Genomic DNA, 72,089 nt, shown 5'->3' with positions numbered 1-72,089 from the left:
AGTCTGGGAACTGTATGGTGCTGGTGCTGCCTGACGTAAAGAAACTGCACCAATGTGGTGTGGCAAAAGTTCCGCTTTTATTGTCCAGTACATCTCCTTATATCTTCTCGATACCTTCCATGGCTACGCCTCTTAGGATCTGTCCCTACCTTATCTACCAACCCCGTGTCGCCACATTTTCTTCTTTTGCTTCCTTCTTTAGCTACTATTGTTTATACTTATTCAAGCTTAGCTGTTAGTTACTGTGTAAGCGTAGTCTTTAGTTACTGTGGTTACTGTGGTTACGCCCTATTGCTTTTTCAGCTACTACATGTGTGAAAGACAGAAACTGTTTTCTTTTGTCTCAAAGTTTGCTTCGTAAGGCCTTTTCTGGTGACAAGACTCTGACTGATAACTGCCAGTTATCTGGATGGGTGTTATGGTGCCATTGTCTCTGCTTATAGTTGTAAAGATAAGCAGGAATAGGTGCAAATAGTCTTTTCCGTGGGAGTACAGCTTGGAGAAGCTTACCACCACAAAGACAATGCTCCTGCATGGCAATGAAGGCAACATCCGCTGCTGGCTTATCTGTTGGGCCAGACATGTCACACACAAATAAACTCCTGAGAAATGGGGATAAAAGGCCTTCACTGAACTAAGGATTTTGGAGAAGAACTCCCAAAGAAGAAATCTTTGAGAACTCCCGAAGAGACTTAGGACGGACCCTGAAGCCTGCTTGCCGCCTTCTCCCATCCCCCGCGGTGACCAGACAGGTTTCCTGAGATCAACGGACCTACTACGAACCTCGCTGGATCCACGGTGGTGATTATATCTCTCTTGCTTTCTGCCAAATCTCCATGCTTTTCATCTCTTTTCTATCGCACACCTTCCCTTCCCCATATCCCTAAGCAACTAGTATTTGTAATAAACTGGTTGGGCTAACATTTGACCCGTTGTGTCTTAATCTCGCCCTCGGGTATACATATACATATAAAGAACCTCGTCTCCCTCCTTTATATTGGAGCGTGACAACATGATACAACACAGGAAAGGCTTGCAACGTATTAGCATCACCCCGTAATATTGCTTCTTTTCTGCAGTGCTCTAAGGCACCTATATAGTATGCTGTAGAAAAGAATTTCTTTCCCGCTCCCTTCAAGTTATCATCAGGAGGGGAAATATTCGATTTGTCGTCCGGATCTACTGAACCAGGATCTGAAAGATCCTCTGGTTCTGGTTCGTCCTCATGTTTTACCAAGTTACACGCAGGCTGCAGAGTAGCAGCAGTAAGCGACGTAGCCTGAGCGGAGGGCAGCAGAGGAGCGGCGACCATCGGGGGCGGAGTGGAGGGCGGGAGCGGCGCGACGAGCGACTGGGGCGGAACATAGGACGGGAGCGCGGGGGGGGGCTGCGATTTCTCTTCTCCCCGGTCGCGGTGGGGGGGGGGGGTCGGAGCCGCGGATCGGGTCCGGGCAGGGGCTGCTTCCCGAATCGGAAGGCAGAGGTGGGAGTGGGAAGGAGGGCGATAGAGAATAGCCGGAAGGACTTCTTCCTTGTCGAATTTGTTTAAGCCCTTCTATTATTTGATGCCAAGCAGGTAGAAGTTCGGCAGCCGTTCTGTCTTTAGTAATAGAAGCCTCCCAGAGTTTTGTGCCAATTTTGTCCCAGAGTTCTCCATCAAGAGAGAACCCAGTTTTCGGAATTTCAGGGACATTTCTGCTTATCCATTTAAGAAAAGTAGCTAGTTCTGAATTAGATACAGGCTGATCCTGGAACTTTAAAACTAACCGTAGTATTAGCGATCTCCCCACGCTAGGGCCACTGCCATCGCAGACACCAATATGGTGACGTAGAAAATGGCAAAATGGCATTTAATAAGGCACTACAGTTCTTTATATACATATCCCCTCTTTGTCTACGCCCCTTAAGCATGCGTCACACATCAGTCTCAGAGCAGGGGAGGTCCTATTTCGTAACAACCCGATGTCCTGGCCTCGCCTACTGCAACAGGTGGGATACTGTGGAGAAAGGCATCCAATTTTTCAGAGAAACAGCTGTAGTGGAGATGCTGTATGATCCCACTTTTGTCCCTAATGATCCACACCAGGGCTATGATCCTGAAAAATAAGGTGTACACTCGATGTATGTCAGAAGCTCTCAAAAACAGCACCAGAAAGGTACACCAGTACACCAGTAACAACATTCCACAGATACGAGGACCAAGACAGAAGACCCCTAGTTTTTGAATTCATTCTTACACTTCAAAACTTTGAACAACAGCTTCCGCCATCACGTTTCCATTTCAGCTGTATCAACGGTAGCAGAACAAGTAGGTGAAATGAGGAAGACACAGAAAGTTATACTGGAGGAATTGTCCCTAGTGATTAATAGGGATGAACCTGTGTCAGTATTGGAAACACCTGATGAAGAGAAGTATGATTCAAAGTATCTGACGAAGCAATTGATTAACCTGATTAAAGTCTCAGCCATCAAACCCAACCGCCTCCCTGCTCAAGCAAATGACAGCAGTAACTACATGTCGTGTGCGGCCATGTAGAGCTTCTTATGTGCAAATGGAGAGGACATGAGAAAGTGGCATAAAAAGCCCACTCCTGCACTGTGAGCACAGGTGAGAGAATTACAGCAAAGATCAACCACCAACGAAATCGTTCCTGTCACTGCAGCTAACCAATAGAGGGGCCCTGCCCTCAGCCGGGGGGGGGAAAGGGATAATAGAGTGTATTGGACTGTGTGGATTAGATGGCCTGGCACATCAGAGCCATAAAAAGATAACGCAATTGTGGACATCGGTGCACAGTGCACTCTAATGCCTTCGAGTTATAAAGGGACAGAACTGATTCATATTTCTGGAGTGACTGGGGGTTCTCAGGAATTGTCTGTGTTGGAGGCAGAAATAAGCCTCACCGATAAAAACTGGCAGAAGCATCCCATAGTGACTGGACAGGGGGCTCCATGCATACTTGATATAGATTATCTCAGAAGGGGACATTTCAGGTATTCCAAGGGATACCGATGGGCTTTTGGAATAGCTGCTGTAGATGCAGACAACATTAAGCAGCTATCTGTTTTACCTGGACTGTTGGAAGATCCGTAAGTTGTGGGAGAACTGAAAGTAAAAGAGAAGCAGGTACCAATTGCTACAAAAATGGTGCAGAGATGGCAGTACCGCACCAACAGGGATTCCTTGCTCCCCATTCATAACTTGATCCGTCAGCTAGAGAGCCAGGGAGTGATCAGCAAAATCCACTCACCGTTTAACAGCCCCATATGGCCGGTGCATAAAGCCAGTGGAGAATGGAGGCTGATGGTAGATTACAGTGGCCTGAATGAAGTCACACCCCCACTGAGTGCTGCTGTGCCAGATATGTTGGAGCTGCAATATGAACTGGAGTCAAAGGCAGCCAATTGGTATGCCACCATTGACATTGCCAATGCATTATTTTCTATTCCTTTGGCCAGAGAGTGCAGACCACAGTTTGCTTTTATCTGGAGGGGAGTTCAGTACACCTGGAACCATTTGCCCCAGGGGTGGAAATGTTATAGGTGTGAATAGAATGATACACACCAATCGTTGCCAATAGATTGGAATTTATTGAGCAAGCAATAAATTAACGAAACAGTGCTGGGCAGCCGGGAGTCTCTACTCCACCAAAGGTGCGCAACATGGGCCTCCTGTACCCTCTTTTTATTGTCTCCTACTTCCGCATTCATGACTTATTTTCTTTTCTTTCTGCAGCTGTGCCGGCTGTTACTAGGGGGTCATTCTCTGCCTCCTGGTGGTTGAGGTGATGAAGGCCGTAGTCTTCCTCACCTTTGATCATGCGCATTTAAAAGGAAATTTTCACTTATTTTTTTACAGTTTCTTAGAAGGTCACTGTTATCTGTTGTCCATTGTTCAGGATGTTAGAACTAAGCGCTTTGGCCCCAACTTGCACAAACTACAAAATTTCAAGACAAAACATCTATATATCTATTTTGAGACTTCTACAAACTACATAGTTCTCAGGAAAAAACACTGACACATCTATCTTGAGTTGGTTTGATTAACAAGTACAGAACTTATTTTTACCACAGAACACAGCCCAGTCATTTGACATTGGTTGATTCAAATCACATTGGAATAGGGCGGGGCACCTCAGCACCACCAGTATATTGATGTGTCACCGGTTTGTGGGACAGTTTGACCCGGTACCATGACAATTGAGGCAGGGGACCCATGGGCCCACACCCCGGGGAAGGGGAAAGGGGAAATGGGAAAAAGGAGAAGGGAGATGGGCCTAGGAACAAAACAGTGGCAATGATCTGAGGAGGAAAGCTAATTTACTAAATAAGATATTGTCACACTCCAATATAAAGGAGGGCAATGAAGGTTCTTTGATTATGTATATGTGGGAATACAAAAAGTATATTTAGAGCTGCAGCTGTGGAACAGGATAAACAGCATGAGAAAGGAAGGCTGAGAACCAAGGACACTTCCAGAAGAAGAGGAAAACAAGTTCAAGTAAGCTGCGTGATGGCAGGCCCTAATTGGAGGAAGAGTGCATGGTTTGGGAAGATTCACAGCCCTGATTGGATCATCGCCTGTATGCACGGTTAAGGACTGTTTTGGGAAGTTACATTGTTGATATGTAAAGGCGGGTGGGAAAGTTACAAGAGAGAACTTGTGAAAGTATATAAGGGATGTTAAAATCTGTAATAAATGATTTGGATCGTTCGCATCTGAGTCCGTGCCCGAGACACTGCAAATGGCGCCCACTGCGTGGTGCAAATCAAGCCGCGGCTGAGCGAGCCCGGTCCGGCAGCGTCGCCCGACTGAACTTCAGAGAGATTGTTTCGCGCGCGCCCGCACCGTTCTGCAGGACAGAAGGTGAGCAGTCGGGAACCATGGGGAGTTCACTAACGAAGAAGCAACAAGTAAATCTCGAAGTACTACGGTTAGTTTTAAACTTCCAGGATCAGCCTGTATCTAATTCGGAACTAGCTACTTTTCTTAAATGGATAAGCAAAAATGTCCCCGAGTTTCCGAAAACTGGGTTCTCTCTTGATGCAGAACTCTGGGACAAAATTGGCACAAAACTGTGGGAGGCTTCTGTTACTAAAGACAGAACGGCTGCCAAACTTCTACCTGCTTGGCACCAAATAATGGAAGGGCTTAAACAGATTCGACAAGGAAGAAGTTCTTCTGGCTATTCTCTGTCGCCCTCCTTCCCACCCCCGCCTCTGCCTTCCGATTCGGGAAGCAGCCCCTGCCCGGACCCGATCCGCGGCTCCGAGCCCCCCCGCGACGGGGGAGAAGAGAAATCGCAATCTCCCCCCGCGCTCCCGCCCTCCCCCACGCGTCCGTCGTTCATCTCCGCTCCGCCCTCCGCTCCGCCCTCCGCTCCGCCCTCCGCTCCGCCCTCCGCTCCGCCCTCCGCTCCGCCCTCCGCTCCGCCTCCGACGCTCCCCGCGCTCCCGCCCTATGTTCCGCCCTCGTCGCTCGTCGCGCCGCTCCCGCCCTCCGCTCCGCCCCCGATGGTTGCCGCTCCCCTGCCGCCTTCCGCCCCTGTTGCGTCGCTTACTGCTGCTGCTCCGCAGCCTGCCTGTAACTTGGTAAAAAATGAGAACGAACCAGAACCAGAGGATCTTTCAGATCCTGGTTCAGTAGATACGGACGACAAATCGAACATTTCCCCCCCTGATGATAATTTGAAGGGAGTGGGAAAGAAAAATTTTCCTACAGCATACTATGGTGCTTTAGAGCAGTGCAGAAAAGAAGCAATATTACAGGGTGATGCTGATACGTTGCAAGCCTTTCCTGTGTTGTATCATGCAAATCAGCCCCCCCAGTGGGACTCCCTGCCTTACCAGGCAGTGAAGGAACTAAGGAAGTCAGTGAGAGATTATGGAATTCAGTCTCCTTTTACATATCATCTTTTGACTGCAATTGGTGACAGTTACGTTATGACCCCTCACGATTGGAAAATTTTGTTACGAACAATTCTGTCTCCCATGCAATACACCGTGTTTATGACAGAGTATCGGGAACTGGCTACCATCCAGACTATGAATAATCTGAATAACCTTAATCACATTGGCATAGAGGAACTCATGGGGGAGGGGGTCCGGGCAACACCTCAGGCTCAGGCACAAATGGACAGGCAATGCTTTGAACAAGTTAAGACTTTGGTGTTGCGTGCTATCCGTCGGATACCCGACACTAATTCATCTAACACATCATTTACATCAATTAGGCAGGAGGCTGCCGAGCCCTACATAAAATTTCTTGACCGTTTACAAAATACGCTAGAGAGACAAGTAGAAAATCAAGCTGCTCGGGAGGCTTTGCTTAAGCAATTAGCAATAGAAAATGCAAATGCAGACTGTAGAAAGGTCCTACAATCCTTAAAGAATGCAGATCCATCCATTACTGACATGATTAAGGCCTGTCAAGATGTAGGGACAGAAAGCTATAAAATGGCATCGCTAGCAGACACCCTGGCAGCCCGACTTGGTGCAGGGACAGCTCAAAATATAAAGTGCTACAACTGTGGGGAACCTGGTCATGTACAAAGGGACTGTAAAAAGCCTAAAAAAGCAGATAAAAATGCTTCTGCTCTTCCTACTCGACCCTGTCCCCGGTGCGGGAAGGGGCTACACTGGGCGAGAGACTGCCGATCTAAGCTCCCTGTTGCTGCACGGCCCTGCTATCTCCCGGGAAACGGGAAGAAGAGCGCGAGACCGCGCGCTATGACAGTAAATACGGTCCCGAATCAGCTGGCCGCTGCCTGGCCAGCGCACTCAGACCAGCCACTGCCGGCAGCGCAGGAGTGGATTTGGCCACCGCCCAGTCAGTGACGCTGACTGATACCGACGTAACTCTTATTCCAACAGGAGTAATGGGCCCCCTTGGGGACGGGCGCAGTGCCCTTCTGATAGGACGTTCTTCTGTTACACGGATGGGACTTTTTGTTTTACCAGGAGTTATAGATGCTGACCACACTGGGGAAATTAAGATAATGGCATGGACACCCTCCCCCCCCTGCTTTATCCCCAAAGGCCAAAAAATAGCACAATTAATCCCTTTTCATTCTATGACTAAACCTGGTATTGGGGATCGAATTGGGGGATTTGGAAGCACGGACAAGCCTGCCGTGCTATGGACTACACAAGTATCAGAAGACAAACCGTTATTATCATGTCTAGTAAATGGCAGGCAGTTATTAGGCCTAGTGGATACCGGAGCTGATGTTACCATCATTAAGTCAAGCGATTGGCCCTCTGAATGGCCGCTAAAATACCCTAGTTCTGCTATTGTAGGAGTTGGGGGCTTACAGCAGCCCAAACAAAGTGCCCGAATTTTATCTTTTGAAGGGCCTGATGGTCGCATTGCTCACACTGCTCCTTACATCTTGCCAGTTCCCTATACTCTGTGGGGTCGTGATCTTTTAAGTCAATGGGGCATGATTTTGCAAACAAATTTTCAATAAGGGCCATTGATTGGCAGCAACCTATACCCCTAGTTTGGAAAACAGAACAACCAATCTGGGTAGATCAATGGCCCTTAACAAAGGAAAAGTTGCTGCATTTACATGAGCTAGTTCAAGAACAACTGGCTGCTGGTCACATAGTGCCTACCACCAGCCCTTGGAATACTCCAGTGTTTGTTATCCTCAAGAAGAGTGGAAAATGGAGGCTTCTACAGGACCTGCGTGCTGTCAATGCGGTAATTGAGCCCATGGGGGCATTGCAGCCTGGTCTCCCTTCACCTTCAATGTTACCATCGAATTGGCTTATAGCAGTCATTGACTTAAAAGACTGTTTTTTTACCATTTCGCTTCATCCAAAAGACGCACCACGATTTGCTTTCTCAGTGCCCTCCATCAACCAACAAAGCCCTGCTCAGCGCTATCACTGGACTGTGTTACCACAAGGAATGCTTAATAGTCCAACGATATGTCAACTGACTGTAGCAAATGCATTACAACCAGTACGAAAAGCTAGACCCCACGTCCTTATTTATCATTACATGGACGATATATTAGTAGCAGCAGAACGAGAAGAGAGTCTAAAGGACACTTTAATGCTTGTAAGGCAGGCAGTTCAATCTGTTGGCTTACAAATAGCAGAAGAAAAGGTGCAACTTAGTTCTCCATGGAAATACTTAGGATGGAAAATTACATCTCACACCATTCAGCCACAAATCCTCAAAATAATACCTCACGTACAGACATTGAATGATCTGCAAAAGTTGTTAGGAACCATCAACTGGTTACGACCGCTTTTGGGTATTACTACTCAAGAGTTGCACCCTCTGTTCCAGCTACTCAGAGGAGACCCGGATTTAACCTCTAAAAGACAGCTAACACCACAAGCGTTACAGTGCTTAGACTCTGTAATAACATCACTGCAACATCGATATTGCCATCGTGTTTGTTTATCACTACCAGTATCTCTTGTAATAATATCAAATACGTATCAGCCATATAGCCTGTTATGTCAGTGGGATACCTCAAGAAAAGATCCTCTCATTATCCTGGAATGGATATTCTTACCACATACCTTTTCAAAAACCATTACATCACGGGTAGAGATGTTTGCAATGCTAATACAGCGAGGTCGTCATCGTTTACAAATTTTACGAGCTCTTGACCCTGATTGCATCTACATACCTGCTACTAAAAAAGATTTAGATTGGTTGCTTGCACAGTCACTCACTTTACAAACTGCTATGGCAGGATATAGAGGACAGATATCCACCCATCCTCCCAAACATCAGTTACTGCATAATTTGAGTGATCTATCCCTTTGTCCTAATATTTTACTTTCACATGTTCCAATACCTAATGCTGTTACTGTATTTACAGATGGCTCCGGCAAGACACATCGAGCAGTGGTTCTCTGGCGTGCGACTGCTACTCTGTGGCAGTCAGATGTACATGTTGTTAATGGATCACCTCAAGTTGTAGAACTCGCTGCCGTAGCCCGAGCTTTTCAACTTTTTTCGAATCAAAAGCTTAATATAATAACTGATTCTTTGTACGTTACAGGTATCATTCAGCGGATTGAAGGATCTTTTCTTAAGGAAGTTAACAACCCTGCTTTGTTTGCGCAGCTCAAGCGAGTTTTACATTATGTCTCTCACCGTACGCTCCCTTATTTTATTATGCATATTCGATCACACACTACATTGCCTGGTCCTATAGCTGAGGGCAACCGTAAAGCTGATCAAGCCACTGTCGCCTTTGCTACACCTCAATTGTTCCAGCAAGCGCGACTCTCTCATCAATTTTTTCATCAGAATAGGAGAGCTTTACAAAAACAATTTCAACTGACAGCAGATCAGGCCCGTAACATTATTCTAACATGCCCAGACTGCCAGGCAATTGCCCCTTTGCCTCAAATTGGGACAAATCCCCGTGGCACAGCGCCTCTTCAACTGTGGCAGACAGATGTTACTCATGTTCCCGAATTTGGCCGTCTAAAATTTGTCCATGTAACAATAGATACTCATTCTTCATACATATTCGCCACAGCACATACAGGTGAACGCAGTCGCGATGCCCGTAAACACTGGTTATCTGCCTATGCTGCTATGGGAATCCCACATACTATAAAAACAGACAATGGGCCTGCGTACACTTCTAAGGCCACTCGAACTTTCCTCCAAGAATGGGGCATTAAACATATTACAGGCATTCCTCATTCTCCCACTGGACAAGCTATCATTGAGCGTGCTCATCAAACACTGAAATCCATTCTTAATAAACAAAAGAGGGGGAATACGGGGGATACACCACAAGAAAGATTATGTAAAGCTTTGCTTGTGCTGAATTTTTTGAATCGTGATCACACAGATAGAACTCGTGTGGACCATCATTTTGGGGCCTCCCCAATGCTCAAGGAACGGCCAATGGTTAACGTTCGGAATATGGCCACAGGGCATTGGGAAGGTCCCTTACCACTGATAACTTGGGGTCGTGGATATGCTTGTGTTTCCACAGGGACTGGTCCTACATGGGTTCCAGCACGATATGTTCGGCCTCATCTCAAGGCAGAAAATAGCATCCAGCCTTTATGATTACTGGGATTGTGTGTTTCTTCTATTTTAGTGGTAGATCGAGTGTGAAGAATTATTGGGCATTATCTAGGTTGTTGTGTGCTTTTTCTGTTTCAGTAGTAGATCAAGTGTAAATAAGATAGGATTTGATGTTGCCAACGCTGGAGTTTATGGAAATAGCACTTTTAATGTGCAGTTATGATGTTATTAGCCCATCAATTAGCCTTTTTTCTAATTTGCAAAGACAAAAACCTGGAAAAGAATCCTAGGCAAAGGGTTGATTTTGTGTTTTAGAATGATCAACTCTCTTTCAATTCACTAATCAAAATAGTTTTTTATAACCATGCATCATTTGAGACAAAGGCATATGCTAAGAGAGCTAACCTTGATACTTTATTCTGTTTTGCAAGCAGGTGTTCCACTTGGGCTCTGCATCATGTACAGGCCACGCGGATTCGGTGTACAAATGGAAAAAACTCTGCAGACCCTGAGGAGAGTGGGAGCAGAGGGGAGTCTGTGGTGGATGGGAGAGGAAAAGTGCACCTTGAAGCAGGGGACGCCCTGCTGGCACTACCTATCACGTCCACCGCTGGCATGTTCCTTTTCTCTCTTCTTTCTGGTGGTTTGCCATTTCTCAAGGGTCAATAGCTAATAATGTGTTTGCTTAGGGAGTTTCTGTTTCTTGCTTATCTAAAATGGATGTCTGCATGTGTGTAAGTGTGTGTATGTTGACTAAAACCCTAACCATCTGTGTTGCTCTGAATACACAATTTGCTTGTTTCTGCTCTTGAGATGTCTTGTCTCTCAGATCCAGGATACCCTGAAACAGCACCACTCAAGCTTCAGCCACAATCACCAAGTTAGGATGTTAGCTGGCAAAGGAAAGCAATACCCCTAGTGATACTCTAGCAGACCTACCCACTGATGTTAATCCCATTTGACATGCAACTTTATATCTTCCAATCAATTACTGGTACACAAAGAATGGGACCCTCAGGGATTCTTTTCCAGGTTGCAGGAACCTAAAGCCATGGGTGAAAGGTGTGTTTGTTCACTTCTTATTAAGTTTAAAAATATTTCTTGTCTTTACGATATGATAACCTTGTCTCTTTCCTTACATTCAGCATTTTATTAATTGAAGCCTTGATTAAATTGTGATAGCCTAAATGCCTTCATAAATACTGTTACAGAGTGTTATTCATTTGTAGTATGTTAATAGTTTGCTAATAAATAAAAAAGGGGGAATTGTGGGAATACAAAAAGTATATTTAGAGCTGCAGCTGTGGAACAGGATAAACAGCATGAGAAAGGAAGGCTGAGAACCAAGGACACTTCCAGAAGAAGAGGAAAACAAGTTCAAGTAAGCTGCGTGATGGCAGGCCCTAATTGGAGGAAGAGTGCATGGTTTGGGAAGATTCACAGCCCTGATTGGATCATCGCCTGTATGCACGGTTAAGGACTGTTTTGGGAAGTTACATTGTTGATATGTAAAGGCGGGTGGGAAAGTTACAAGAGAGAACTTGTGAAAGTATATAAGGGATGTTAAAATCTGTAATAAATGATTTGGATCGTTCGCATCTGAGTCCGTGCCCGAGACACTGCATGTATATACCCAGCGTGAGATTAAGAAACAATGGTTCAAATGTTGGTCCGACCAGTTTATTACCAACATTTACCAGGGAGATGGGGAAGGCGGACACTGTTAGGGTGATGGGGAAGGGAAGGCGAGACATAGGAAAGATAGGAAAGAAGCAAGGATTTGTACTACGCGGGGAAAGTCACCAGCCAGGATCCCAGGGGCGGTCCGGTTGCAAGCGGCTCCAACGGTCCGAGGCAGAAGAGCAGGGGTGGCAGAAGCAGGGAGAACAGCAGCAGCGACGGGCAGCCTTGAGCAGCAAGCAGTTGTCCTGGAGAAGCGGCACCGGGTCAGTACAGGAGAAACAGCATGGGGAAAGTCCAGGAACAGCATCAGTCAGCATCAGAGAAGCAGTGAGGGGTCAGCACCGTAGAAGCAGCAAACAGTGATCAGCTCGTGAGGGTTCAGATGGTAGAACACCTCGAAGGAGCGGTGAGGTCCAGGAGAAAGCAGCATGTCTCAGGCAGCAGGCCCAGGAGGGAGTTCAGCAGCAGGGATCAGCTCATGAGGTTTCCGATGGAAGAACACCACCACAGAAACACCAACAAAACCACAACCATCTCATGGTGGTCGATCCCTCTTTTATCCTTCATTTCTCTTGCCTATGTGGCAAATCCCGTGCTAGCCTGCCAGGCAAGCGTCTCCTGAGATGGCTATCTCCCCACGGAGATGAGTACCACACAAAAGAGTGTTCAGCGGCCATTGAGCTGCAGCTTATCTCTCTTTCATTGCCCCAGGACATGCCCATCTGCTTCTCCCTTAGACAAAGGATTTCACAACTCTTGCCCAGGACTAGCTTGGACATGTTCGGACATGTTCATCAGCAAACTTTGAGGCAATGATATAAAATATTAGTCTCTTACAGATATCAGAAAGGAAAATAACACAATATAATATAATATAATTGGAATTGAGGCAAATGGATCAAATAAAATGAGCGAGTGTCCGATAAACCAAAGGCCTTACGCTAACGCTGAAGGCGGACGGCTGCAACAAACACCCACTGCCGAGCTCGGTCCCGAAGGGAAGAGAGAGTCCCATGACTGCAGACAGTTTTTATCTTTCCCTCTGGGTGGAAATATGTAAAAATGCAAAGCATCGCAAAGTCCTCTGGGGAATGCAGTTCTTCTTCTCTTCTGAGACAGGTACACCCAGAACTATCAACGATCCACAGAGCTGGAGCATTAACTCTTTAACTCCCAATACTCCACATGATGTTATGATGTGGAATATCAATAATACAACAAAAATCATAGAACCTTAACATGATGACATAGTTTTGTGGGTTGATACGGCAGAGGAACTTTTTGAAAAAGGAGAGCAAATAATCCAAATTTTTCTGGGTGCTGGTATTGCTATTAAACGGAACAAAGTGAAGGGACCTGCCCATGAAAATTAGTTCCTAGGAGTAAAATGACAAGATGGGCGTTGTCACATCCCAGGAGATGTGATCGACAAAATCACTAGTATGTCTCCACCCACGTAAGGCATCGTAAGGCAGGCAGTTCAATCTGTTGGTTTACAAATAGCAGAAGAAAAAGTGCAACTTAGTTCTCCGTGGAAATATTTAGGATGGAAAATTACATCTCACACCATTCAGCCACAAATCCTCAAAATAATACCTCACATACAGACATTGAATGATCTGCAAAAGTTGTCAGGAACCATCAACTGGTTACGACCGCTTTTGGGTATTACTACTCAAGAGTTGCACCCTCTGTTCCAGCTACTCAAAGGAGACCCGGATTAAACCTCTAAAAGACAGTTAACACCACAAGCGTTACAATGCTTAGACTCTGTAATAACATCACTGCAACATCGATATTGCCATCGTGTTTGTTTATCACTACCAGTATCTCTTGTAATAATATCAAATACCTATCAGCCATATAGCTTGTTATGTCAGTGGGATACCTCAAGAAAAGATCCTCTCATTATCCTGGAATGGATATTCTTACCACATACCTTTTCAAAAACCATTACATCACGACTGGAGATGTTTGCAATGCTAATACAGTGAGGTTGTCATCGTTTACAAATTTTACGAGCTCTTGACCCTGATTGCATCTACATACCTGCTACTAAAAAAGATTTAGATTGGTTGCTTGCACAGTCACTCACTTTACAAACTGCTATGGCAGGCTATACAGGACAGATCTCCACCCATCCCCCCAAACATCAGTTACTGCATAATTTGAGTGATCTGTCCCTTTCTCCTAATATTTTACTTTCACATGTTCCAATACCTAATGCTGTTACTGTATTTACAGATGGCTCCAGCAAGACACATCGAACAGTGGTTCTCTGGCACGCAACTGCTTCACAATGGCAGTCAGATGTACATGTTGTGGATGGATCACCTCAAGTTGTAGAACTCGTTGCCGTAGCCCGAGCTTTTCAAATGTTTTCAAATCAAAAGCTTAATATAATAACTGATTGTTTGTACGTTACAGGTATCATTCAGAGGATTGAAGGATCTTTTCTTAAGGAAGTTAACAACCCTGCTTTGTTTGCGCAGCTCAAGCGAGTTTTACATTATGTCTCTCACTGTACTCTCCCTTATTTTATTATGCATATTCGATCACACACTACATTGCCTGGTCCTTTAACTGAGGGCAACCGTAAGGCTGATTAAGCCACTGTCGCCTTTGCTACACCTCAATTGTTCCAGCAAGCGCGACTCTGTCATCAATTTTTTCATCAGAATAGGAGAGCTTTACAAAAACAATTTCAACTGACAGCGGATCAGGCCCATAACATTATTCTAACATGCCCAGACTGCCAGGCAATTGCCCCTTTGCCTCAAATTGGGACAAATCCCCGTGGCACAGCGCCTCTTCAACTGTGGCAGACAGATGTCACTCATGTTCCCGAATTTGGCCATCTAAAATTTGTCCATGTAACAATAGATACTCATTCTTCATACATATTTGACACAGCACGTACAGGTGAATGCAGTCGCGACGCCCATAAACAGTGGTTATCTGCTTATGCTGCTATGGGGATTCCACATACCATAAAAACAGATAATGGGCCTGGGTACACATCTAAGACCACTCGAACTTTCCTCCAAGAATGCGGCGTTAAACACATTACAGGCATTCCTCATTCTCCCACCGGACAAGCTATCATTGAGCGTGCTCATCAAACACTGAAATCCATTCTTAATAAACAAAAAAGGGGGAATGAGGGAGAAATACCACAAAAAAGATTATGTAAAGCTTTGCTTGTGCTGAATTTTTTGAATCGTGATCACACAGATAGAACTCGTGTGGACCATCATTTTGGGGCCTCACCAATGCTCAAGGAACGGCCAATGGTTAACGTTCGGAATACAGCCACAGGGAATTGGGAAGGTCCCTTACCACTGATAACTTGGGGTCATGGATATGTTTGTGTTTCCACAGGGACTGGTCGTACATGGGTTCCAGCACGATATGTTCGGCCTCATCTCAAGGCAGAAAATAGCATCCAGCCTTTATGATTACTGGGATTGTGTGCTTCTTCTATTTTAGTGGTAGATCGAGTGAGAAGAATTATTAGGCATTATCTAGGTTGTTGTGTGCTTCTTCTATTTTAGTGGAGATTGAGTGTGAATTAGACAGGATTTGATGTTGCCAACGCTGGAGTTTATGGAAATAGCACTTTTAATGTATCAGGAACGCGCAGTTATGATGTTATTAGCCCATCAATTAGCCTTTTTTCTAATTTGCAAAGAAAAGAAACTGGAAAAGAATCCTAGGCAAAGGGATGATTTTGTGTTTTAGAATGATCAACTCTCTTTCAATTCGCTAATCAAAATAGTTTTTTATAACCATGCATCATTTGAGACAAAGGCATATGCTAAGAGAGCTAACCTTGATAGTTTATTCTGTTTTCCAAGCAGGTGTTCCACTTGGGCTCCGCATCACGCACTGGCCACACGGATTCGGTGTACAAATGGAAAAAACTCTGCAGACCCTGAGAAGAGTAGGAGCAGGGGGGAGTCTGTGGTGGATGGGAGAGAAGTGCACCTTGAAGCAGGGGACGCCCTGCTGGCACTGCTGCCTATCGCGTCCACCGCTGGCATGTTCCTTTTCTCTCTTCTTTCTGGTGGTTTGCCATTTCTCAAGGGTCAATAGCTAATAATGTGTTTGCTTAGGGAGTTTCTGCTTCTCGCTTACACTTATCTAAAATGGATGTCTGCATGTGTGTGAGTGTGTGTATGTTGGCTAAAACCCTAACCCTCTGTGTTGCTCTGAATGCACAATTTGCTTGCTTCTGTCTTGTCTCTCAGATCCAGGATACCCTGAAACAGCACCACTCAAGCTTCAGCCACAATCACTAAGTTAGGATGTTAGTTGGCAAAGGAAAGCAATACCCCTAGTGATGCTCTAGCAGACTTACCCACTGATGTTGATTCCATTTGACATGCAACTTTATATCTTCTAATCAGTTACTGGTACACAAAGAATGGGACTCTCAAGGATTCTTTTCCAGGTTGCAGGAACCTAAATCCATGGGTGAAAGGTGTGTTTGTTCACTTCTTATTAAGTTTAAGAATATTCCTTGTCCTTATGATATGATTACCTTGTCTCTCCTTACATTCAGCGTCTTATTAATTGAAGCCTTGATTAAATTGTGATAGCCTAAATGCATTCAGAAATACTGTTACAGAGTGTTATTAATTTATAGTTTGTTAATAGTTTGCTAATAAATAAAAAAGGGGGAATTGTGGGAATACAAAAAGTATATTTAGAGCTGCAGCTGTGGAACAGGATAAACAGCATGAGAAAGGAAGGCTGAGAACCAAGGACACTTCCAGAAGAAGAGGAAAACAAGTTCAAGTAAGCTGCTTGATGGCAGGCCCTAATTGGAGGAAGAGTGCCTGGCTTGGGAAGATTCACAGCCCTGATTGGATCATCGCCTGTATGCACGGTTAAGGACTGTTTTGGGAAGTTAAATTGTTGATTCATAGGTTTCATAGGTTCTTTATGTTGGAAAGGACCTACGAGATCATCTAGTCCAACCATCCTCCTATCACTATCCCTACCCAACTACTAAATCAAATCCCTTAGCACCTCATCTAAACGCTTCTTGAAGAGCGCTAGGGATTGTGCCTCAACCACCTCCCTAGGCAGGCCATTCCAGTGCCTGACCACTCTTTCAGAGAAAAAATGTTTCCTCAGGTCTAATCTAAATCTTCCCCGGCGCAAATTGTGGCCATTCCCTCTCGTCCTGTCATTATTTATCAGGGAGAAGAGGCCCATCCCCTCCTCACCACAACCTCCCTTCAGGAAGTGGTAGAGTGCAATAAGGTCTCCTCTGATCCTACTCTTCTCCAGACTAAACAGTCCCAGCTCCCTCAGCCGCTGCTCATAAGACTGGTGCTCCAGACCCCTCACCAGTTTTGTTGCCCTTCTCTGAACATGCTCCAGGACCTCAACGTCCTTCTTGTAGTGAGGGGCCCAAAACTGAACACAGTACTCGAGGTGCGGCTTCACCAGTGCTGAGTACAGGGGGATGATCACCTCCCTGTTCCTGCTGGCTAAACTATTTCTAATACAGGCCAAGATGCTGTTGGCCATCTTGGCCACACTGCCGGCTCATGTTAAGCCAAGCATCAACCAACACCCCCAGGTCCTTTTCCTCTCTACATTCTTCAAGCCATTCTGCCCCAAGGCTATAGCATTGCATGGGGTTATTGTGGCCAAAGTGCAGGACCTGGCACTTGGTCTTATTGAACCTCATCTCATTGAGCTCAGCCCAGCTATTCAGCCTATCCAAATCCCTCTGAAGGGCCTCCCTACCCTCAGGCAGTTTGACACATCCTCCCAACTTGGTGTCATCTGCAAACTTACTGAGGGTACACTCAATCCCCTCGTCTAGGTCATCAATAAAGATATTAAACAAGATGGACCCCAAAACTGACCCTTGTGGGACACCACTCATAACGGGATGCTAGCTGGACTTAACTCCATTAACCACTACCCTCTGGGCACAGCCCTTCAGCCAGTTCTCCACCCAGAGAAGAGTGAACCTGTCCACACCATGGGCTGCCAGTTTCCTCAGGAGAATATTTTGGGAGACCGTGTCGAAGGCCTTGCTGAAGTCCAGGTAGACTACGTCAACAGCCTTTCCCTCATCTACCAGTCTGGTCACCCAGTTATAGAAGGAGATGAGGTTGGACAAGCACGACCTGCCCTTGGTGAACCCATGTTGGCTGGGTCTGATTCCCTGGTTGCCATGCACGTGCCGTGTGATCTCCCTCAAAATCATCTGCTCCATAACTTTCCCTGATACCGAGGTCAGGCTGACAGGCCTGTAGTTCCCCGGGTCTTCCTTACAGCCTTTCTTGTAGATGGGAGTCACATCGGCAAGCCTCCAATCTTGTGGGACCTCTCCAGAAAACCAGGAATGCTGATAGATGGCAGAAAGCAGCTTGGCAATCACCTCTGCCAGCTCCCTCGGGTGGGTCCCATCAGGTCCCATGGACTTGTGGCAGTTCAGATGGAGGAGTAGATCTCTGACCATCTCTGCTTGGATCACAGGGGGTACATTATGCGCTCCTTCCCAGACTTCCAGGTCAGGGCAAGTACCCTGTGGACAACTGCTCTGTCTATTAAAGACAGATGTGAAGAAGGCATTGAGAACCTCAGCCTTTTCCTTATCATCTGTGGTTACATTCCCTGCCTCGTCAAGTAAAGGAGAGAAATTTTCCTTAGTTTTTCTCTTGCTGTTAATATATTTGTAAAAGCGTTTCCTGTTCTCCTTTACAGCAGTAGCCAGTCTAATTTCAAGCTGGGCTTTAGCATTTCTAATTTTCTGCCTGCAAATCTTGGCCAGTTCCCTGTAGTCCCCCCAAGTAGCCTGTCCCATCTTCCAGAGGACATAGACTCTCTTTTTCTCTCAGAGTCTCAACAAAAGATCCCGGTTCATACACACACTGGTCTTTTTCTCCTCCGGCTTGACTTACGGGACTCCAGGACAGCCTGCTTCTGTGCCTTTAAGATTTCCATCTTGAGGAGCATCCAGGCTTCCTGGACCCCTTTACCCCTCAGGAGCGAGTCCCAAGGGACCCTTGCAACAAGCGTCCTGAACAGGTCACAGTCTGCCCTCCAGAAGTCCAAGGTAATAGTTTTGCTAGTCACTCTCTTGAAATCACCAAGAATAACAAACACCACCATTTCATGTTCACTCTGGCCAAGACAATCTCCAACTTTTATGTCTCCTACTAGTCCTTCCCTGTTAGTGAAGAGCAGGTCTAGCAAGGCATCTCCCCTGGTAGGCTCTTGCACCAGCAGCGTCAGGAAGCAACCATCCACACATTCTAGAAATCTCATGGACTGCTTCCTCTGTGCAGTTGTATGGAAACTGCTGAATCATGGCCTGAACCACTGATTGGTCACCTGGGGTGAGCACTGAGTACGCCATGGGCACACAGGTGAAGGTGATATACCTGTGTGAGTGGAAGGGGTGGAGCCTGGTTCCACCTCTCCCAAACCCCATTTAAGGTCTGACCACCACCAGGGAAGGATCTCTTCTTGGAGGTTCCTCCCACATGGAGTCCTCTGCGATCCTTGTCATCATAAAGGTGAGCCATCTTTTCTTTTGTATTATCTGTATACTGTTTATATAGAACTACTTAAAATATACCATTCCCTATACTATCTTTTTGCAGAGTACCCTCATTGGGAGTTATTTACCTTACACTTGGTGAGCCAGGAAGCTCTAGTAATAATAAGTCCATATTTATTCAACATGTCCTTCATTTGGAGTATGTTTAAATGGGCTAGGGGGGAGAATGTTACCCCCCTAGACCAGACAATCCCTGGTCTAATTCCAGGGTTCATGGGGTTACCCTACTATGGGTTGGCATCTATTGTTAAGAAATGAGGACCCATGCGGGTTCCAGGGACTGCCTCTCCCTCCCCATCTTATTTGGCCAACTACTTTCTAGGCTTAGATAAAGACATACTCGTTACCAAGGAGCGGCAGCTAGCCGCCTCTGCAGTAGCCTGGCCATTAGTAATGGCTGTACTCAAATTAGATACTGCAAATGTTAACATAGAGACTGAAAATCAATTATTAAGAGTGTATTGAGAAACTGGAGCAACAGCTTGGGTATGTTAACAACCAAAAAGCCTGGCCTAAATGTACCCACAAGACAAATATGGAGTATAAAGTTAGAGGACATCCAAAACTCAGAGGAGGTAGACTCAGATATGACAGGAAAAAAGATCTCTAAGGCAGATCTCGAAACTCCATCTATGATGGACCCATTCAAGATTCAGCCTATTATAACTCAAAAAACAAAAAAGGTACAGGATAGACCAGCAGGGGTGCCTTCTGACCAATGGCCCCCTGCAGAAACCTGCCTCCATGTAACCGGTTGTCCGTATACAGCTAATGAGTTGATGGACCTAGTACAACGGTTCCATCAGAAACCAAGGGGAAGCATATAATCATGGCTCCTAAGGTTATGGGATGCAGGAGCTGAAAGTGTTTTAGTAAATGGAACAGAAATGTCAAAGTTAGCATCTATAACAATAAACCCAGCTTTAAGACAAAGATTATGTGCAGCTGTCCACTACAATGATGAAAACCATTCTATTATAGATTGGTTGATGGCTGCATGCTGCTTAACATGGCCCAATAAAATCGATATCCCTCTTAATACTTGTTTGTGGTCCTCTATGGAGGACCTCCAGACATACATCAGAGAACTAGGTATGAGGGAGGCTCTGTACGCAGATGCTTTTGAAAGCCCCAATACGGAGAAATTTACAGCAGGCATGAGAGATCTGATACTACAGCAGGCCCCCTCCCATCTATATGGGATGTTGGTTTCCATATTAAATCCGTTGGTGGCATCATAGGCCATCATACAGCAGGCAGCCCAGTTAGTGGCAGACTTAGGGGAGACGGAGTGCGTAAGAACCAGGCACAATGTTCGTGTAGTGGAAGATGCTGAGGCCTTCCCTATTAAAACTAAAAAACCTGCTCCACGGTTGCCCTGATCAGGCCCCAAATGGGTATCCTGGAAGACTATGTTTAATGATCTCATACGGGCTGGGGTTGCGTTATCAAAATTGATGGGCAACCCAACCATGTTTTGTTACAGCTGTGGAAACAGCTTAGAAATGATCAGAAATTTCAGAGTGCTCCCAGAAAATCGGGAGTATGAATTATACAAAAAACACCAACAACAACCTGGAATTTGGCTGACTTTATAATACCAAACAGAAGGAAAAAAACATCCACAGGTGTCGTGGGCTACAGTGCCTGAGCCACCTGCGGCAAAAGATTTGGATCTGGCAAAATTCACGGATTAACGGAAAACTCTGGTCCCCATAGGGCCTCCAGATGTGACCAGAGGCCCTATGTAGAACTAACAATATTCTGGTCCAGGACAAATGTGCAGAAGGTGATGGCACTGGTGGATACCGGCGCAGAAACATGAATTATATATGGAGACCTGTCAGCGGTTTGCGGGACAGTTTGACCCGGTACCGTGACAATTGAGGCAGGGGACCCACGGGCCCACACCCCGGGGAAGGGGGAAAAGGGAAAAAGGAGAAGGGAGATGGGCCCAGGAACAGAACAGCGGCAACGATCTGAGGAGGAAAGCTAATTTACGAAATAAGATATCAGAAAGGAAAATAACACAATATAATATAATATAATTGGAATTGAGGCAAATGAATCAAATAAAATGAGCAAGAGAGAGAGTGTCTGATAAACCGAAGGCCTTACGCTAATGCTGAAGGTGGACGGCTGCAACAAACACCCACTGCCGAGCTCGGTCCCGAAGGGAAGAGAGAGTCCCGTGACTCAAGACAGTTTTTATCTTTCCCTCTGAGCGTAAACACGTAAGAACGCAAAGCATCGCAAAGTCCTCTGGGGAATGGAGTTCTTCTCTCCTGAGACAGGCATACCTGGAACTGTCGATGGTCCACGGAGCTGGAACATTAACTCCTGAACTCCAAATGCACTACATGATGTTATGATGTGGAATACCAGTACCAAAAATGATAAAACCATGACATTCCACCCCTTATTCAACATCATTACGTCATGCTTAATATATATATATACATAAAGAAACAATGATTAACAAGCATTAAATACGAACACATACAACATATATATATACATAGTAATAGAATTACTGAGGCCGCGCTCCCCACATCAAATTCCCTTGTGGTACACATTGAACATCCCCATTCTTCTGCATCACCCACCAGGTAGACCCAGGTCCCTGAGCAAAAACAGTTCCACGGAGAGGTTTGCCCTCTCCAGAAGCTGGAAGAACCCAAACCACTTTTCCCAACATGTTCTTCAGATGTACCACAGGAACCTTATCTCCTTCTACAGTAGGTAGAGAGCTGGATTGGGCAGGACCATCGCGATTGATGGATCCTCTGGTGTTGACCAACCAGGTGGCTTCAGACAAATTCTTCTCCCAGTGCTTAAATTTTCCACCACCCATTGCTTTCAACATTGTTTTTAACAACCCATTGTACCTTTCAATTTTACCAGAAGCTGGTGCATGATAGGGGATATGATAAATCCACTCGATGCCATGATCTTTGGCCCAAGTATTTACAAGAGAATTTTTGAAATGAGTTCCATTATCAGACTCAATTCTCTCTGGAGTGCCGTGTCACCATAGGACTTGTTTCTCCAGCCCTAAGATGGTGTTCCGGGCGGTAGCATGGGGTACTGCGTATGTTTAAAGCCACCCAGTAGTTACCTCTACCATGGTGAGCACATAACGCTTACCACTGCGAGATCGTGGTAAGGTGATATAATCAACCTGCCATGCCTCCCCATATTTATACTTTTGCCATCGCCCTTCCTCCCAAAGAGGTTTCATCCTCTTGGCTTGTGTAATTGTGGCGCATGTGTCACAGTCATGGATAACCTGTGCAATAACATCCATAGTTAAGTCCACCCCTCGGCCTCTAGCCCACTTATATGTTGCATCTCTTCCTTGATGGCCCGAGGTCTCATGGGCCCACCGAGCTAGAAATAATTCACTTTTGTGTTGCCAGTCCAAGTCTACTTGAGCCACCTTAACTTTGGCAGCTCGATCTACCTGATGGTTATTTTTCTGATCTTCAGTTGCCCGGCTCATAGGAACGTGAGCATCTACGTGGCGCACCTTTACAACCATATTCTTTATTCGGGCAGCAATGTCTCTCCACAGTTCAGCAGCCCAAATAGGTTTACCTCTCCGTTGCCAACCATTTTGTTCCCACTGCTGTAACCACCCCCATAAAGCATTTGCCACCATCCATGAGTCAGTGTAAAGATAAAGCACTGGCCACCTCTCTCGTTCAGAAATATCTAAGGCCAGCTGGACAGTCTTTACCTCTGCAAATTGACTTGATTCTCCTTCTCCTTCAGTGGCCTCTGCAACTCGTCGTGTGGGGCTCCACACAGCAGATTTCCATCTGCGGTGCTTACCCACAATGCGACAGGATTCATCTGTGAACAGGGCGTATCTCTTTTCATTGTCTGGTAGTTCATTATATGGTGGGGCTTCTTTAGCACATGACACCTCCTCTGCTGGCGTTGTTCCAAACATTTTACCTTCAGGCCAGTCCATGATCACCTCCAGGATTCCTGGACGGTTGAGGTTCCCCATCCGAGCTCGCTGTGTAATCAGTGCAGTCCACTTACTCCAAGTGGCGTCAGTAGCATGATGGGTAGAGGGAGCTGTTCCTTTGAACATCCAGCTCAGCACTGGCAATCGAGGTGCCAGGAGGAGCTGCGTTTCAGTACCGATTACTTCGGAAGCAGCTCGAACCCCCTCGTACGTGGCTAAGATCTCCTTCTCAGTTGGAGTGTAGCGCTCCTCAGACCCCCTGTACGCCCGACTCCAGAATCCAAGGGGTCGGCCTCGGGTCTCTCCAGGAGCTCTTTGCCACAAACTCCAAGTGGGACCTTCCTTTCCAGCAGCAGTGTAGAGGATGTTCTTTAAATCCTGTCCCGTCCGCACTGGCCCCAGGGCCACGGCACGGGCTATCTCCTGCTTAATTTGTTCAAAAGCCTGCTGCTGCTCAGGGCCCCACACAAAATCATTCTTCTTCCGCGTCACCCGATGGAGAGGGCTCACAATGAGACTGTAGTTTGGAACATGCATTCTCCAAAAGCCCACTACACCCAGAAAAGCTTGGGTTTCTGTCTTACTGGTGGGTGGAGACATGGCAGTAATTTTGTCAATCACATCTGTTGGGATGTGACGACGTCCATCTTGCCACTTTATACCTAGGAACTGAATTTCCTGTGCAGGCCCTTTCACTTTGCTTCGCTTGATAGCAAAGCCAGCTCGTAGGAGAATTTGGATAATCTGCTCACCTTTCTCAAAAACTTCCTCTGCTGTATTGCCCCATACAACAATGTAATCAATGTATTGCAGATGCTCAGGAGCACCACCCTGCTCCAATGCAGTTTGGATCAACCCATGGCAAATGGTTGGGCTGTGCTTCCACCCCTGGGGCAAACGGTTCCAGGTGTACTGAACACCCCTCCAGGTGAAGGCAAACTGTGGCCTGCATTCTGTGGCCAGAGGAATTGAAAAGAAGGCATTAGCAATGTCAATGGTGGCATACCACTTGGCTGCTTTTGACTCCAGTTCGTACTGGAGTTGTAACATGTCCGGTACAGCAGCACTCAGTGGGGGTGTGACTTCATTCAGGCCACGGTAATCTACCGTCAGCCTCCATTCTCCACTGGCTTTACGCACCGGCCATATGGGGCTGTTAAACGGTGAGTGAGTTTTGCTGATCATTCCCTGTCTCTCTAGCTGACGGATCAAGTTATGAATGGGGAGCAAGGAATCCCTGTTGGTGCGGTACTGCCGTCTGTGCACTGTTTTTGTACCAATCGGTACCTGTTGCTCCTCCACTTGGAGCAACCCCACAACAGACGGATCTTCTGACAGGCCAGGTAAAACAGATAGCTGCTTAATGTTGTCTGTGTCCACAGCAGCTATTCCAAAAGCCCATCGGTACCCCTTGGGATCCTTAAAGTGCCCCCTTCTGAGATAGTCTATACCGAGTATGCATGGAGCCCCCTGTCCGGTCACTATAGGATGCTTCTGCCAGTCTTTACCAGTGAGGCTTATTTCTGCCTCCAACACAGGCAATTCCTGAGAGCCCCCAGTCACTCCAGAGATATAGATCAGTTCTGTCCCTTTATAACTTGAAGGCATTAGAGTACACTGTGCACCAGTATCCACCAGTGCCTCATATTTTTGTGGTTCTGATGTGCCAGGCCACCAAATCCACACAGTCCAATACACTCTATTATCCCTCTCCCTCCTCTGGCTGAGGGCAGGGCCCCACTATTGGTTACCTGTAGTGACAGGAACAACTTCACTGGTCGTTGGTCTGTGTTGTAATTCTCTCACCCGTGCTCGCAGTGCAGGGGTGGGTTTTTTATGCCATTCCTTCATATCTTCTCCATTTTCATGTAAGTAACTCCACAGAGCCGCGCGTGACATGAAGCTAGTGCTGTCATTTGCTCGAGCAGGACGGCGTTTGCTTCTGAAAGCTGCAATCTTTTCAACCCTATCAATCAGTCGGGATACTTTCTCTAACACGTCTTCCATCTGTACTTCTAACCTTGATATGGCTGAAATGGAAGCGTGTGATGGCGGAAATTTTTGTTCAAAGTTTTGAAGTGTAAGAATCAGTTCGAAAACTGGGGGTTTTCTGTCTTGGTCCTCATATCTGTTGAACGTTGTCACTAGTGTACCGGTGTACCTTTCTGGTGCTGTTTTTGAAAGCTTCTGACATATTTCGGGTGTACTCCTTACTTTCTCTGGATCATGGTCCCGATCTTCAGGATCAAACGTGGGATCATGCATCATTTCCGCCACAGCTGTTTCTCTCAAATACTGGATGCCTTCCTCAATAAGTTTTCCATCTTTTCACTTTAGGTGCCAGGTCACTCTTGTAGGGATATCTTTCCCTCACAGCTACTAACATTCGTTGCCAGAGGCTGGCGATTCCATCCATATACCGGCTGATCCCTCTGTCGACAGCTGGGTCACGAGCAATGTTTCCTAGTTGGCGAGCTTCATTACTGTCGAGGGACACGCTGTTGGCCCCGTTGTCCCAACACCGAAGCAACCAAGTGACAATACTCTCATCCGGACGTCGAATAAACTCCTTTCTTGAGCCTTGTATCTCAGACATTTTCATGGGTCGACAAAACGTGGTAACTTTGACTCTCTCATGGCACCGGGGGACCCCATGCTTCTAATTTCTTTCCTAAAACTCTCCACTTTCCCTGCCATTCAACATTCTCTGTTTCTGGGAAAAGCTTCCTTCACACGATGTAAAATCCTATTGCAAAGAGTACATTCAGGAGGACTGATATCCCAATCAATAACATAGTCCCTAAGCTGTAATCTTGAAAATCCATAAGGAACTGAGAGGAGAACCTGGACACCCATTCAAATATTGTTTGGTTTGTTAACATGGTATCGTCTGTTACATTAGCCGGGGTGCCCAGGTATCTGGTAGGTGCCTCCATCACTGCTTTTAGTTTTTCATATAGGGACCAGGCTCCATAGATCAGACTGGCAAACTTAACCAAGTTCCAGTACGTTTTGAGCATTAAAAGGGAAAAAGCAATGAAAATCAATCCCTGTAAGGGCAGTTTTAACAGAAACAGTAAAAACATTTTTTTTCTTTTACTCAAACAAACTGGCAGCACCCGAAAAGTTTACAAATATCCCAGAAGAACTGGCAGTACGCCTGGACTTCAAGGTCGTGTTTTGCCATACAGGACCTGCATTACAGATAAGCTTCCTAACTAAGAGAGAGATTCACTCTAAAAGTATGTCTCTGTCCGGCTAAGGCAGCTAGTCGTGCCCCACATTGGGCGCCAAAAAATTGTCAGCAGTTTGCGGGACAGTTTGACCCGGTACCGTGACAATTGAGGCAGGGGACCCACGGGCCCACACCCCAAGGAAGGGGAAGGGGGAAAAGGGAAAAAGGAGAAGGGAGATGGGCCCAGGAACAAAACAGCGGCAACGATCTGAGGAGGAAAGCTAATTTACTAAATAAGATATCAGAAAGGAAAATAACACAATATAATATAATATAATTGGAATTGAGGCAAATGAATCAAATAAAATGAGCAAGAGAGAGAGTGTCCGATAAACCGAAGGCCTTACGCTAATGCTGAAGGCGGACGGCTGCAACAAACACCCACTGCCGAGCTCGGTCCCAAAGGGAAGAGAGAGTCCCGTGACTGCAGACAGGTTTTATCTTTCCCTCTGAGCGTAAACACGTAAGAACGCAACGCATCGCAAAGTCCTCTGGGGAATGGAGTTCTTCTCTTCTGAGACAGGCATACCTGGAACTATCGATGGTCCACGGAGCTGGAACATTAACTCCTTAACTCCAAATGCACTACATGATGTTATGATGTGGAATACCAGTACCAAAAATCATAAAACCTTAACAGGACCCAACAAAATTTAAGGGTAATAGAGTGATGATTGGTGGGTTTGGGGGACAGACTATTCCAGTCACCCAGACGTGGTTGAAATTGGGGGTTGGGCGTCTATAAGGAGTATAAGGTGTCGATTGCCCCAATTCCAGAATACATCTTGGGCATAGACATTCTATGGGGTCTGGCTCTCCAGACAACTGTGGGATAGTTCAGACTACGGCAGAGGTACATTAGTATCCGGGCAATACGGACAATATTGAGGGGCCATGCGAAACATGAGCCCATTTGTTTGCTGAAACCACGCCGGATTACTAATGTAAGACAGTACAGACTCCCGGGGGGGCAAGAAGAAATATCAAAGACTGTGCAGGAATTAGAGAAAGTAGGTATTATAAGACCTGCACACAGCCCATATAATTCCCGCATATGGCCAGTACGGAAGTCGGATGGAACATGGAGAATGACGGTGGATTATAGGGAACTGAATAAGGTCACGCCGCCCATCCATGCGGCTGTACCCAATATTGCCTCCTTAATGGACACTTATAGTAGGGAAATTAAAAGCTACCATTCTGTCCTTGATTTAGCAAATGCGTTTTTTAGCATACCTATTGCTAAAGAATCACAAGATCAATTTGCATTTACGTGGGGAGGCAGGCAGTGGACCTTTCAGGTCTTGCCACAGGGGTATGTGCACTCACCAACATACTGTCATAATTTGGTGGCACGTGACCTGGCTGATTGGAGAAAACCAGACAATGTGAACCTATACCACTATATTGATGACCTCCTGTTAACATCCGACTCACTGGAAGCAGTAGGGGAGGCAGCAGATTCATTAACTGCCTACCTAAGTGAAAGAGGATGGGCTATCAATCCTCAAAAAGTGCAAGGTCCAGGACTGTCCGTAAAATTTCTAGGGGTAGTCTGGTCAGGAAAGACCAAAGTATAACCTGATGCCGTCATAGATAAGGTTCAGGCATTTCCCGTCCCTACAACACCAAAGCAGCTGCAGGAATTCCTGGGTATATTGGGATATTGGGGTTCCTTTATACCTCATTTGGCGCAGCTGCTGAGACCTTTATATAGACTTACCAAAAAGGGCCAATTATGGGATTTGGGGAGAACAGAACAGGATGCTTTCCAACAGGCAAAACAGGCAGTTAAACAAGCCCAGGCACTGGGTATATTTGATCCTACCCTTCCAGCTGAGCTAGATGTTCACGTAACTCAAGATGGCTTTGGCTGGGGCCTGTGGCAACGTCAGAGTTCTGTTCGGACCCCCATTGGATTTTGGTCTCAGGTGTGGCATGGAGCAGAGGAAAGATATAGTATGATTGAAAAACAGTTATTGCCTGCCTATTCCGCATTACAAGCGGTAGAGCCAATAACCCAAACAGCCGAAGTTACAGTCAAGACTACATTGCCAATCCAGGGGTGGGTAAGAGATCTGACCCACCTTCCTAAGACGGGGGTGGCCCAGGCGCAGACGGCGGCACGATGGGTCGCCTATCTCAGTCAGAGGAGTAGTCTGTCTTCCTCACCGTTGAAAGAAGAGCTTCAGAAGATTCTTGGCCCAGTAACGTATCATAGTGATGCACCGAAACAAACTTCGGTTGCTCCACCACAGAAGAGTCCCGTCCAGGAAGGAAAATGTCCCATTCCTGAAGATGCCTGGTACACGGATGGGTCCAGCAAGGGCAACCCAAGTAAGTGGAGAGCAGTAGCGTACCATCCTGCCACGGACACAATCTGGTTCGAAGAGGGGGATGGTCAAAGCAGCCAGTGGGCAGAGCTGTGGGCGGTGTGGATGGTTAAAACCAAAGAACCTGGTGATGGTATCCTGAATATTTGCACAGATAGTTGGGCTGTGTATCGGGGGCTCACTCTTTGGATCGCACAGTGGGCCACCCAGGATTGGACTATCCACTCCCGACCGATCTGGGGCAAAGATATGTGGTTAGACATATGGAATGCAGTTAAACACAGAACTGTATGTGTCTACCATGTTTCTGGTCATCAACCCCTACAGTCACCAGGAAATGATGAAGCCGGCACACTGGCCCGAGTTAGATGGGTTGAGAACTCGCCATCTGAGAATATCGCTCACTGGCTGCATCAAAAGATGTGGCATGCTGGGCAGAAGATGATGTGGGCAGCCGCTAAAGCGTGGGGACTGCCTGTACAACTATTGGACATCGCTCAAGCATGCCGAGACTGTGACGCCTGCTCTAAGATAAGACTGAGGTCGTTGCCTGAAACTACAGCCCATCTTGCTAGAGGACACAATCCTCTACAGAGGTGGCAGGTTGATTATATTGGAGCCCTCCCTCGGTCTGAGGGGGCGAGATATGCCCTAACCTGTGTCGACACCGCGAGTGGGCTAATGCAGGCCTATCCAGTACCAAAAGCCAACCAGGCATACACTATAAAGGCACTCACAAGTTTGATGGCTGCCTATGGGACACCGCAAGTCATCGAGAGCGACCAAGGAAGTCATTTCACGGGTGCACTGATACAACGCTGGGCAGAAGAAAATAATATTGAGTGGTGATTCCACCTGCCATATAATCCAACGGGGGCAGGCCTTATCGAACGTTACAATGGTATTCTCAAGGCTGCCCTGAAGACAGACTCTCAGTCCCTGCAGGGGTGGACAAAGAGACTCCACGAGACCCTGCGGGACCTGAATGAAAGACCTAGAGATGGCAGACCCAGTGCCTTGAAAATGTTACAGACAACATGGGCCTCCCCACTTAGGATCCAAATTACGGGCACCGATAATGAGGTGAGACCTCAGATTGGCCGTGAGAACAATCTTCTGCTCCCTGCCCCTGAGGACCTAAAACCAGGTACCAATAAAATAAAATGGCCCTGGAAGGTGCAGGTAGGACCACGATGGTGCGGCCTACTTGCACCTTGGGGGAGATTATTAGAGGTGGGGGGTTCGGTAGCCCCTCTGGTAATGGGTACATGGCTTACTGAAATAATGGTTAACACTCCAGTCTTCATTGCTAAGGGGACCCCTATCATGTCTCTGTGGCAGATCAGGACACCCCCTTTCATGCCTGATATAGTCGTATAGCCACAGACATCGGGTCAAAGGGTTTGGTACAGGCGGCCAGGGCATGCCCCTGTACAAGCTGAAGTGTTAACCCAAGACAGGAATACAGCCTGTATCTTACCCTGGAGAGCGGATCTTTCCCTCTTGGTACCTCTAAAACACTTATATTACTCCCCGTAAGTCTATGAGTCACCAGAAGGAACCAAACAATACTGCAGTGTTCCAGAGTTGTTATAAGACCATGTGCAGCATCTGGTGATGGTCTAACCGGGACTGATGACACATAAGATGGACCTGCACTGTGTGATTGCATGCTTCCAGTAGATACCACTGAGCACTGGCCCAAAGAAGAGTTCGACTGATGTGCCAATCATCACTCATCTCGGATTACATCAACATGCGTTGCGATGTATTGGGTCTCTGTATGAAGGGGAGCTCACCTTATGGTTACTTGATCAGTGGTTCATGTTGTGAAGGGGTGGAGTGTATGGGAACTGCTGAATCACGGCCTGAACCACTGATTGGTCACCTGGGGGTGAGCACTGAGTCAGCCATGGGGGCACAGGTGAAGGTGATATACCTGTGTGATTGGAGGGGGTGGAGCCTGGTTCCACCTCTCCCAAACCCCATTTAAGGGCTGACCATCACCAGGGAAGTATCTCTTTTTGGAGATCCCTCCCGTGTGGAGTCCCCTGTAAGCCTTGTCATCCTGAAGGTGAGCCATCTTTTCTTTTGTATTATCTGTATACTGTTTATATAGAACTTCTTAAAATATACTATCTCCTATACTTTTTCTTTGCGGAGTACTGTCCTTGGGAGTTATTTACCTCACATCCACCTGGTGGATAATGGATAAAAATGGGGATGTCCAGTTCCTGGACTGGAATGTTGTGGTTTTGATGTTGGTATTCCACATCAGAGTATCATGCAGGCAGTTAATTCTGTTTGGAGCAGCAGAGGGGTGGAGCTCCACACCGAATGTCAGGCTGTGCTCCCATTTGTGCTGCAACCTTTCAGTTCTCTCCACTCCCTTCCCTTCCACTCCCATTTCACACCTCTCTGCTCCCATGTCTGCCATAACCTTTCAGTACTCTCCATTCCTTTCATTTCCGCTCCATTTTCACTCTGCTCCCAATTGCACTGCAACCTTTCATGTCTCTCCACTCCCATTTCATTCTGCTCAGCTCCAATTTGCTCTGCAACTTTTTGGTTCTCTCAACTTACATTCTTCCCGCTACCGTTTCCCTCTTCTCCCATTTGCGCCACAACCTTTCATTTCTCTCCTCTCTCTTTGTTTCTGCTCCTATTTTGCTCCGCTCCTATTTGCACTGCTCCATTTCTCTTCTCTTAAGTCCCTTTGTTTCAGCTCCCATATCGCTCCGCTCCCGTTTGCGCTGCAACCTTTCTGTTCTCTGCTCTCCCATTTCTCTCCGTGCCGCAGCCTTTTACTTCTCTTGACTCCCATTTCACTCCCATTTGTGCCGGAACATTTCACTTCCCTCCAGTCCCTTTGTTTCCACTCCCAATTCACTCCGCTCCCATTTGTACCGCAACCTTTCAGTTGTCTCCACTCTTTTTGTTTCTGCTCACATTTGCGCTCAGTTTTGCTCCTATTTACGCCAATACTTTTCACTTCTCAATACTTTTCACTTCTCTTCACTCCAATTTTGCACTGCTCCCATTTATGCCGGAACATTTCACTTCTCACCACTCCCTTTGTTTTCGCTCCCATTTGTGCCATGATCTTTCAGTTCTCTGTACTCATATTTCACTCTGCGCCGCTCCCATTTGCGCCACAACCTTTCAGTTCTTCCCTCTCCCTTTTTTTCCGCTCCCACTTTTCTCTGCTTTGATTTGCACCGCAACCTTTTGTTTCACTCCACTCCCTTTCTTTCCGCTCCCATTTCGCTCCGTTCCGCTTGTATTTGTGCCCCAACATTTCTTTTCCCTCCAGTCCCTTTGTTTCCACTCCCATTTCACTCCACTTAGCTCCCATTTGCTTCTGCAGCCCTTCAGTTATCTCCAGTCCCCTTTTTTCCGTTCCTATTTCACTCTGCTCCCATTTACGCTGCAACCTTTCACTACTCTCTACTCCCATTTGCGCCGGAACATTTCACTTTACTCCAGTCCCTTTGTTTCCGCTCCCATTTTGTTCCACTCCTATTTGGCTGTTACGGTTCTCTTTTCTCCAGTTGCTTTGTTTTTGCTCCCATTTGCTTCAAAGCCCTTCAGTTCTCTCCTCTCCCATTTTTTCCGCTCCAATTTTGCTCTGCTTCAATTTGCACTGCAACCTTTCAGTTCTCTCCACTCCCTTCCTTTCCACTCCCATTTCACACCACTCTGCTCCCATTTGTGCCACAACCTTTCATTACTCTCCATTCCTTTCATTTCCACTACCATTTCCCTCTACTCCCATTTGTGCTACAACCTTTCATTTCACTCCTCTCTTTGTTTCTGCTCCTATTTCGCTCCACTCCGCTTCCATTTGCGCTGCAACCTTTCTGTTCTCTGCACTCCCATTTCTCTCTGTGCCGCTCCTATTTGCGCCACAGCCTTTTTCTTCTCTTGACTACCATTTCACACCCATTTGTGCCGGAACACTTCACTTCCCTCCATTCCTTTTGTTTCCACTCTCGATTCACTCCACTCCCATTTGTACCGTAATTTTTCAGTTCTCTCCTCTCTCTTTGTTTCCATTCCCATTTCGTGCTGCTCTAATTTGATCCACAACCTTTCATTACTATCCACACCCTTTGTTTCTGCTCCCACTTTGCTCCGCGTAGCACCCATTTGCTTCACAACCCTTCAGTTCTCTCCACTCCCTTTGTTTCCGCTCCCATTTCGCACTGCTGCTTTCCTATTTGCATCGCAATCTTTCAGTTCTCTGTACTCTCATTTCGCTCTGCGCCGTTCCCATTTGTGCCACAACCTTTCAGTTCTCCCCACTCCCATTTTACTCCACTCCGATCTGCTCCCATTTTCGCCACAGCCTTTCATTTCACTCCTCTCTTTATTTCTGCTCCTATTTTGCTCCACTCTGCTCCCATTTGTGCTGCAACATTTCTGTTCTCTACACTCTCACTCATTTGTCTCCGCACCACTCTTATTTGCGCCACAGCCTTTTACTTCTCTTTACTACCGTTTTGCGCCGGAACACTTCACTTCCCTCCAGTCCCTTTGTTTCCACTCCCAATTCACTCTGCTCCCATTTGTTCCGCAACCTTTCAGTTGTCTCCACTCTCTTTGTTTCTGTTCCCATTTACGCTGATACCTTTCACTTCTCTCCACACCCATTTTGCACTTCTCCCATTCTTGACTGTACATTTCACTTCTCACCACTCCCTTCGTTTTCGCTCCCATTTCGCACCGCTGCACTCCTATTTGCATCGCAATCTTTCAGTTCTCTGTACTCTCATTTTGCTCTGCGCCGCCCCCATTTGCGCCACAACCTTTCAGTTCTCCCCTCTCCCTTTTTTTCCGCTCCCATTTTTCTCTGCTTTCATTTGCACTGCAATCTTTTGTTTCTCTCTACTCCCTTGCTTTTTGCTCCCAATTTGCTCCGCTCCACTCCCATTTGTGCCACAACCTTTTATTTCACTCCTATCTCTCTGTTTCCACTCCTATTTCGCTCCAATCTGCTCCTATTTGCAGTGCTACATTTCTCTTAAGTCCTTTTGTTTCAGCACCCATTTTGTTCCACTATGCATCCATTTACACTGCAATCTTTCTGTTCTCTGCACTCCCATTTAGTTCCGCGCCACAACCTTTCAGTTCTCTCCCTTTGTATCCGCTCACATTTTGCTCTGCTCACATTTGCGCCGCAACCTTTCCTTTCTTTCCACTCCCTTTGTTTCGATCCTATTTTGCTCCACTTCGCTCCTATTTGTGCCACAACTGTTCTATTATCTCCAGTCCCTTTGTTTTCGCTCCCATTTGCTTCGCAGCCCTTCAGTTCTCTCCACTCCCGTTTTTTCCGCTCCAATTTCACTCTGCTCCAATTTGCACTGCAACCTTACAGTTCTCTCCTCTCCCTTTTTTTACGATGCCATTTGCGCCTCTACCTATCACTTCTCTCCGCTCCTTTTGTTTATGCTCCTATTTCACACCACTCTGCTCGTATTTACACCGCAATCTTTCAGTTCTCTGCCCTCCCATTTCACTCCGCGCCCCTCCCATTTGTGCCAAAACCTTTAATTTCTCTTCTCTCCCTTTGTATCTGCTTAAATTACGATCTGCTCACATTTGTGCCGCAACCCTGTTTCTTTCCACTCCCTTAGTTTCCGATCCTATTTTGCTCCACTCTGCTCCTATTTGCACCGCAACATTTTTTTTCTCTCCTCTCCCTTTGTTTCTGCTCCCATTTTGTTCAGTTCCCCTCTCATTTCTGCTGCAACCTTTCAGTTGTCTCCACTCCCATTCTTTCCACACCTATTTTTCTCTGCTCTGCTCCCATTTGCACCACAACCTTTCATTTCTCTCCTCTCTCTTTGCTTCCGCTCTTATTTCGCTCCACTCTGCTCCTTTTTGCACTACTACATTTCTCTTAAGTCCCTTTGTTTCAGCTCCCATTTTGTTCCGCTCCACTCTCCTTTACGCTGAAACCTTTCAGTTCTCTGCACTCCCATTTCACTCACCCATTTGCGCCGGAACATTTCACTTCTCTCCACTCTTTTTGTTTTTGCTCCGTGTTCACTGCACTCGCTGCATATTCTGCTGCAACATTTCTGTCCTCTCCTTTTCCTTTGTTTCCGCTCCCATTTGTGTCACAACCTTTCAGTTCTCTCCACTCCCATTTCGTTCAGCTCTGCTCCTATTTGCTCTGCAACTTTTCAGTCCTCACCACTTTCTTTCTGCTTTCATGTTACTCCACTCTGCTCCCGTTTGTGCTGCAACCTTTCAGTTCTCTCCACTTTCTTTTCGGTCCAATTTCACTTTGCTCTCATTTGCGCCGCAACCTTCCAGTTCTCTGCACTCCCTCTTTGCACTGCTCCCGTTCTTGCCGGAACATTTCACTTAACTCCACACCCTTTGTTTATGCTCCCATTTCACACCACTCAGCTCGTATTTGCGCTGCAATCTTTCAGTTCTCTGCACTTCCATTTCGCTCTTCGCCGCTTGCGTTTGCACCGCAACCCTTCAGTTTTCTCCTCTCCCTTTCTTTCTGCTTCTATTTGGCTTCACTCTGCTCCTTTTTGTGCTGCTACAGTTCTGTTCTATCATTCTCTTTTTTTCCACTCCCATGTCACTCCGCTTAGCTCCCAATTGATTTACAGCCCTTCAGTTCTCTCCACTCTTTTTTGTTTCCGCTCCCATTTGAGCTGGAACATTCCACTTCACTCCACTCCCTTAGTTTGCGCTCCCATTTTCCACCATTCCGTTCGTATTTGCGCTGCAATCTTTCAGTTCTCTGCACTCCCATTTCACTCTTTGCCGCTCCCATTTGCACCACAACCCTTCAGTTCTCTCCTCTCCCTTTGTTTCCACTTCATTTTGCACTGCTCCCGTTCTTGACAAAACATTTCACTTTTCTCCACATCCTTTGTGTTCGCTCCCATTTTGCTCCACTCCGCTCATATTTGCGCCACAAGATTTCTGTTCTGTCCTGTCCCTTTGTTTCAGCTCCCATTTCATTCTGTTCCGCTCCCATTTTTGCTGCAACTTTTCAGTTCTCTCCACTCCCTTTCTTTCCACTCCCATTTCACTCTGCTTTGCTCCCATTTGTGCCGAAACCTTTCATTTCTCTCCGCTCCTATTTTGTTCCACTCCAATTTGCACCACTACACTTCTGTTCACTCCAGTTCCTTTGTTTCCGCTCCCATTTCTTTCACCACCTCTCCAATTTTCTCTGCAACTTTTCTGTTCTCACCTCTCCGTTTCTTTCTGCTCCCATTTGTACCACAATCTTTCAGTACTCTCTATTCCTTTTTTTTCTGCTCCCATTTTGCTCTGCTTCCATTTGCACCGCAACATTTCAGTTCTCTTTTCTCTCTTTGTTTCTGCAAGTTTTTCGCTCCACTGCGTTCCTATTTGCACCACTACATTTGTTCTCTCCAGTCCCTTTATTGCAGCTCCCATTTCATTCTGTTCCACTCCCATTTGTGCTGCAAACTTTCAGTTCTCTGCTCTCCCATCTCGCTCCATGCCGCTCCTATTTGTGCTGCAGTGTTTTAGTACTCCTTTCCCATTTTGTTTGCATTGCCTCAGAACACTTCACTTCTCCCAACTCCCTCTGTTTCCGCTCCCATTTTGCTCCGCTCCGATAGTATTTGCGCTGCAACATTTGTTTCCCTCCAGTCCCTTTGTTTCATCTCTCATGTTGTTCTGCTCTGCTCCCATTTGCTTTGCAGCCCTTCGTTTCTCTCCACTCCCTTTATTTCCACTTTAATTCCACTCCGTTCCCATTTGCACTGCAACCTTTCACTTCTTTCCACTCCCATTTTGAACTGGTCCCATTCTCGCTGGAACATTTCACTTCACTGTATTCCCTTTGTTTCCGCTTCCATTTCGCACCACTCCGCTCATATTTGTGCTGCAATCTATCAGTTCTCTGCTCATCCATTTCTCTCCGCACTGCTCCCATTTGTGCCACAACCTTTCAGTTCTCTCCACTCCTGTTTTGCTTTGCGCCCATTCTCGCCTAAACATTTCAGTTCTGCACTCGTTTTGTTTCCACTCCACTTTTCTTTGTACCGCAATCTTTCAGTTCTCTGCACTCCCATTTTGCTCCGCACCACACCCATTTGCGCCAAAACCTTTCTTTTCTCCTCTCCCTTTGTTTCCGAACCTATTTTGCTCTACTCCTATTTGCACCTCTACATTTCTGTTCTCTCCAGTCCCTCTGTTTCCGCTCCCATTTCATTCAGTTCTGCTCCCATTTGTGCTGCAACCTTTCAGTTCTCTCCACTTCCTCTATCCTTTCCCATTTTTGTCCGCTCTGTGCAAATTTCTGCCACAGCCTTTATGTACACTCCATTCCTTTCATTTCCGCTCCCATTCCTTTCTGCTCCCATTTGCACTGCATCCTTTCAGTTTTCTCCACTCCCATTTCTTTCCGCTCTTCTACAATTTGCTCTGCAACTTTTCAGTTCTCTCCACTTAATTTCTTTCCGCTCCCATTTTGCAATGCTTAGCTTACATTTGTGCCTAAACCTTCATTTCTCTCCTTTCTTTGTTTCTGCTCCCATTTCTATCAGCTCTTGTAAGAGACTAATATCTTATACCATTGCCTCAAAGGTTGCTGATGAACATGTCCGAACATGTCCAAGCTTGACCTGGGCAAGGGTTGTGAAATCCCTTGTCTATGGGACAAGCTGATGGGCATGTCCTGGGGCAGCCGAAGCTGCAGCTTAGTGGCCATTGAACACTCTTTTGTGGAACTCGTCTCCAGGGGAGGATAACCATCTCAGGCGATACTCCCCTGACGCTGCAGCTCAATGACCGGAGAACACTCGTTTATGGAACTCATCTCCAGGGGGAGATAACTATCTCAGGCGATACCTGCTTCATGCCCAAGCAGGAGGGGTTCAAGGGGTTCATCATGTAGACGGGAGAAATCTGGGAGATAAATAGAGGGGTCCTGCAGCCACGAAGTGGGAGTGTTTTCTCTGGAGTGGCTTCCTCTTGGAGAAGCTTTCTCTTAGGAGAGACCTCCTGAGCTGATCACTGCCTGCTGCTTCCTGGAGAGGCCTTCTCTTTGGAGAGACCTCACGAGCTGATCACTGTTCGCTGCTGCTTCTCCTGTGCTGACCCCGCACCCCTCCTCCTGTGCTGACCCGGTGCTGCTTCTACGGACAACTGCTTGCTGCTCAGGGCTGCCCGTCGCTGCTGCTGTTCTCCCTGCTTCTGCTGCCCCTGCTCTTCTGCTTCAGACCATCGGAGCCGCTTGCAACCAGACTGCCCCTGGGATCCTGGCTGGTGACTATCCCTGCTTTGTACAAGCCCTTGCTTCCTTCCTATCTTTCCTATTGCTCGCCTTCCCTTCCCCATCACCCTAACAGTGTCTGCCTTCCCCATCTCCCTGGTTTATAGTGGTAATAAACTGGTCGGACCAACATTTGAGCCGTTGTTTCTTAATCTCACGCTGGGTATATACATAATCAAAGAACCTTTGTATCCCTCCTTTATATTGGAGCGTGACATTTTTAATGGCGTAGTCGGCAGGATACCCTTTGTGAGAGTGTTGTCCTTCCAGATATAATTTGAACCTTTTTTTCTGTGTGCCTCTTGGAGTTGTGAGGAGTGATATTTTTTCATTTAAATGTATGTCTCTCTCCAAGGAGATCACTTTGAATTTGATAACGTAAGCGTGAAATTGGAACCTTTTTCTGTGTGTACCTCCTGGAGATGCAAGGAGCGATATTTTTGAAAACTTAGATGTGGGCACCTCTCCAGGAAGACCGCTCCAAATTCTGAAACTTTACTGTTAATGTGTATACCTCTTGAGGACTTATGAGATAATACGTGCATGCTTCCTCGGGAAGACCTCTCTGCATTTGGTGTTTGATAACTAAAGCTTTTTCGTGTGCGCCTCTTGGGTTGTTGGGAACTGTGTACCTCTCCAAGAAGTTTGTTTACCTTAGAAAGTGTTGTTTTTAGCTTTTGTCTTTTTGTGTGCTCCTCTCAGCAAAAGGGAGGAGTGATTGGAACAGTATTTACCTTTGCTTGATAGGTGTGTTGTGCCTCCCTGGGTGGGGGTGAGGTGTTAGTTGTGCTTTTGAATACCTCCTCTCTCCCTCGGTGTAGACCTTTTGTGGGTATTGAGAAAATGTGTGACAGTGCCACAATGAGTTGTGAAGATTTATTATTTGACCTCTTAGAAAAGCACGGTGCCAGACCCTCGTTAACAGGGGTAGACTGGGCACGGCAGAACTGGCATAACTTGCAGAGTGTTTCAGACCGTATTAGTGTTCTGCAAAAGAATGCTCATACCCGAGTTGGAAAAGGGAAGGCTTTTATTTGTGCGGTATTAGGCTCTGCTCTGGTTGCAGCCGTAGAATTCCGCGACCAGCAGCTTAAAACAGAGAGCCAAGCTTTACAAGCATTGAATGAATCAGTTAAAGTAAGTCAGGAATTGATAAAAGCTCTGCAAAATCAAATTGTAAACCTAGAAGAGCAAGTAGAAAGAGAAAAACATAATTCTGATCTGTTACATATAGCTTTAAGGGAAGTGTTAATGGGTAAGGATGCCAGTGGTACTAGTGCACCTCAAGAGAAAACTTATCCAAGGGAGCAATTGCAAGGTATAAAGGCAAGTGTAGACAAATTAGAAGCCTCCCCAGCTCAGTTGCATCCTTTAATAAAAACTGAGTATTCATACGATAATAGCAAGGATTTAGATCCTCAAATGAACGTTAAAGAAATCCCTTTCTCTACTACTGAGCTAGCAAAACTGAAAAGAGATTTTGGCCGCTCTCCTAAAGAATCAGAAACAGAGTACGTATGGAGGGTCAGCCTCACAGGTGGAGATCAGATACTTTTAACTGAAAAGGAGGCTGAAGGCTATTGGGGACCAGGAGTATTTTTAACTACTGGTAACAGTCGTGCTCCTTGGTCCCTTACACAGAGAGCTGCCTATTGGGCAGGTGGTCTTAACCCTCTTGAAAGGGGAGACCCCCTTGCCATTACTGGGACAGTTGATCAGTTAGTAGAAAGTGTTCAGAAGGCTGCCTGTCTCCAAATGATGTATGACAGGAAGCTACAGTTACACCATGAATCACCCATGATGTTGCCTGTTGATCCTGAGAGAATGACCCCTCTAATCAGGGGGCTTCCAGAATCGCTGAAACCCATAGGCATACAATTGTAAGGAAAGATACAGGCTATGCCTCAGGGAGAAAGAACCCGGGCAATGTTAGAAGGAACTGCAACCTCTAATAATTTGCAGTCAGGATGCAAAGTATGGACATGGGGGGAGGTTGCCCAAGGGTTAATTAACTATGGGAGAAAATATGGGCCGGTGGTTTCTTCTTCCAGTAAATTTGAGCCAAGAGGAGTAAGGCTTGCAGCTGCCAGACTTGTCCTCAGGCCACCTAGCCCAAAGCTTAATGAGACTGAAAAGCTTTCATGGCCACTAAGAACGGGTAGGTGAAGCATTGATCATAAACGTAATGGTCTTTGGACTCTGGGCTGGAAAAAGGGCATTCCACGAAATTTGATGGATGGACTGACAACAGATAGGCTTGAAATGCTGGTGACTGGCCTACTAGATTTGAGGGAAGTAAAACCCCAGATACTAGTGCTCCTCCCATAGCACCAGAAGAGCTGCAGGAACCATTGGGAAACTAATTTCTTCACCTCTCTCAAGTGAGCGGGGAGGTGAAGGATGGATGCATATTAGAAAGCTCACAATAAAAGGAAACGATCTATTAATTACTTGCATTGTTGAACCCAATTTAGTTCCAGAAACTTTTCTGGTGGGTGCAGGAGCACAAATTTCAGCTATCAAAAGGGGTGATGCTGACCGTGTGGGTGTAGCCCTATCCTGCAGGAAAGTCTTTGTAGCTGATGCTATGGGAGGTGTACATTCACAAACCACGGCAACAGTGAGACTAAGGTTACCTGGGGAAGAACAGTCTCAGGATGTCCCCATGGTAGTGGGAACTCTCCCACTTAATTTGTTAGGATTAGATGTCTTGAAAGGTAGAAGCTGGACTGATGACCAGGGAAGGAGCTGGGTATTTGGCACCCCCACTCTAGACATTTGCTTGTTGCAAGTAGCACCTCAACTTCCACCCTCTCACCTTACCTCTGTTAAACCTTACCCTTTACCTTTAGGAGCACATAGTGGTATCAGCCCAGTTCTGGCAGAATTAAAAGAAGAAGGTATTGTGGTACCTACCCACTCCCCTTTTAACTCTCCAGTGTGGCCTGTAAGGAAACCAAATGGCAAATGGAGACTGACTATTGATTATCGCAGGCTTAATGCCAACACTGGACCACTTACTGCAGCAGTACCCAACATTTCTTAATTAATAGCGGCTATCCAGGAACAGGCTCACCCTATTATGGCCACCATTGATGTTAAAGATATGTTCTTTATGGTGCCCTTGCATCCTGATGACCAACTCCATTTTGCCTTTACATGGGAGGGTCAGCAGTATACCTTTACTCGCCTCCCTCAGGGGTTCAAGCATTCTCCCACTCTGGCTCATCATGCTCTGGCAAAAGAACTTGAACAGATTCCCTTAGAAGAAGGAATTAAGATTTATCAATACATTGATGATATACTTATAGGAGGAGACCAGCTGACTACAGTAAAAACAATGCATGACAAAATAATAAAACACTTAGAAGGACTGGGTTTGACTATTCCTCCAGATAAAATTCAGTTTCCTTCTGCTGAAGTAAAATTTTTGGGTATCTGGTGGAAGGGTGGTATGGCCTGCATTCCACAGGATACCCTCTCAGCCTTAGATCAACTTAAAATGCCAGAGAATCAAAAGGAATTACAGCATGTTCTTGGACTTTTAGTATTCTGGAGAAAACATATTCCTGACTTCTCCATTATTGCCCGTCCATTATATGACTTATTGCGGAAGGGAGTGTCTTGGGAATGGTCTCCAGTTCATGAAGAAGCCTTGCAGCTTCTAATTTTTTGAGGCTATCACCTATCAGTCCTTAGGTCCTATCCATCCCTCTGACCCTGTACAAATAGAATGGGGATTTGCTTACTCAGGATTGTCCATACATCTCTGGCAAAAGGGTCCAGAAGGTCCCATTAGACCTATTGGATTTTATTCCCGTAGCTTTAAAAATGCAGAAAAACGTTATTCTCAATTGGAGAAGGGGCTATTTGTTGTTAGCCTGGCTTTGCGGGAAGCTGAGTGAACCATACGGCAGCAGCCTATAATATTAAGAGGTCCATTTAAGGTTATCAAGTCTGTTATGTCTGGTACCTCTCCACCTGACGGGGTGGCACAACGAGCTTCTGTCCGAAAATGGTATGCTCAGATTGAACACTACTACAATATCTTTGTAGTTACAGAAGATGCTCCAAAAATGCTCACAATACAAGATGATATTTTCTCTATGACCAATACTGATCTTCCCTCTATGATTCAAATTGCTCCCCCCTATTCAGATCAGTTGCAGAATGTTTGGTTCACAGATGCCTCCTCCAAGCGTGAAGGAAAAGTATGGAAGTATCATGCTGTGGCCCTACAGATAGGACTGATCTCACTATTACCACTGAGGGTGAGGGGAGTGCTCAGGTTGGGGAACTAGTAGCAGTATGGAGTGTTTTCCAACATGAATCAAAGTCCACTACACCTGTGCATATATATACTGACTCATATGCTGTTTTCAAAGGCTGTACAGAGTGGCTGCCATTTTGGGAGAAAAATGGCTGGGAAGTTAACCGCATCCCAGTCTGGCAAAAGGAAAAATGGCAGGAGATTCTCTCTATTGCTAAGAAGGGCCAGTTTTCTGTTGCATGGGTTGCATCACACCAGGAGGATGGGACCCCTGTTAGTCATTGGAATAACAAAGCTGATGAACTTGCTAGGATTGCGCCATTGAGACAAGGAGAACCAGATAGTGACAACTGGGAGAGACTTGTAGAATGGTTACATGTAAAGAGAGGACATACAGGTGCTCTTGATCTCTATCATGAGGCCCAAGCCCGTGGCTGGCCTGTCACCAGAGAACAGTGCCGCACTTGTATTTCCGCTTGTGATTTGTGTCGCACTTGTCTGGACCGACACCCCTTACAGGATGCTCCTCTTCATTTAAGAGAGGGAAAGCACCTGTGGGAAATGTGGCAGATTGATTACATTGGTCCTTTTCATAGATCTGAAGGCAAACAGTATATGCTAGTAGGTGTGGAAGTAATCTCTGGACTATTACAGGCTGAATCTTTCCCTAGAGCAACAGGGGAAAACACTATAAAGGCACTAAAGAAATGGTTTAGCATTCTGACTGGATGCAATCAGGTTTCGGAAGATAATGGTTCCCACTTTACCTCAGGGGTAGTGCAAGAATGGGCCAGAGAGGAAGGAATTCATTGGGTTTTTCACACCCCGTACTACCCACAAGCTAATGGTATTGTGGAACGATCTAATGGCCTCCTTAAGAAATTTATAAAACCAGAGAAGGCTAATTGGTCCACCCGTACCTCTGATGCAATCAGAGTCAATGATCATTGGGGAATCAATGACTGTCCTCGATTTAACGCTTTCTATCCCAAGGCCCCATCACTTTTGCCAATTACTCTTAATCCAGATAAGCTAGGAGAGCCCTCTTACTCTCCCGACCAACCTGTGTTGGTCGACCTGCCCAATGTAGGGTCAGTACCTCTGACCCTAACAGAATCTCTTAACAAATATGCTTGGAGGGCCAAGGACACCAGAGGAAAGGAATATAAAATCAACACTCGCTGGATAATTCCCTCCTTCTGACCATAATAACAAAGCCCGACTGGGCAAGTCGATGTCTCATTTTTGTTTTTCAGAAGACCTCTGTGGGACTCAAGCTGAACACAGTGGCAACTGATTTCAATTATTGGTATTCTGTTGATTGTCTATGCAACATTCGGGTGAAATGTTATTTCTGCTAATCTGGGGTATTATGGGGGCTGCAACCTCTATAACAATCAGTTATCCCCTTTTAGAATCTGAGAATGGAGAAAATGGTATAAAAAACTCTTTTTTCCAACTGGCTGAGCAGGTAGCAAATGGCTATAATCTCACTAGCTGTTGGGTCTGTGGAGGACCCATGGGACTTGAAACCTGGCCCTGGGTATCAACCCCTATTGAACCTAAATGGCTGGCAAGCAACTTTAGTGGAACTAACCACAATACCCACTGGGAAGATAAGAATATTTCTCCATGGCCAGTTCAATATCCTGCTATGGGAATGTATGGTTTGAATCGTGCTCAGGTGGGTGGCATCTATGTTGGGACTAGCAATTGTACTTGGATTTATCGTAAAGGGGCTCTTGATGTGGGGGGACAGATAAGGGGTGATCAGTGGGCATGGTACAATCAGTCTGGAAAAAGACAAGAGTTTTCTCATTTTTGGTCTTCCACCAACAACACTTTTGTGAGAAAGTGATCTTTTTGTTCGCTGTAAGAAGGAAGGGACCTGTAAATAAGTAACCGTGATTTGTGATTTAGCATGTAACGCAGATGAATGTTCTGCTTAAGCAGTCAAGAAAGCCACAAAAGATAGCCATTACTATAAGAAAGCTTAGCTTGCGAAAACACAAAACTTGCGCAAACCGGGAGCTAGCCTACACACGTTCAAGGACTAGTGATTGTGCAGTGAGATTTGTTTGTATAAATAACATACCATAAAAGGAAAAACCACCAGAAAGGGTCAAGAAGGAGATATGGAGGAGGACTACTTACTGGCAGAAGAAGACCCCCTAGCAACAACTGGATCATGCGCAGAGTACACCGCAATGAGGAAGCGAAAAGGACACGTATACGGAAGACGGACAGTATAAAAGGATCGGGTATTGGTTCAACTGTTGCGACAGTCGGTGGAACGCAGAGTCCCCTGTCGCCCAGCGCTGCATTGCCTTTTTGCTCTTTGCTCAATTTGATTAATAAAATTCAATAGTTGAATTTTTGATTCCTAGTCCGTTGAATCTATTTATAACACTTTGTTCACCAAAGATGGTGGTATGAAATGTACCTGGAAATCTGATGCTGGAGCTTGGAAATGTAAGTGGTGTAGGGATGAAAGTGCTATTGGTAATGGCTGGAACTGCAATGTGCCAGGACATCCTTTTGGACCTCTCAACACCGCATACTTCCAGGCTAATGAACATGTAAATAAATTGGCCAATGGATGGAATGGACCTTTTGAAAATGGCTCGGTGGTGCTAAAGGGACATTATTGGATTTGTGGTCATTATGCATATAAACGACTTCCTGCAAACTGGATGGGGGTATGTTATGTTGGAGTAATCCGCCCACTGTTCTTTTTGCTCCCAGGAAAGGATGGCAATGAATTAGGGGTCCGAGTATATGATGATCTTAACCGACACAAGAGGTCTATTGATACCTCCCTAACACGTGGTAGTGGCCAGACTTGGGGCAAAGATGACTGGCCTCCTCAACGTATAATCAAACATTATGGACCAGCTACCTGGAACCCCAATGAGTGGGTTAGTGGTGCTCGAGAGCCCATCTATAACCTAAACTGTATTATCAGATTACAAGCTGTCCTTGAAATCGAAATCATTACTAATGAAACAGCATATGCCCTTGATCTCCTTGCAAACCAAGCCTCACAGATGTGGGCAGCAATACTCCAACATCGCATTGTTCTGGACTACCTGCTAGCTGAAGAAGGGGGTGTCTGTGGCAAATTAAATGATTCTACTTGTTGTCTAAAGATTGATGATAATGGGAAAATTGTCAAGCAAATTGCTCACGGTATATGAAAAATAGCACGTGTTCCTGTTCAATCTTGGAAAAGCCCAGACCTTGACCTCTTCTCCTGGCTCCCAGGTGGACCATGGGTAAAACGTATTTTATTCTATATATTGTGTGCTATTGCAACTCTTATGTTTGTTCCTTGTATGATACCATGTTTTATTCAACTAATACAATGTGTAGTATCTTCTATGTACTTTACTTCCTCCTCTGCCGATGGAGAAGTGAGACATATCAGGGCGACGATTGTAACCAAGGCTAAAAAAACGTGTGTAACAATTATATGAACATTTTGATTCCCTACACCCCTCCCTCCTTTACCCTTCTGCTTCCTATCTTTTTCTCACCATCATGGATCACTAGTGCCCAATTTTTAAGCAACCTTTGAGTCACGGGGTGGTGTAAGAGACTAATATACCATTGCCTCAAAGGTTGCTGATGAACGTGTCCGAACATGTCCAAGCTTGACCTGGGCGAGGGTTGTGAAATCCCTTGTCTATGGGACAAGCTGATGGGCATGTCCTGGGGCAGCCTAAGCTGCAGCTCTGTGGCCATTGAACACTCTTTTGTGGAACTCGCCTCCAGGGGGAGATAACCATCTCAGGCGATACCCGCCTGATGCCCTAGCAAGAGGGGTTCGAGGGGTTCGTCACGTTGTCACGCTCCAATATAAAGGAGGGAGACGAGGTTCTTTATATGTATATGTATACCCGAGGGCAAGATTAAGACACAACGGGTCAAATGTTAGCCCAACCAGTTTATTACAAATACTAGTTGCTTAGGGATATGGGGAAGGGAAGGTGTGTGATAGAAAAGAGATGAAAAGCAAGGAGACTTGGCAGAAAGCAAGAGAGATATAATCACCACCGTGGATCCAGCGAGGTTCGTAGTAGGTCCGTTGATCTCAGGAACCTGTCTGGTCACCGCGGGGGATGGGAGATGGTAGCAAGCAGGCCTCAGGGTCCGTCCTAAGTCTCTTCGGGAGCTCTCCTCAAAGATTTCTTCTTTGGGAGTTCTTCTCCAAAATCCTTAGTTCAGTGAAGGCCTTTTATCCCCCATTTCTCAGGAGTTTATTTGTGTGTGACATGTCTGGCCCAACAGATAAGCCAGCAGCGGATGTTGCCTTCATTGCCATGCAGGAGCATTGTCTTTGTGGTGGTAAGCTTCTCCAAGCTGTACTCCCACGGAAAAGACTATTTGCACCTATTCCTGCTTATCTTTACAACGGTAAGCAGAGACAATGGCACCATAACACCCATCCAGATAACCAGCAGTTATCAGTCAGAGTCTTGTCACCAGAAAAGGCTTTACGAAGCAAACTTTGAGACAAAGGAAAACAGTTTATGTCTTTCACACACGTAGACTGGAGAAATCTGGGAGATAAATAGAGGGGTCCTGCAGCCATGAAGTGGGAGTGTTTTCTCTGGAGTGGCTTCCTCTTGGAGAAGCTTTCTCTTAGGAGAGACCTCCCGAGCTGATCACTGCCTGCTGCTTCCTGGAGAGGCCTTCTCTTTGGAGAGACCTCACGAGCTGATCACTGTTCGCTGCTGCTCCTCCGGGGGTTGACCCCTCGCCGCTCCTCCTGTGCTGACCTGGTGCTGCTTCTACGGACAATTGCTTGCTGCTCAGGGCTGCCCGTCGCTGCTGCTGTTCTCCCTGCTTCTGCCTCCCCTGCTTTTCTGCCTCGGACCGTCGGAGCCGCTTGCAACCGGACCGCCCCTGGGATCCTGGCTGGTGACTATCCCTGCTTTGTACAAACCCTTGCTTCCTTCCTATCTTTTCTATCGCTTGCCTTCCCTTCCCCATCACCCTAACAGTGTCCGCCTTCCCCATCTCCCTGGTTTATAGTGGTAATAAACTGGTCGGACCAACATTTGAGCCATTGTTTCTTAATCTCACGCTGGGTATATACATAATCTAAAGAACCTCGTCTCCCTCCTTTATATTGCAGTGTGACACCACTCCACTCCTATTTGCACCGCTACATTTCTCTTCTCTCCAGTCCCTTTGTTTGAGCTCCCGTTTCGTTCTACTCTGCTCTTATTTATGCCGCAATCTTTCAGTTCTCTCTTCTCTCTTTGTTTCCCCTCCCTTTTCGCTTTCCTAACATTTGTGCCGCAACCTTTCATTTCTCTCCACTCCCTTTGTTTCCGCTCACATTTCGCTCCGCGCCGCTCCTGTTGGCGCCACAGCATTTAATTTCTCTCCACTCCCATTTCACTCGCATTTGTGCTGGCACATTTCAGTTCTCTGCACTCCCTTTGCTTCCGCTCCCATTTCACTCCACTCCGCTGGTATTTATGCCACAACATTTCATTTCCCATCTCTCCCATTGTTTCCACTCCCATTTCACTCCGCTCCCTTTTGCTTCGCAGCCCTTCAGTTCTCTCCACTCCATTTGTTTCTCCTCCAGTCTCACTCCGCTCCCATTTGCACCGCAACTTTTCAGTTTTTTTCCACTGCATTTGTTTCCGCTCCCATTTGGCACTACTCCGCTCCCATTTGCGCTGCAATATTTCAGTTCTCTGCACTCCCAATTTGCTCTGCGCCGCTCCCATTTGCGCTGCAACCTTTCATTACTCTCCACTCCCTTTGTTTCTGCTCCTATTTCGCTTCACTCCGTTCCTATTGTGCCACAACATTTCTGTTCTCTAATAGGTTCATCGGTTCATAAGGTTGGAAAGGACCTACAAGATCATCTACTCCAACCATCCTCCTATCACTATCCCTACCCAACTACTAAATCAAATCCCTTAGCACCTCATCTAAACACTTCTTGAACAGCGCTAGGGACGGTGCCTCAACCACCTCCCTAGGCAGGCCATTCCAGTGCCTGACCACTCTTTCAGAAAAAAAATGTTTCCTCAGATCTAATCTAAATCTTCCCTGGCGCAACTTCTGGCCATTCCCTCTTGTCCTGTCATTATTTATCAGGGATAAATAATATATATCTCCTTTCCCTTAGTTTCCGCTCCCATTTCATTCCGCTCCTGTCCCGTTTGCGCAGCAAACTTTCAGTTCTCTCCACTCCCTTCCTTTCATCTTCCATTTCGCTCCGCACTGTTCCCATTTGCACCACAATCTTTCAGTTCTCTCTTATCTCTTTGTTTCCCCTCCCATTTCGCTTTGCTAAGATTTGCGCTGCAACCTTTCAGTTCTCTGCACTCCCTTTGTTTCCGCTCCCATTTCGTTCCGCTCTGTTCCCACTTGTGCCACAACCATTCAGTACTATCCAATAATTTCATTTCCCCTCCCATTTCTCTCTGTTTTTTAACATTTGCACCTCAACCTTTCAGTTCTGTCCTCTCCCTATGTTTTTGCTCCCATTTCTCTCTGTACCCATTTGCGTTGAACCTTTCTTTTCTCTCCATTCCCTTTGTTTTAGCTTCGATTTAGCTCCACTGCACTCTTATTTGCACTGCTACATTTCTGTTCTATCCAGTCCCTTTGTTTCTGCTCCCATTTCGTTCAGCTCTGCTTCAATTTGCTCTGCAACTTTTTATTTCTCTCCATACACTTTTCTTACGCACCCATTTTGCTCTGCACTGCTCCCATTTCTGCCAAAACCTTTCAGTACTCACCATTCCTTTCATTTCCGCACCCATTTCACTCTGATCCCATTTGCACCGCCACCTTTCATTTCTCTCCTCTGTCTTTGTTTCCGCTCCTATTTTGCTTCACTCCGCTCCTATTGCGCCACAACATTTCTGTTCTCTCCCTTTCCTTCCTTTCAGCTCCAATTTTGTTCTGCTCCATTCCCGTTTGTGCTGCAACCTTTCAGTTCTCTCCAATCCCTTTCTTTCCGCTCCCATTTAGCACCGCACTGCTCCCATTTGCGCCACAACCTTTCAGTTCTCTCCTCTCACTTTGTTTCCGTTCCCATTTTGTGCTGCTCATATTTGAGCCGGAACCTTTCATTACTATCCACTCCCCTTGTTTCCACTCCTATTTCGCTTCACTCTGCTCCTATTGCGCCACAACATTTCTGTTCTCTCCTTTTCCTTTCTTTCAGCTCCAATTTCGTTCCGCTCCGTTCCTGTTTGTGCTACCACCTTTCAGTTCTCTCCACTCAGTTTCTTTTCGCTCCCATTTCGCACCGCTCCAATTTGGGCCACAACCTTTCAGTACTCTCCATTCCGATCATTTCCTCTACCATTTCACTCTGTTTTGTTCCCATTTGGGCCGAAACCTTTCAGTTCTCTTCTCTACCTTGGTTTCCGTTACAATTTCGTGCCACTCCCATTTGCCCCGCAACCTTTTAGTTCTCTCAACTACCATTTTGCTCCCATTTGCGCCGGACCATTTCACTTCACTCCACTCCCTTTGGTTTCGCTCCCATTTCGCTCCGCATTGCACCCATTTGCTTCGCACCCCTTCAGTTATCTCCACTCCCCTTTTTTCCGTTCCTATTTCGCTCCGCTCTCATTTACGCTGCAACCTTTCACTACTCTCCACTCCCATTTCGCTCCCATTTGAGCCGGAACAAGTCACTTCACTCCACTTCCTTTGTTTCTGCTCCCATTTTTCTCCACTCCACTCCTATTTGGCCGTTTCAGTTCTCTTTTCTCCAGTTGCTTTGTTTTCGCTCCCATTTCACTCCGCTTAGCTCCTATTTGCTTCACAGCCCTTCAGTTCTCTCCACTCCCTTGTTTTCTCCTCCAATTTTGCTCTGCTCCAATTTGCACCGCAGCCTTACAGTTCTCTCCTCTCCCTTCTCTTTACGATCCCATTTGCGCCTCTACCTTTCACTTCTCTCCACTTCAATTTTTCCCTGCTCCCATTCTCGCCTTAACATTTCACTTCTCTCCTCTCCCTTTGTTTCCACTTCCATTTTGTTCAGTTCCCCTCTCATTTCTGCTGCAACCTTTCAGTTCTCTCCACTCCCTTTCTTTCCACTCCCATTTCTTACTGCTCTGCTCCCATTTGTGCCACAACCTTTCAGTTCTCTCCATTCCTTTCATTTCCATTTCCAGTTCACTCTGCTCCCATTTGCACTGCAACCTTCCGTTTCTCTCCACTCCCATTTCGTTTTGCTCTGCTCCAATTTGTTCTGCAACTTTTCAGTTCTCTCACCTTACTTTCTTTCTGCTCCCCATTTTGCTCCGCTCTGCTCACATTTGTGCCACAACCTTTCAGTACTCTCCATTTGTTTCATTTCCGCTCCCATTTCCCTCTGCTCCCATTTGCGCCGCAACCTTTCATTTCTCTCCTCTCTCTTTGTTTTTGCTCTTATTTCACTCCACTCCACTCCTATTTGCACTGCTACATTTCTCTTAAGTCCCTTTGTTTCAATTCCCATTTCGTTCCGCTCCGCTCTTGTTTACGCTGAAACCTTTCAGTTCTCTGCACTCCCATTTGCGCTGGAACATTTCACTTCTCTCCACTCTTTTTGTTTCCGCTCCCATTTCGCTCCACTCCGCTAGTATTTGCACCGCAACATTTCTGTTCTCACCAGTCCCTTTGTTTCCACTCTCATTTCACTTTGCTCTGCTGCCATTTGCGCCGCAACAGTTCTGTTCTCTCCAGTTCCTTTCTTTCCACTCCCATTTCGCTCCGCACCGCTCTCATTTGCACCACAACCTTCCAGTTCTCTCCACTCCCATTTTGGACTGCTCCCATTTGCCCCGGAACATTTCCCTTCCCTCCACTCCCTTTGTTTCCGCTCTTATTTCACTTCACTCTGCACCTATTTGCGCCACAACAGTTCTGTTCTCTCCACTCTCTTAGTTTTAACTCCCATATCACTTTGCTTAGCTCCAATTTGCTTCACAGACCTTCACTTCTCTCCACTCCCTTTTGTTTCCGCTCCCATTTCGCTCCACACTACTCCCTTTTGCGCTGCAACATTTCTGTTCTTTCCACTCCCTTTTGATTCCGCTCCCATTTCGCTACGCACCAATCCCATTTGTGTACCTTTCAGTACTCTCCACTCTGATTGATTTTGCTACCATTTTATTCCGTTTTTTCCCAGTTGCTCCTCAACCTTTCAGTTCTCCTCTCTCTTTTTTTTGTTCCAATTTCGCTCCGCTCCCATTTGCGACGCAACCTTTCAATACTCTCCACTCCCTTTTCGCTCCCATTTGTGCCGCAACATTTCTGTTCTGTCCCGTCCCTTTGTTTCCGCTTCCATTTCACTTCGCTTAGCTCCCATTTGCACCACAACCTTTCAGTACTCTCCATTCCGAACTTGTCCTCTCCCATTTCACTCTGTTTTTTTTCCCATTTGCTTCGCAGCCCTTCAGTTTTCTCCACTCCCTTTTTGCACTGCTCCCATTCTCGCCGGAACATTTCACTTCTCTCAATTCCGTTTGTTTCCGCTCCCATTCTGCATCTCTCCGCTCCTATTTGCACCACAATCTTTCAGTTCTCAGCACTCCCATTTCGCTCTTCACTGCTCCCATTTGCGCCGCAACCTTCCAGTTCTCTCAACTCCCATTTTGCACTGCTCCCACTCTCGCCTAAACATTTCACTTCCCTGCACAACCATTTTGCACTGGTCCCATTCTCTACGGAGCACTTCACTTCTCTCCAGTCCCTTTGTCTTCTCTCCCCTTTCACACCACTCCGCTCGTATTCGCGCTGCAATATTTCTGTTCTCTCCAGTACCTTTCTTTCAGCTCCCATTTTGTTCCGTTCTGCTCCCATTTCATTCCATTCCACTCCCATTTGCGCTGCAACCTTTAAGTTCTCTCAACTCTCATTTTGCACTGCTACCATTCTCGCCGGAACATTTCACTACCCTGTACACCCATTTTGCACTGCTCCAATTCTCGATGGAACTTTTCACTTCTCTCCACTCCCTTTGTTTCCGCTCCCATTTCACCCCACTTCACAACCATTTGCGCCACAACGTTTCACTTCTCTCCACTCCCATTTTGGTTTACTCACAATTGTGCCACTGCAGTGTCTTGGGTACGGACTCAGATGTGAACGATCCAAATCGTTTATTACAGGTTTTAACATCCCTTATATACTTTCACAAGTTCTCTCTTGTAACTTTCCCACCCGCCTTTACATATCAACAATATAACTTCCCAAAACAGTCCTTAACGGTGCATACAGGCAATAATCCAATCAGGGCTGTGAATCTTCCCAAGCAATGCACTCTTCCTCCAATTAGGGCCTCTCATCACACAAATTAATTGAACTTGTTTTCCTCTTCTTCTGGAAGTGTCCTTGGTTCTCAGCCTTCCTTTCTCATGCTGTTTATCCTGTTCGACAGCTGCAGCTCTAAATATACTTTTTGTATGTCCACAATTCCCCCTTTTTTATTTATTAGCAAACTATTAACATACTACAAATGAATAATACTCTGTAACAGTATTTCTGAATGCATTTATGCTATCACAATTTAATCAAGGCTTCAATTAATAAGATGCTGAATTAAAGGAAAGAGACAAGGTAATAATATCGTAAGGACAAGGAATATTCTTAAACTTAATAAGAAGTGAACAAACACACCTTTCACCCATGGATTTAGGTTCCTGCAACCTGGAAAAGAATCCCTGAGGGTCCCATTCTTTGTGTACCAGTAACTGATTAGAAGATATAAAGTTGCATGTCAAATGGGATCAACATCAGTGGGTAGGCCTGCTAGAGTATCACTAGGGGTATTGCTTTCCTTTGCCAACTAACATCCTAACTTAGTGATTGTGGCTGAAGCTTGAGCGGTGCTGTTTCAGGGTATCCTGGATCTGAGAGACAAGATATCTCAAGAGCAGAAGCAACATACACACACTTACACACATGCAGACATCCATTTTAGATAAGTGTAAGCGAGAAGCAGAAACTCCCTAAGCAAACGCATTATTAGCTATTGTCCCTTGAGAAATGGCAAACCACCAGAAAGAAGAGAGAAAAGGAACATGCCAGCGGTAGACGCAATATGCAGTGCCAGCAGGGCGTCCCCTGCTTCAAGGTGCACTTTTTCTCTCCCATCCACCACAGACTCCCCCCTGCTCCTACTCTTCTCAGGGTCTGCAGAGTTTTTTCCATTTGTACACCGAATCCGCGTGGCCAGTGCGTGATGCAGAGCCCAAGTGGAACACCTGCTTGGAAAACAGAATAAACTATCAAGGTTAGCTCTCTTAGCATATGCCTTTGTCTCAAATGATGCATGGTTATAAAAAACTATTTTGATTAGCGAATTGAAAGAGAGTTGATCATTCTAAAACACAAAATCATCCCTTTGCCTAGGATTCTTTTCCAGGTTTTTTTCTTTGCAAATTAGAAAAAAGGCTAATTGATGGGCTAATAACATCATAACTGCACATTAAAAGTGCTATTTCCATAAACTCCAGCGTTGGCAACATCAAATCCTGTCTAATTCACACTTGATCTACTACTGAAACAGAAAAAGCACACAACAACCTATATAATGCCTAATAATTCTTCACACTCGATCTACCACTAAAATAGAAGAAGCACACAATCCCAGTTATCATAAAGGCTGGATGCTATTTTCTGCCTTGAGATGAGGCCGAACATATTGTGCTGGAACCCATGTAGGACCAGTCCCTGTGGAAACACAAGCATATCCACGACCCCAAGTTATCAGTGGTAAGGGACCTTCCCAATGCCCTGTGGCCATATTCCGAACGTTAACCATTGGCTGTTCCTTGAGCATTGGGGAGGCCCCAAAATGATGGTCCACACGAGTTCTATCTGTGTGATCACGATTCAAAAAATTCAGCACAAGCAATGCCTTACATAATCTTTCTTGTGGTGTATCTCCCGTATTCCCCCTTTTTTGTTTATTAAGAATGGATTTCAGTGTTTGATGAGCACGCTCAATGATAGCTTGTCCGGTGGTAGAATGAGGAATGCCTGTAATGTGTTTAACGCCGCATTCTTGGAGGAAAGTTCGAGTGGTCTTAGATGTGTACCCAGGCCCATTATCTGTTTTTATGGTATGTGGAATCCCCATAGCAGCATAAGCAGATAACCACTGTTTATGGGCGTCGCGACTGCATTCACCTGTACGTGCTGTGTCAAATATGTATGAAGAATGAGTATCTATTGTTACATGGACAAATTTTAGATGGCCAAATTCGGGAACATGAGTGACATCTGTCTGCCACAGTTGAAGAGGCGCTGTGCCACGGGGATTTGTCCCAATTTGAGGCAAAGGGGCAATTGCCTGGCAGTCTGGGCATGTTAGAATAATGTTATGGGCCTGATCCGCTGTCAGTTGAAATTGTTTTTGTAAAGCTCTCCTATTCTGATGAAAAAATTGATGACAGAGTCGCTCTTGCTGGAACAATTGAGGTGTAGCAAAGGCGACAGTGGCTTGATCAGCCTTACGGTTGCCCTCAGTTAAAGGACCAGGCAATGTAGTGTGTGATCGAATATGCATAATAAAATAAGGGAGAGTACAGTGAGAGACATAATGTAAAACTCGCTTGAGCTGCGCAAACAAAGCAGGGTTGTTAACTTCCTTAAGAAAAGATCCTTCAATCCTCTGAATGATACCTGTAACGTACAAAGAATCAGTTATTATATTAAGCTTTTGATTTGAAAACATTTGAAAAGCTCGAGCTATGGCAGCGAGTTCTACAACTTGAGGTGATCCATCCACAACATGTACATCTGACTGCCACTGTGTAGCAGTCGCGCTCCAGAGAACCACTGCTCGATATGTCTTACTGGAGCCATTGTAAATACAGTAACAGCATTAGGTATTGGAACATGTGAAAGTAAAATATTAGGAGAAAGGGACAGATCACTCAAATTATGCAGTAACTGATGTTTGGGGGGATGGGTGGAGATCTGTCCCGTATAGCCTGCCATAGCAGTTTGTAAAGTGAGTGACTGTGCAAGCAACCAATCTAAATCTTTCTTAGTAGCAGGTATGTAGATGCAATCAGGGTCAAGAGCTCGTAAAATTGGTAAACGATGACGACCTCACTGTATTAGCATTGCAAACATCTCCAGTCGTGATGTAATGGTTTTTGAAAAGGTATGTGGTAAGAATATCCATTCCAGGATAATGAGAGGATCTTTTCTTGAGGTATCCCACTGACATAACAAGCTATATGGCTGATAGGTATTTGATATTATTACAAGAGATACTGGTAGTGATAAACAAACACGATGGCAATATCGATGTTGCAGTGATGTTATTACAGAGCCTAATCATTGTAACGCTTGTGGTGTTAATTGTCTTTTAGAGGTTAAATCCGGGTCTCCTTTGAGTAGCTGGAACAGAGGGTGCAACTCTTGAGTAGTAATACCCAAAAGCGGTCGTAACCAGTTGATGGTTCCTAACAACTTTTGCAGATCATTCAATGTCTGTACGTGAGGTATTATTTTGAGGATTTGTGGCTGAATGGTGTGAGATGTAATTTTCCATCCTAAATATTTCCACGGAGAACTAAGTTGCACTTTTTCTTCTGCTATTTGTAAACCAACAGATTGAACTGCCTGCCTTACAAGCATTAAAGTGTCCTTTAGACTCTCTTCTCGTTCTGCTGCTATTAATATATCGTCCATGTAATGATAAATAAGGACATGGGGTCTAGCTTTTCGTACTGGTTGTAATGCATTTGCTACAGTCAGTTGACATATCGTTGGACTATTAAGCATTCTTTGTGGTAACACAGTCCAGTGATACCGCTGAGCAGGGCTTTGTTGGTTGATGGAGGGCACTGAGAAAGCAAATTGTGGTGCGTCTTTTGGATGAAGCGAAATGGTAAAAAAACAGTCTTTTAAATCAGTGACTGCTATAGGCCAATTCGATGGTAACATTGAAGGTGAAGGGAGACCAGGTTGCAACGCCCCCATGGGCTCAATTACTGCATTGACAGCACGCAGGTCCTGTAGAAGCCTCCATTTTCCACTCTTCTTGAGGATAACAAACAGTGGAGTATTCCAAGGGCTGGTGGTAGGCACTATGTGACCAGCAGCCAGTTGTTCTTGAATTAGCTCATGTAAATGCAGCAACTTTTCCTTTGTTAAGGGCCATTGATGTACCCAGATTGGTTGCTCTGTTTTCCAAACTAGGGGTATAGGTTGCTGCCAATCAATGGCCCTTATTGAAAATTTGTTTGCAAAATCATGCCCCATTGACTTAAAAGATCACGACCCCACAGAGTATAGGGAACTGGCAAGATGTAAGGAGCAGTGTGAGCAATGCGACCATCAGGCCCTTCAAAAGATAAAATTCGGGCACTTTGTTTGGGCTGCTGTAAGCCCCCAACTCCTACAATAGCAGAACTAGGGTATTTTAGCGGCCATTCAGAGGGCCAGTCGCTTGACTTAATGATGGTAACATCAGCTCCGGTATCCACTAGGCCTAATAACTGCCTGCCATTTTCTAGACATGATAATAATGGTTTGTCTTCTGATACTTGTGTAGTCCATAGCACGGCAGGCTTGTCCGTGCTTCCAAATCCCCCAATTCGATCCCCAATACCAGGTTTAGTCATAGAATGAAAAGGGATTAATTGTGCTATTTTTTGGCCTTTGGGGATAAAGCAGGGGGGTGAGGGTGTCCATGCCATTATCTTAATTTCCCCAGTGTGGTCAGCATCTATAACTCCTGGTAAAACAAAAAGTCCCATCCGTGTAACAGAAGAACGTCCTATCAGGAGGGCATTGCGCCCGTCCCCAAGGGGGCCCATTACTCCTGTTGGAATAAGAGTTACGTCGGTATCAGTCAGCGTCACTGACTGGGCGGTGGCCAAATCCACTCCTGCGCTGCCGGCAGTGGCTGGTCTGAGTGCGCTGGCCAGGTGTTATGGTTCTATGATCAAAAATCATAGAACCATAACACCAGGCAGTGGCCGGCCAATTCAGGACTGTATTTACTGTCATAGCGCGTGGTCTCGCGCTCTTCTTCCTGTTTTCCGACAGATAGCAAGGCCGTGCAGCAACAGGGAGCTTAGATCGGCAATCTCTTGCCCAGTGTAGCCCCTTCCTGCACCAGGGACAGGGTCGAGTAGGAAGAGCAGAAGCATTTTTATCTGCGTTTTTAGGCTTTTTACAGTCCCTTTGTACATGACCAGGTTCCCCACAGTTGTAGCACTTTATTTTTTGAGCTGTCCCTGTACCAAGTCGGGCTGCCAGGGTGTCTGCTAGCGATGCCATTTTATGGCTTTCTGTCCCTACATCTTGACAGGCCTTAATCATGTCAGTAATGGATGGATCTGCATTCTTTAAGGATTGTAGGACCTTTCTACAATCTGCATTTGCATTTTCTATTGCTAATTGCTTAAGCAAAGCCTCCCGGGCAGCTTGATTTTCTACTTGTCTCTCTAGCGTATTTTGTAAACGGTCAAGAAATTTAATGTAGGGCTCGGCAGCCTCATGCCTAATTGATGTAAATGATGTGTTAGATGAATTAGTGTTGGGTACCTGACGGATAGCACGCAACACCAGTCTTAACTTGTTCAAAGCATTGCCTGTCCATCTGTGCCTGAGCCTGAGGTATTGCCCAGACCCCCTCCCCCATGAGTTCCTCTATGCCAATGTGATTGAGGTTATTCAGATTATTCATAGCCTGGATGGTAGCCAGTTCCCAATACTCTGTCATAAACACGGTGTATTGCATGGGAGACAGAATTGTTCGTAACAAAATTTTCCAATTGTGAGGGGTCATAATATAACTGTCACCAATTGCATCCAAAAGATGATATGTAAAGGGAGACTGAATTCCATAATCTCTCACTGACTTCCTTAGTTCCTTCACTGCCTCGTAAGGCAGGGAGTCCCACTGGGGGGCCTGATTTGCATGATACAACACAGGAAAGGCTTGCAACGTATCAGCATCACCCCGTAATATTGCTTCTTTTCTGCACTGCTCTAAAGCACCATAGTATGCTGTAGAAAAAATTTTCTTTCCCGTTCCCTTCAAGTTATCATCAGGAGGGAAAAGGGTCAATTTGTTGTCTGGATCTACTGAACCAGGATCTGAAAGATCCTCTGGTTCTGGTTCATCCTCATTTTTTACCAAGTTACACGCAGTCTGCAGAGCAGCAGCAGTAAGCAACGTAACCGGAGCAGAGGGCGGATCGGAGATGAACGACGGACGCGGAGGGGAGGGGCTGCGATTTCTCTTCTCCCCGGTCGCGGTGGGGGGGGGTCGGAGCCGCGGATCGGGTCCGGGCAGGGGCTGCTTCCCGAATCGGAAGGCAGAGGTGGGAGTGGGAAGGAGGGCGATAGAGAATAGTCGGAAGGACTTCTTCCTTGTCGAATTTGTTTAAGCCCTTCTATTATTTGTTGCCAAGCAGGTAGAAGTTCGGCAGACGTTCTGTCTTTAGTAATAGAAGCCTCCCAGAGTTATGTGCCAATTTTGTCCCAGAGTTCTCCATCAAGAGAGAACCCAGTTTTCAGAAATTCAGGGACATTTTTGCTTATCCATTTAAGAAAAGTAGCTAGTTCTGAATTAGATACAGGGTGATCCAGGAAGCTTAAAACTAACCATAGTACTTTGAGATTTACTTGTTGCTCCTTCTTGTTAGTGAACTCCCCATAGTTCCTGACTGCTCACCTTCTGTCCTGTAGAATGGTGCGGGCGCACGCAAAACAATCTCTCTGAAGTTCAGTTGGGTGACGCTGCCGGAACAGGCTTGCTCAGCCGTGGCTTGATTTGCACCACACGGTGGGCGCCATTTGCAGTGTCTCGGGCACGGACTCAAATGTGAACAATCCAAATCGTTTATTACAGGTTTTAACATCCCTTATATACTTTCACAATTTCTCTCTTGTAATTTTCCCACCCGCCTTTACATATCAACAATATAACTTCCCAAAACAGTACTTAACCGTGCATACAGGCGATTATCCAATCAGGGCTGTGAATCTTCCCAAGCCAGGCACTCTTCCTCCAATTAGGGTCTGCCATCATGCAGCATACTTGAACTTGTTTTCCTCTTCTTCTGGAAGTGTCCTTGGTTCTCAGCCTTCGTTTCTCATGCTGTTTATCCTGTTCCACAGCTGCGGCTCTAAATATACTTTTTGTATTTTCACACGCCACAACCTTTTATTTCTCTCCACTCCCTTTGTTTCCGCTCCTTTTTTGCTCCACTCCACTCCCGTTTGCACTGCAAGCTTTCAGTTCTCTCCACTCCCTTTCTTTCTGCTCCCATTTCGCTCCGCACTGCTCCCATTAGCGCCACAACCATTCAGTACTCTCCATTCTGATCATTTCTGCTCCCATTTCAATCTGTTTTGCTCCCATTTGCGCCACATCATTTCAGTTCACTCCTCTCGTTTTGTTTCTGTTCTAATTTCACTTCGCTCCCATTTGCGTTGCGACGTTTCAGTTCTCTCCACTCCCATTTCTGTTTGCTCACATTTGCGCCGTAACGTTTCATTTCTCTCCACTCCCATTTCACTCCCATTTGTGCCGGAACATTTCAGTTCTCTTTACTCCCTTTGTTTCCGCTCCCATTTCACTCAGCTTAGCTCCTATTTACTTCGCAGCCCTTCTGTTCTTTCCACAAACTTTTTACTGCTCCAATTTTGCTCTGCTCCCATTTGCGCTTCAACCTTACATTTCTCTCCTTACAGTTCTCTCCACTCCCTTTTTTTTACGATCCCATTTGCGCCTCTACCTTTCACTTCTCTCCACTTTCATTTTGCTCTGCTCCCATTCTCGCCTTAACATTTCACTTCCCTCCCCTCCTTTTGTTTCCACTCCCATTTCGCTCCGCTCCACTCCTATTTGCACTGCAATCTTTCAGTTCTCTGCACTCCCATTTTGCTCCGCGCCGCTCTCGTTTGTGCCACAACCTTTAAGTTCTCTTCTCTCTTTTTGTATCCGCTCACATTTCGCACTGCTCCCATTTGCACTGCAATCTTTCGTTTCTCTCATGTCCCTTTATTTCAGCTCCCATTTCGCTCAGTTCCGCTCACATTTGTGCTGCAACCCTTCAGTTCTCTCCACTCCCTTTCTTTCCATTCCCATTTCGCACCGCTCCACTCCCATTTGTGCCACAACCTTTCAGTACTCTCCATTCTTTTCATTTCCACTCCCATTTCTCTCTGCTCCCATTTGCGCCTCAACCTTTCATTTCTCTCCTCTCTCTTTGTTTCCGCTCCTATTTCACTTCACTTCGCTCTTATTTCGCCACAACATTTTTGTTCTCTCCAGTCCCTTTACTTCCACTTCGATTTCGTTCCGCTTTGCTCCCATTTGCACTGCAATCTTTCAGTTCTCTCCATTCCATTTCTTTCCACTCCCATTTCGCTCTGCACTGCTCCCATTTGCGCCCCAACCTTTCAGTTCTCTCCACTCCTTTTCTTTCCTTTCCAATTTCACTTTGCTCCCATTGTTGCCGTAACATTTCATTTCTTTCCACTCCCATTTTGTACTGCTCCCATTGTTGCCGTAACATTTCATTTCTTTCCACTCCCATTTTGCACTGCTCCCATTCTTGCCGGAACATTTCCCTTTTCTTTACTCCCTTTGTTTTCTGCTCCCATTTCGCAGCACTTTGCTTATATTTGCGCCGCAATCTTTCAGTTCTCTGCACTCCCATTTTGCTCTTTGCCGCTCCCATTTGCACTTCAGCCTTTCAGTTCTCTCCTCTACCTTTTTTTCCACTCCCATTACGCTCTGCTCCCATTTTCACTGGAACATTTCACTTCTCTCCACTCCCTTTGTTTCCGCTCCTATTTCACTTCACTCTGCTCCTATTTGCACCGCAACAGTTCTGTTCTCTCCTCTCTCTTTTTTCCGCATAAACATTTCACTTATCTCCTCTCCTTTTGTTTCCGCTCCCATTTCATTCCCTTCCACTCCTATTTGCACCGCTATCTTTCAGTTCTCTGCACTCCCATTTCGCTCTTCGCAGCTTGCATTTGCACCACAACCCTTCAGTTTTCTCCTCTCCCTTTGTTTTCGCTCCTATTTGGCTTCACTATGCTCCTTTTTGTGCCACTACAGTTCTGTTCCATCATTCTCTTTTTTTCCACACCCATGTCACTCCACCTAGCTCCCATTTGCTTCACAGCCCATCAGTTCTTTCCACTCCCTTCGTTTCCGCTCCCATTTCGCTCTGCTCTGCTCCTATTTGCGCTGCAACATTTCTGTTCTCTCCACTCTTTTTCCTTCCATTCCATTTCACTACGCACCACTCCCATTTGAGCCACAACCTTTCAGTACTCTACACTCTGATTGTTTTTGCTACCATTTCACTCCGTTTTGTTCCCATTTGCGCTGCAAACTATCAGTTCTCTTTTCTCCCTTGGTTTCCGTTCCAGTTTCTCTCCACTCCCATTTGCGCCTCAACCTTACACTTCTCTCCACTCCCATTTCACTCCCATTTGTGCCGGAACATTTCACTTCACTACCTTTGTTTCTGATCCCATTTCGCTCCACTCCACTCCTATTTGCTTTGCAGCCCTTCAGTTCACTCCACTGCCTTTGTTTCCGCTCCGATTTCACTCCGCTCCCATTTGCACCGCAACCTTTCAGTTCCATCCACTCACTTTGCTTCCGCTCCCATTTACACTCAGTTTTGCTCCCATTTGTGCCACTAACTTTCTCTTCTCTCCTCTCACATTTTTCACTGCTCCCATTCTCTCTGGAACATTTCACTTCTCTCCAGTCCCTTTCTTTCCGCTCCCATTTGGCACCACTTCCGCTCCTATTTACTCCGCAATCTTTCAGTTCACTGCACTCCCATTTCGCTCTGCGCTGCTCCAATTTGCACTGCAACCTTTCAGTTCTCTCCTCTCCTTTTTTTTCCATTCCATTTTCAGTTCGCTCTCATTTGCGCCGCAACCTTTCACTACTCTCCACTCCCATTTCTCTCCCATTTGCGTTGGAAAGGGTTGGTGAGGGGTATGGAGCACAAGTCTTATGAGGAGCGGCTGAGGGAGCTTGGATTGTTTAGTCTGGAGATGAGGAGGCTCAGAGGAGACCTTATTGCACTCTACCACTTCCTGAAGGGAGGTTGTGGTGAGGAGGGGGTGGGCCTCTTCTCCCTGATAAATAATGACAGGACAAGAGGGAATGGCCACAATTTGCGCCGGGGAAGATTTAGATTAGACCTGAGGAATCATTTTTTCTCTGAAAGAGTGGTCAGGCACTAGAATGGCCTGCCTAGGGAGGTGGTTGAGGCACCATCCCTAGCGCTGTTCAAGAAGCGTTTAGATGAGGTGCTAAGGGATTTGATTTAGTAGTTGGGTAGGGATAGTGATAGGAGGATGGTTGGACTAGATGATCTTGTAGGTCCTTTCCAACCTTATGAACCGATGAACCTATGAACCTATGGAACATTTCACTTCACTCCAATCCCTTAGTTTTTGCTCCCATTTTGCTCCACTCCGCTTTTATTTGCGTCTCAACATTTCTGTTCTCTCCAGTCCTTTTGTTTCAGCGCCTATTTCATTCTGCACCGCTTTCATTTGCGTTGCAACCTTTCCCTTGTCCCCACTCCCATAGTTTCCGCTCCCATTTCACTCCACTCCACTCCCATTTGCGTTGCAACATTTCAATTCTCTGCTATCCCTATGTTTCTGCTCCCATTTTGCTCCACTTCTCTCCCATTTTCACCACAACCTTTAAGATCTCTCCATTCCCTTTCTTTCCACAACCATTTCGCTCCTCTCCGCTCTCATTTGCACCGCAACCTTACAGTTCACTCCCCTCCATTTGCTTCCGCACACATTTTTCTCTGCTCCCATTTGCGCCGCAGCCTTTCACTTCTCTCCTTTCTTTGTTTACACTCTCATTTCACTGCACTCCACTCCCATTTGCGCCGCAACTGTTCAGTTATCTCTACTCCCTTTCTTTCCACTCACATTTCGCTCCGCTCCACTCCCATTTCCGATGCAACCTTACAGTTCTCACCACTCCTTTTGGTTCCACTCCCATTTGCACTGCAAACTTTCAGTTCCCTACAGTCCCATTTCACTTTGCCCCGCTCCCTTTTAACACCGCAACATATCTGTTCTCTGCACTCCCATTTCGCTCTGCTTCGGTCCCATTTGCCCTGCAAACTTTCATTTCTTTCCTCTCAATTTGTTCCCCCTACCATTTCGCTAGGCTTCGCTCCCATTTGAACCGCAACCATTCAGTTCTCTCCACTCCCTTTGCTTCCACTCCCATTTCGCTTTGCTCCGCTCCCATTTGTGCCGCAATATTTCATTTCTCTGCACTCCAATTTCGCTCCACTCCTATTTGCACCACAACATTTCTGTTCACTCCCCTTTGTTTCCACTCCATTTTCGCTTTGCTCCCATTTACACCGCAACCTTTCAGTTCTCTGCACTCCCTTTGGTTCCCCTCCCATTGAGTTCTTTGGTTCCCCTCCCATTTAGCGCTGCATCCTTTCAGTTCTCTTCACTTCTGTTGTTTCCGCTCTGCTCCCATTTACGCCACAACTATTCCGTTCTCTCCATTCCCTTCGTTTCTGCTCCCGTTTTGCTCCGCTCTGCTCCCGTTTGCGCTGAAATCTTTCACTTCTCTCTAGTCCTTTTGTTTCCGCTACCATTTCGCTCCTCTGCTCCCATTTGCGCCGCAAACTTTCCGTTCTCTCCATTCCCTTTGTTTTTGCTCCCATTTTGCTCTGCTTCCATTTACACTGCAAACTTTCAGTTCTATCCACTCCCTTTGCTTCCACTCCCATTTCGCTCCAATATGCTCCCATTTGCGATGCAACCTTTGAGTTCTCTCCACTCCCTATTTCTCCGCTCTAATCCCATTTGCGCCGCAATCATTCAGTTCTTTTCTCTCCTTTTGTTTCCGATTCCATTTTGTTCCGCTCCGCTCTCATTTCCGCCGCAAACATTCCGTTCTCTCCACTCCCTTTGTTTCTTCTCCCATTTTGCTCCGCTCCCATTTGCGTGACAACCTTTATGTTCTATCCTCTCTAATTGATTTCACTCCACTCCCATTTGAACCGCAAACATTTAGTTCTATCGACTCCCTTTGTTTCCACAACCATTTCGCTCCAATCCGCTCCCATTTGCAATGCAACCTTTCACTTCTCTCCACTCCAATTGTTTGCGACCCATTTAGCTCCATTCCCATTTGCGCCGTAACCTTTCACTTCTCTACACTCCTATTTCCCTCTACTCCACTCCCTTTTGCACCGCAGCATTTCAGTTCTCTCCAGTCCCTTTGTTTCTGCTAGCATTTCGCTCCTCCGCTCCCATTTGCGCCGCAAACTTTCCGTTCTCTCCATTCCCTTTGTTTCTGCTCCCATTTTGCTCCTTTTTTCTTTAAACTGCAAACTTTCAGTTCTATCCACTCCCTTTTCCTCCACAGCCATTTCGCTCCGATCCGCTCCCATTTGCGCTGCAACGTTTCAGTTCTTGTTACTCTCTTTTCTTCCGCTCTGCTCCCATTTGCGCTGCAATCATTCAGTTCTTTCCTCTCCTGTAGATTCCGCTCCCAATTTACTGTGCTCCGTTCCCATTTGCTTAGCAACATTTCAGTTCTCTCCTCTCCCTTTGTTTCCACCCCCATTTCGCTCTGCTCCCATTTGCGCCACAACCTTTCATTTCTCTCGATTCCCTTTGTTTCCGCTCCTATTTTGCTCCACTCTGCTCCTATTTGCGCCGGAACAGTTCTGTTCTCTCCAGTCCTCTTATTACAGCTCCCATTTCACTCCATTCTGCTCCCACTTGCGCAACAACCTTCCCGTACTTTCCATTTCGTTCTTATCCGCTCCCATTTCACTCTGCTCCATTCCCTTTTTCTTCACAACCTTTATGTTCTCTCCACTCCCTTTATTTCCTCTTCAATTTCGTCTGGCACTCATTTCAGCCACAACCTTTCAATACTCTCCATTCTGTTAATTTCCGCTTCCTTTTCACTCCGTTTTGCTCCCAGTTGTGCCGCAACCTTTCAGTTCTCTCCTCTCCCTTTGTTTCCGCACACATTTCTCTTCGCTCCCATTTGCGCCACAACCTTTCACTCCTCTCCAATCTTATTTCGCTCTGCTGCCATTTGCGCCGCAACATTCACTTCTCTCCACTACCATTGTTTCCACTCCCATTTCGCTCCGCTCCACTCCCATTTGTGCCACAACTTTTCATTACTCTCCATTCCATTCATTTCCACTCTTATTTCGCTCTGCTCTACTCCCAATTGTGCCGCAATTTTTCAGTTCTCTACACTCCCCTTGTTTCTGCTCCCATTTCACTCCTCTCTATTCCCAATTGCTTCGCAACCTTTCAGTTCTCTCCACTTCCTTTGTTTTTGCTCCCATTTCGCTCTGCTCCCATTTGAACCGCAATCTTTCATTTCTTTCTATTCCTTTTGTTTCCACTCCCATTTCGCTCAGCTCCCATTTGCGCCGCAGCCTTTCACTCCTCTCCACTCCCATTTCGCTCTGCTCCCATTTGCGCCAGAACATTTCACTTCTCTACACTCCCTTTGTTCCGCTCCCATTTCACTCTGCTCCCATTTTTAACACATCCAATCAGTTCTCTCCATTCCATTCGTTTCCGCTCCCATTTCACTCCGCTCCATTCTCATTTGCTTTGCAATCTTTCAGTCCTTTCCAATCCCTTTGTATCAGCTCCCATTTTGCTCCGCACCCATTTGTACCGCAACCTTTCACTCCTCTCCACTCCCATTTCGCTCTGCTGCCATTTGCGCTGCAACGTTCACTTCTCTCCACTACCATTGTTTCCGCTCCCATTTCGCTCCACTCCACTCCCATTTGTGCCACAACCTTTCAGTACTCTCCGTTCACTTCCAATCCCTTTTCACTCCGTTTTGCTCCCATTTGCGCCGCAACCTTTCAGTTCTCTCCTCTCCCTTTGTTTTTGCTCCCATTTCGCTCTTTCTCCCATTTGTGCCGCAACCTTTCATTTCTCTCGATTCCTTTTGTTTCCGCTCCGGTTTTGCACCTCTCCGCTCCTGTTTGGGCCGCAACATTTCTGTTCTTTCCATTCCCTTCGTTTCTGCTCCCATTTCTCACCGTTTTGCTCCCATTTGTGCCGCTACCTTTCAGTTCTCTCCAGTCCCTTTCTTTCAGCTCCTATTTCGTTCCACTCCACTCCCATTTGTGCTGTAATCTTTCAGTTATATCCACATTCTTTCTAACCGCTCCCATTTCAATCTGCTCAGCTCCCATTTGCGCCGCAACCTTTCACTTCTCTCCTCTCCCTTTGTTTCCGCTCCCATTTTGCTTTGCTCCCATTTGCGCCGGAACATTTCCCTTCTCTCCATACCCTTTCATTTTGCTCCCATTTTGCTCCGCTCCACTCCTATTTGTGCCACAAACTTTCATTACTCTCCATTCCATTCATTTCCGCTCTTATTTTGCTCCGCTCTACTCCCAATTGCGCCGCAAGCTTTCAGTTCTCTACACTCCCCTTGTTTCCGCTCCCATTTCACTCTGCTCTGCACCCATTTGCGCTACAATGTTTCATTTCTTGTCACTATCTTTTTTTCTGCTCTGCTCCTATTTGCGCTGCAGTCCTTCAGTTCGTTCCTTTCCTGTAGGGTCCACTCCCATTTTACTCTGCTCCATTCCCATTTGCTTCACAACCTTTCAGTTCTCTCCTCTCCCTTTGTTTCCACCCCCATTTCGCTCTACTTCCATTTGCGCCGCAACCTTTCATTTCTCCCAATTCCCTTTGTTTCCGCTCCTATTTCACTCCACTCTGCTCCTATTTGCGCCGGAACATTTCTTTTCTCTCCAGTCCTCTTCTTTCATTACTCATTCCCATTCCGTTTTTCTTCGCAACCTTTTTGTTCTCTCCACTCCCTTTGTTTCCTCTCCAATATCGCCTGGCACTCATTTGGGCCACAACCTTTCAGTACTCTCCATTCTGTTTGCTTCTGCTTCCTTTTCACTCCGTTTTGCTCCCATTTGCGCCGCAACCTTTCAGTTCTCTCCTTTACCTTTGTTTCCACACCCATTTCGCTCCATTCCCATTTGCGCCGGAACATTTCTGTTCTCTCCAGTCCCTTTCTTTCAGCTCCCTTTTTCTTCCTCTCCGCTCCCATTTGCGCTGCAACCTTACAGTTTTCTCAACTTCCATTCTTTCAGATCCCATTTCGCTCCATTCCACTCCCATTTGCACCACAAACTTTCCATACTCTACATTTTTTCTTATCCGCTCCCATTTCACTCCGCTCTATTCCCAATTGCTTAGCAACCTTTCAGTTCTCTCCACTTCCTTTGTTTTTGCTCCCATTTCGCTCTGCTCCCATTTGAGCCGCAATCTTTCATTTCTTTCTATTCCTTTTGTTTCCACTCCCATTTCGCTCCACTCCGCTCCTGTTTGTACCTCAACCTTTCAGATCTCTCAACAATCTTTGTATCCACTCCCATTTCGCTCCGCACCCATTTGCACTGCAACATTTCAGTACTCTCCATTCCCTTCGTTTCCACTCCCATTTCACTACGTTTTGCTCTCATTAGCGCCCCTACCTTTCACTTCTCTCCACTCCCATTTTGCACTGTTCACATTCTCGCCAGAACATTTCACTTCTCTCCACTCCCTTTGTTTCCGCTCCAATTTCACCCCGCACCCATATGGGCCACCATTTTTCAGTACTCTCCATTCTGATCGTTTCCGCTTCCTTTTCACTCCATTTTACTCCCATTTACGCCACAACATTTCAGTTCTCTCCTCTCCCTTTGTTTCCGCACTCATTTCTCTCCGCTCCCATTTGCGCCGCAACCTTTCACTCCTCTCAACTCCCATTTTGCTATGCTGCCATTTGCGCCGGAATGTTTCACTTCTCTCCACTACCATTGTTTCCGCTCCCATTTCACTCCGCTCCACTCCCATTTGTGCCACAGCCTTTCAGTACTATCCATTCTGTTGTAACCACAGATGATAAGGAAAAGGCTGAGGTTCTCAATGCCTTCTTCACATCTGTCTTTAATAGACAGAACAGTTGTCCACACGGTACTTGCCCTGACCTGGAAGTCCGAGACGGGGCGCATAATGCACCCCCTGTGATCCAAGCAGAGACGGTCAGAGATCTTCTCCTCCATCTGAACTGCCACAAGTCCATGGGGCCAGATGGGATCCACCCCAGGGTGCTGAGGGAGCTGGCAGAGGTGATTGCTGAGCCACTTTCTGCCATCTATCAGAATTCCTGGTTTTCTGGAGAGGTCCCACAAGATTGGAGGCTTGCCGATGTGACTCCCATCTACAAGAAAGGCCGTAAGGAAGACCCGGGGAACTACAGGCCTGTCAGCCTGACCTCGGTATCAGGGAAAGTTATGGAGCAGATGATTAGAATAAGACCAAGTGCCGGGTCCTGCACTTTGGCCACAATAACCCCATGCAATGCTATAGGCTTGGGGCAGAATGGCTTGAAGAATGTAGAGAGGAAAAGGACCTGGGGGTGTTGGTTGATGCTCGGCTCAACATGCGCCGGCAGTGTGCCCAGGTGGCCAAGAAGGCCAACAGCATCCTGGCCTGTATTAGAAATAATATAGCCAGCAGGAGCAGGGAGGTGATCATCCCCCTGTACTCAGCTCTGGTGCGGCCGCACCTTGAGTACTGTGTTCAGTTTTGGGCCCCTCACTACAAGAAGGACATTGAGGGCCTGGAGCGTGTTCAGAGAAGGGCAACAAAATTGGTGAGGGGTCTGGAGCACAAGTCTTATGAGGAGCGGCTGAGGGAGCTGGGATTGTTTAGTCTGGAGAAGAGGAGGCTCAGAGGAGACCTTATTGCACTCTACCACTTCCTGAAGGGGGGTTGTGGTGAGGAGGGGGTGGGCCTCTTCTCCCTGATAAATAATGACAGGACGAGAGGGAATGGCCACAAGTTGCGCCGGGGAAGATTTAGATTAGACCTGAGGAAACATCTTTTTTCTGAAAGAGTGGTCAGGCACTGGAATGGCCTGCCTAGGGAGGTGGTTGAGGCACCATCCCTAGCGCTGTTCAAGAAGCGTTTAGATGAGGTGCTAAGGGATTTGATTTAGTAGTTGGGTAGGGATAGTGATAGGAGGATGGTTGGACTAGATGATCTTGTAGGTCCTTTCCAACCTTATGAACTTATGAACTTATGTTCACTTCCTATCCCATTTCACTCGCTTTTTCTCCCTTTTGCGCTGTAACCCTTCAGTTCTCTCCTCTCCCTTTGTTATTGCTCCCATTTCGCTCTTGCTCACATTTGCGCCACAACCTTTCATTTCTCTCCTCTTGCTTTGTTTCAACTCCCATTTCGCTCCGCACCGCTTCCATTTGCGCCACAACCTTTCAGTACTCTCCACTCCTGTTATGGTTCTATAATTTTTTTGTATTATTGATATTCCACATCATAATATCATGTGGTGTATTGGGAGTTAAAGAGTTAATGCTCCAGTTCCATGGATCGTTGATAGTTCTGGGTTTACCTGTCTCAGACGAAAAGAAGTGCTGCATTCCCCAGAGGACTTTGCGATGCTTTGCATTTTTACATATTTCCGCCCAGAGGGAAAGATAAAAACTGTCTGCGGTCACGGGACTCTCTTTCCTTCGGGACCGAGCTCGGCAGTGGTTGTTTGTTGCATCCGTCCGCCTTCAGCGTTAGCGTAAGGCCTTCGGTTTATCGGACACTCTCTCGCTCATTTTATTTGACCCATTTGCCTCAACTCCAATTATATTATATTATATTGTGTTATTTTCCTTTCTGATATCTTATTTAGTAAATTAGCTTTCCTCCTCAGATTGTTGCCGCTGTTTTGTTCCTAGGCCCATCTCCCTTCTCCTTTTAAATTTTTTTCCTTCCTAGAGGTTTGGGCCCGTGGGTCCCACACGAGCGGGCTCGGATGGGGAACCTCAACCGTCCAGGAATCCTGGAGGTGATCATGGACTGGCCTGAAGGTCAAAAGTTTGGAACAACACCAGCAGAGGAGGTGTCACATGCTAAAAAAGCCCCACCATATAATGAACTACTAGACAATGAAAAGAGATATACCCTGTTCACAGATGGATCCTGTCGCATTGTGGGTAAGCACCGCAGATGGAAATCTGCTGTGTGGAGCCCCACACGACGAGTTGCAGAGGCCACTGAAGGAGAAGGAGAATCAAGTCAGTTTGCAGAGGTAAAGACTGTCCAGCTGGCCTTAGATATTGCTGAATGAGAGAGGTGGCCTGTGCTTTATCTTTACACTGACTCATGGATGGTGGCAAATGCTTTATGGGGGTGGTTACAGCAGTGGGAACAAAATGGTTGGCAACGGAGAGGTAAACCTATTTGGGCTGCTGAACTGTGGAGAGACATTGCTGCCCGAATAAAGAATATGGTTGTAAAGGTGCGCCATGTAGATGCTCATGTTCCTATGAGCCGGGCAACTGAAGAGCAGAAAAATAACCATCAGGTAGATCGAGCTGGTAAAGTTAAGGTGGCTCAAGCAGACTTGGACTGGCAACACAAAAGTGAATTCTTTCTAGCTCGGTGGGCCCATGAGACCTCGGGCCATCAAGGAAGAGATGCAACATATAAGTGGGCTAGAGAACGAGGGGTGGACTTAACTATGGATGTTATTGCACAGGTTATCCATGACTGTGACACATGCGCCACAATTACACAAGCCAAGAGGATGAAACCTCTTTGGGAGAAAGGGCGATGGCAAAAGTATAAATATGGGGAGGCGTGGCAGGTTGATTATATCACCTTGCCACGATCTCGCACTGGTAAGCGTTATGTGCTCACCATGGTAGAGGCAACTACTGGGTGGCTTGAAACATATGCAGTACCCCATGCTACCACCCGAAACACCATCTTAGGGCTGGAGAAATGAGTCCTATGGAGACACGGCACTCCAGAGAGAATTGAGTCTGATAATGGAACTCATTTCAAAAATTCTCTTGTAAATACTTGGGCCAAAGATCATGGCATCGAGTGGATTTATCATATCCCCTATCATGCACCAGCTTCTGGTAAAATTGAAAGGTACAATGGGTTGTTAAAAACAATATTGAAAGCAATGGGTGGCGGAACATTTAAGCACTGGGAGAAGAATTTGTCAGAAGCCACCTGGTTGGTCAACACCAGAGGATCCATCAATCACGATGGTCCTGCCCAATCCAGCTCTCTACCTACTGTAGAAGGAGATAAGGTCCCTGTAGTACATATGAAGAACATGTTGGGAAAAGTGGTTTGGGGTCTTACAGCTTCTGGAGAGGGCAAACCTCTCCGTGGAACTGTTTTTGCTCAGGGACCTTGGTCTACCTGGTGGGTGATGCAGAAGAATGGGGATGTTCAGTGTGTACCACAAGGGAATTTGATGTGGGGAGAGCGCCCTCAGTAATTCTATTGCTATGTATATATGTATATTGTATGTGTTTGTATTTAGTACTTGTTAATCATTGTGTTTTTATGTATATATATATTAAGCATGATGTAATGATGTTGAATAAGGGTTGGAATGTTATGTTTCTATGATTTTTGTTGTATTATTGATATTCCACATCACAACTTCATGTGGTGTATTGGGAGTTAAAGAGTTAATGCTCCAGCTCTGTGGATCGTCGATAGTTCTGGGTGTACCTGTTTCAGAAGAGAAGAAGAACTGCATTCCCCAGAGGACTTTGCGATGCTTTGCATTTTTACATATTTCCGCCCAGAGGGAATGATAAAAACTGTCTGCGGTCACCG

This window comes from Cyrtonyx montezumae, unplaced genomic scaffold (genome assembly GCF_038088225.1).
Source record: "Cyrtonyx montezumae isolate F1298 unplaced genomic scaffold, pur_monq_1.0 scaffold_27, whole genome shotgun sequence".
Taxonomy (NCBI): Eukaryota; Metazoa; Chordata; class Aves; order Galliformes; family Odontophoridae; genus Cyrtonyx; species Cyrtonyx montezumae.
The sequence above is the reverse complement of the archived record's forward strand: the minus strand, read 5'-3'. Positions refer to the sequence as shown.